Genomic DNA, 70,887 nt, shown 5'->3' with positions numbered 1-70,887 from the left:
AATTCTAATAAACCGTGATGACATAGAAGGATGTAACTGTGGTGATCAAAGACCTCAACATTATGAACATTTAAAACCATATTAATATGCTATTTTAAAAGGTTACTCCAGGAATTTGGTTTGGCACTTTCCTAAAGTTGTGGAATCTAACAAACTTGCATTTGCTGTGATGGTCATTTCATCCACTACCTGGTAAATGCCTAACTACTCTTTAATTGACACACCTTCTAACCTGATGCTTTCTGTTGTATGATCTCAGACATTAGAAAGCTCTCTCCCTTTCAGCAGAGGATATTTTACAACTGTTTTCACAGGATGAGTTGGAGTGATCTCAGTTTTTGTTTGTAAAATAGGTGGAGTCGCCCTTTAACTGCCCCCGTTTTTCTTGAAAGGCTTTTCACAAGACTTTGGAGCCTGGTTGCAGGCTTTGCTCCCATCAAACGACAGTGAGGTCAACTGATGTCGGCTGATATGGCCTGGCTCACAATTGGCTTTCCAGTTCATCCCAAAGGTGTTGTACGGGTTTGAGGTCCGTGCCAGCCAGTCAAGTCCTTTTACACCGAACCCAGAAAACAATTTATTTCGTGGACATTGGGGGACATTTTCATGGTGAAGGTTAAAACAGTGGGCAGTTTGGAAAAATAAAAGTTGTCAGACTCGCTAAGAGGTAGTCTGCAGAAGACAAGGGTTCAAGACGAGGTCACTCAAGAAAAGTTTGGACCAATTTAAAAGTACCTGTGGCCAAATTCCAAAAGCCCTTCAGATTAAACAAACTTCAAAGGGATAATATCTAGACAGGTGGAGTATGTGCCAGGGGGGGAGTTTCAAACAGCTCATCCCAGCTAAATATATGACAACAGTGCTAGACCTATAAGATCGGTTATAGATATATAGGCTTAATCTGGCTTTCATATAGTACCACTAACTATTCCTGTAGGCGGGTAGTGACTCCATGGTGAGCTGATGCTTACATCTCCTTTGGTGACGCATTTTCCGTTTTTTTCCCTTTATAGCATTTAAAGTTTTCTCAGGGTTTAAATGTGACAAACCTCATGATAACTTATCACCAAACTAACTATGAATTAAACGCTTTGATAATAATATATTGTGTTAACAGACAGATATATGTTATCGAGAGTTTAAACCTTGTGTTTTTTTCCCCTCATCTGCACGCATGCTCAGTGTCCCCGTTCAGCTGATTCACATCAGCGGCAGCGTTTGAGGTCCGACAGCACATGGACGCCCAGTGAGAAGAGCGACCACTCCGGCCAAGGGGGTAAGACTGTGTCCGTCACCGGTTGTATGAACTCGGTTCGAGTGAAAAGAGGAAGCTGCAGGTGCTGAGAGAAAAAAAAAAAAAAAAGAGAGAAAGTGAGCCGCTGTGGATGAAATGCGACGGAGATAAGTGTTGGAAGGACGCGCGATGACTCACTGGTGATCAGCGCTGGCGGTTCGTTTCTGTCTGTGCCGAGTTGAAATGACCACCATGCCGTTTGATTCTGTCTGTCGTCAAAGAATGTGATTAAAAAACGACATATGTTGTCTTACAAATAGACTATTGGTAGCCTGTGAAATCCTATACTCAGTGTGGGACAGTGAAGAAACCCTGTTGCATTTTCGGTTTGCTTTTGGTCCCATGTGAAAAAATGAAATGCTGGAATTTGCCTTATTAGAACGCGAATCTACGTTATTTGAACTTTGAACTCACTTTTGAATCAAGGGGATGTTCAGGGCAAACTAGACAGCGCTCTGGTTAAAGAGCCTTCATGGGACTGACACACATCTGTATCACTGTATCAGGATAAGATACGTGCCAAGTTTCATCCTTTTTGTAATAATCAAAAACCTGATTATTTATTTATTATAGCAATTATTTTGGTTATGGACTTTTCTACCTCATTTTCTCGTGAACTTTTACTTTAAATAATAATTACCATAAATAAAACCAAATAAGGTCAATAAATAGGTCAATACTATCAAAATGTTTAAGTGGATGAAGTCTGGCCACATTCATTATTCCTGACATGTTAAATGCTGTTTCTAAAAGCACGAACTGCAAGACGTATGTTAGAGCTAATTCATGACAACTGAAATGAAAGAGTTTGGATATTGTGTTTGAAAAAGCTTTCTTCAACCTAGTGCAATCTCACACAGCTTCTTTTGTTGGCAAACAAAGTATACCATCTCACATGTCTTTACTGGTTCTGTTGATATCCCCACTCGTAAACACGAATCACATGGACTCACAAAAAGCATGTTTAATTGGTCAGCTCGTGCTCTCGGGTTCAAGATTTTGGCCATGGAGGAGGAGGGTAAAAACAAAAACTACCATTACCCGAGCTGGATGTTCTCCTTTGCTGACGACTGATTTGTTTTCAGGGTTATGTTTGAAATTGCAGTCAGGTTAAACTCACTCTACGGTACAGACGGAGATCAGCCATGTGTAGCCGCGAAGAGAAACCGTTTGAAGGCAGAGAATGAAAGAAATCAATCAAACCGCCTCGGGAGAATAACAACAGAGGGACATGTGTGCATATTTGTACGTAAAAGAATAGAGTGTGCACACACTTGCATCCGTGTGACTCATCCGTGGGTGGTAATAGAGCCACCTCACTGCCAGCCGTCAATTGTTCACATGCGGCAACAGTAACTGGGGCGACCTGACGACACAGGCCAAAATTTATAACCAGCGTCTGAAGGGATGGAGGCTTTTATATAGGAAAATCCATATTCAGCAGATACAAATTGTTTTATGTGAGCCTATAGCTGACATCTACACATATCAATCTGTTCAGGTCTCTGAATATATATTTCTTACAGTATGTATCTGTATTTTTCACTGTAGGTGTACAACGTGTGTGAGGTGTGATGGCGCTGTGCTCTGAGGCCTGTGTCTCTGGATCAGGAGGAGAATCCTCCAGCAGTGAGGTGAGCTGACTTTCCCTTGGTGATGATCTAAATGATGATCAACATTCGGCAGGTGTAGCGAGGAGATCTAATATATGCTTTGGTAACACGCTTTATCTGCCATTTCATTTGGTCCCTTTGTGGCTGACGTCCTTCCAGGCGGGTTCTAGCTGTCTTCAGTTTGGGGTTCGTTCCTATCTGCACCACTTCTACGAGGAGTGCTCGTCCTCCATGTGGGAGAGAGACCCGGAGGATCGGGGTTCCGTCCAGAGGCAGACGTCCACCCCGTGGTGGAACTCACCAGTCTGGAAGGTAAAGAGCAACTACACTCTCCAATCTCTTTACAACACCACCATGTAATCTCTGTTCCCGGGTCTTAACCCCCCCTCCCCCCCCATTGTGTCCGTTGGTGTCTATGCGTTTTCAGTGCTCAGCCTCTCCGGCATTTCTCACATTATTCGGGGTTGAAACATAATCAGTGTTTTCCTTAATCAGTCCTACTTTGATATGTCATATAAATAAATATCAGCTACTGATTGAGACAACACAGTTGAGATTCAATCCACCATTGGCATCTGTTACATCCCATGAGAAATCATACATGCACCCAGGAAGTGATGCATGTTAATTATCAGGTTTGTATAAAACGTATAACATCCCTGGAGACCCTCATTTTACACTCAAAGTGAATTCATCCTCTCTAGCTTTAAGCTGTTCACTGATATGGTATAGTCAGTGGGTGAAGTCCCATGAGTGTATTTCTTAATGTTCCCCATTACCCTTACACACGTTTTAAATCAAGCATACTTTTCTTCTTTTCTGTATTGTTGTTAATAATCATCTTTTGGGGCATTCTGCCTGCTCCCTTGTGCTGTAACTATATTGATGTTAATATTGCTGACTGACTGGAACTCAATCCATTAAGAGTCCCTTCTGTGGTAACTGCATCAATCAATTCAATTGATTACATGCTATTTTGAGGCTGATTATAAAAGCCTTTTAGTGCACGTCCCCTTTTCAACAGTACATGATAGAAAACAAGTCATTTTTATTCCTGCCCCCCCCCCAGCTTCACCAGTGGAATCATGTAGTATTGTGCAAACAGTGCACTGTCTCTGTGTGATGAAGTGCAAGCAGTGGTGTGGTGTCATTTGTTAAAGTGAGGGATTCATGAATTTTGATTTTTTTTTGCATCACACAACAAAATGACCTTTCCTAACGAGACGTGAAGAGCACTGAGCAAATAGGGCCAACTATTAAAAAAACAAAACACCAGGGCTCCACATATTTTCTACTTTTGGTTTATTTCTCTGTCTCCCTCTCCCTCCAGGTGTACCTGGCCTTGAGTCTGCTCATCCTGACTGCAGGCATTGCCATCCTGTCAGTTGGTTGCTCCACTCCCCATAGAATTGAGTCGTTTGGAGAGGGGGACCTGTTTTTTGTGGACACCGAGGCCGTCAGCTTCAACAGGGGGCTGCATCACCGCACTGCTGCAGGGATCGGGCTCTCCTGTCTTGGATCGGCCCTGGCGGCGATGGGGGTTGTTGTTTTGATCCTCCCCAGGGCCAATTTGAAAGAGAGGCTTTTCCACAGACCAGGGGAACGGAGAGGAGAGTCTGGGTCAAAATGGTGGGGATTTAGGGATCCCAGGGATGTGGTCACTAAGCCTCCAGGTATAGAAAAGGGTAAGATACCCGTCACTCTGTCGAAAGTGGAAAATGTGCAGTCCACTTCTTAAAGCAGATCCCTGCTGAGCTAGAGGGCGTACAGGCTTTTGTTCTAGTCCTGGGGCCTCATTTGCCTTGTCTTATTATTGGTGTTGAAGGAACCAAGTGTCATTGTAGCATGCAAATTGTTCAAATGGATGTTGTCTTGTGACCTGGATATCACAGTTAGACATAAAAGTCTGGACACCAGGATTTAAAATGGTGAAATCAATTCATTCCCATGGAATTGCCACAATCAGAGGCGGCAAAATTAAAACTAATGTTCCATGTCGAGTTTGCGCAATTACCCAATATTGACCCCTGAGGGAATGGGGAACCAGAGAGTCCAAAATAGAGAAAGTTATCGTAGCTTATTAGCTATCATGCACCATCCACTTTTATTTAACCCTTCTGTTGGAGTATAAACTGCTCCACAAAAGAGGAGTGGTGCAGACAGTTATGAGACGGGAGTCCATGGTAACAATCCGTCTATTGTATAAACTTTGGGAACTTATTGTACCGTTAACTATTAACTGACCATTAGCTAGCTTGTTGGCTTGGAGAGCTTTATTTTCCCTGATCAATGACTTTTTTGTTGGGCAAAATGTTGTATGTGAACAAAATCCCAGGGAGAGCCAACAGAACAGTAGAGAGAAAATAGATCCACCGTGAGTGACTAGCTAGGTCTACTTTCAACACCTGTATGGTTTTAAAAGCACAACTTGATATGAACAGATCTTTTAATAAATCCCAATTAAAATGTATAAATGAGGCCCCAATACTTAGCCAGAGACCTTGTAGCGCTATTTAACACCTTGTATTACAGGACCAGGATATAGTTGTTGACCATAGACTGTTTGTGTGCACTAGTGGTTTGTTTCAATACACTGAGTCGTGTCCACCTCAACACTCAAAGAGAGCAGCATCTCCAATGACTGATGACAGAAAATGATGTTTTTACCTCCCACTTTAGGGTTTGTCAATACAAATTTTAGCAACTGTTTTTTAAAATAATGGTACCTGCAGCTTTCCAAATAGTTAGACAACGTGCTGAAATTGCATGTATCACATAAAGAAACCTCTGTTTCTATTCACATACATGTATATAGCCTACACACAAATTACAGGAGGTTCAGAAAGCTGCTACATGCAAAAGGTGAAGGATGAAAAAAAGATATTATTAACAATTCTGTTTCCACCTTTTCACATAGCTCCACTAATGCTCAACCTGCTATATTCAACATGTGCAGTCACATGCACTTGCAATCACACGCTCACACAACCACCCACACACAAATTCATGCTCCATTGACAATATTGCCTATTTTCTCCCCCACTGTAATCTTGCTCTGTAATTGCCTGCAATGTGTCTCTAGGCAACAGTTGGGCTACAAGTGCTCCATTTTCAACCACGAACTCTTTTCTGATTGGCCAAGCACTTGCCCTCTCTTTATTTTCACACCAATCTGAGTTTTTGTTGACAGGCGTACACAGTGAAGTGGTGAAGCGGTGAGGTCAGAGGAATTAGCACCAGCTGTTTGATGAGTCCAAGTAGCTTGAATAATAGAGAGAACAACTTAGAAAGAAATTCAAAAATAGAATGATCGTGATGTACTGATTGGTTACCTGCACTGATTCCACTGGATTATTATTGATGTTTCATTGTTCTGTTGTGTTATTGGTTTAGATGAAGATAATGGAATAAAATGAGGATCAAGTGTCACGAGTGCAAAACAAATGACCCAAATAAAATTGTGATCTGCATACCTCAATGTATTAGTTTTTGTTAGTGTTTCGTTTTATTTGATAAAAAAGATTTCACCACGACAACAATATAAACCTGTTTGAAACCAACTTCAAGAATTCTACATTTGTTTTACATTTATGCTCAATCGAATGGTTCGTTATATTTCTAGAAGGTACCGTATCTTAACATAACATCTCGTGCACACAGCGACACACTGACATCTATCCCCTTTTACAGCGAAAGCCCCGGCTTACATAGACCACTCCATCAGCAGTCAATCACGTCTGTACCACGACTGCAGGTAAGTCCAATACGGCTCCTGAAACAAGTAAGCGATGAAGTTATTCATTACATCTAACCTTCCAGTGGAAAACGCTTTCGAATAACTTACCATATAAAATACATTTGCAACCATACAAAAAGATCACAACATAAATAACTTCCTTAACGTTATCTACCTCCCCCCCATACTTGGTCTAATAATCTAATTACATCGCCGATGAAGTCATCCAGTGTAATAAATACAGGAAGGGGTTGTGCTCCTCCCCCTTTTGTCTCTAGAACACATGGTGGGTATGGTAAGTACCAAAGAAAGAAAATCATTAAATATTTGAATGCAGAACTAAAACAATCACTAAATGTAACACCTAACTTAACAATACCGGTCCATGCTTTACTTTAATGCTGATGTTAAAGATAAGACAAACCTGGGATGGTACGTATCTTCAGGTGCAGCTACATGAAGCAAGATGGCTGAACAAACAATTAACAAGCATGGTGAAATAAGTAAGAAATATAGCCGTGAAACATCTCACTCACTTTCTCACTATACTGTGACTTGTATGTCATAGTACACTATGACATTTTTGACATACTATACCATGACCTTTTGTGACAAATTATTCTAAGACTTTCTAACGACATATTTTACTTTTTTGAAGCATACTATATTACTATTTTCAGACATCCTAGATTTTTTTTTGCTGAATGTCATAGCATACTTTACTATGACCTTTTTGACATACTTTATCATTACTTTTTTGTCATGCTTTACTATTACACATTGACTTTTTAAACTTTCTATATGATTTTTTTTATTAAATTCTGCGACATGCTATACAATAACTTGTAGTCATGCATTCTGACATGCTATACTATGACTTTTTCTTGACTTTTTTCGGCGTGCAATACTACGACTTTTTTATGACTTATTCGAATGAATTTCACGAAGACTTTTTACGGCTTTTTCAACACCCTATTGTATGACTTGACATACTATGCTATGACTTTTTTTATGACTTATTCCAACATGCTTTAATTATATTTTTTTAGTCACAATATATTTTTCAACATGCTACACTATGACTTTTGCATCACTTATTCGGACAAACCTCATGTGACTTTTTATGACTTTTTCAACATACTTTAATATGACTTTTTTCGAAATGGTAAACTATGCTTTTTTAAATACTTATTCCGACATATATTTGTGTCTTTTTTTCGTCATGCTACACTATGACGTTTTTATTACTTATTCTGACATGCTTTACTAAAGTTTTAGTGAATCTATACTATAACTTTTTTCACGACTTACTTTTGTGACAAGTCCTCAATTCCACTAGCTGTCACTTTGTCCTTTGTCTTGATGTCTCCTCTTTGTCTTGCAGGATCCGGGTAATCGGCCTCACGGGCCAGACCTGGGCCCGGTGTCGTTCCTGATATGAAACCTAACCACCTTCCTACAAAGTCCGTCTCTTCCCTTTCTGGCACGGCTGATGTTTTGTTTTGTTTCAGGCAAAGAATCTATAATCTTCAAACATCCGCATAATGCTCACATAACTGATTTTGGACTTGCACTTTTGTTCTGTTCTTTATTGTTGTTTTGTGAATAAATTTGCTTATTTATGGATTCTCAACTCGTATGATCTCGCATTGTGTTGTGGTTACTACACTAACTCTTTTGTAGTAGACTTACTACAGTATGTCTTTTTTGACTATATTGTGACTTGTTTTCGACATACTATACCAAATCATTTTACAGCTTTTCTTTATATACTATCATATGACTTTTTTCAACATGATATACTATGATTTTATGACTTTCTTAGACATACTATACTATGACTTTTTCAGAGATGCTATACCTTCTTATTTTCACACGGTGACTTTTTTATGACTTTTTTCGACTCACTTTTATCGATATATATCAACTTTTATGGATTTTGCCAACATAATCACTATGAATTATTTTTCAGATCCTAAAATATGACTCTTTTTTTACATACTATGCTATGAATTTCTTTTACGGCTGTGTCTTCAAAATACTATACATTAAATATAATATTTTGACTTTTTATGATTTTATAAACTAAACTATGACATTTGTTTAATGGATTTAAAAAAAACATTATACAAAATAACCTGATCAAGGTCTGTGTCCCGAAACTTCACTACAATAGCTCTGCTACAAGTGAAGAAGACAGTGTGCAGGAGTTTTTTCCCATTCTAAAATACTATGAAAAGACAATACAATTACTTGTTTTCAAATGTTCTGACAGCAGGAATTCTCTGAGAGTGAATCCTGAACACAAATGAACTAGACCAGGTAGCCTCATACAACAACTTGGGGGTGTTGATTATGCTAATCTCATGTAAAGAGATTAGCATTATCTCACATGTGTGCACCTGCTTATAAACAAGGTGGCTTTCATTCAATTGAAACAAGACATAGCTCACAATACACGTAGCTCACAATACATGTGTGCGGTGTGAGCAGACCTCAGGGAGATAACAAAAGGATGAGAAAAAGAGGAAGCACATCTAACAGTTGAAGACCCAGATATTTTTTCATTAAAAACAAACTTGAAAGGAGAATATCAGACTAGTCGAGTGGCCGTGGATGTTGCAGACATGGATCCACTGCATGTGCACTGTTTTCAAGAGTTTTTACCTCTTCTATTAATCAAAAACGATATAATGTAGCTTTCAGTTTACAGCCAGCATGCTCGTGGTAGTGGCTATGTTCGCTGTGCTAAAAGACAGCGCTAAATGTTAACGTCAGCATGCCAACATGCTCACAATGACAACACTATTGTTATCACAATCTATCCAGAAGAGAACAGACCAAACGTTACGGGAATCCGTATAATCGATGGACATTTCACTACAAATGTGAACCTGCTGATGAGAACTAGAGGATTGCCAAAGTCAGTACGGATTCATTGTCTTGATGAATGTCTGTACAAAATCCTGTGATATCAGTAGATATTGACATCATATTAATATATGCTCTTATGTTCAGCACAATCATGAGCTATCCCCATGACAACTGAGCAATTTCATCCGCTGATGAAAATTGAGATGCAAATAAAAGTTCCTGAAAAAAAAATGTTGAACGTGGAGTTTGAGATGTTTGTTCAATCTGCAGTATAACCTTTGTTCTTTCCTCAGTAAAAATAACACAATTTATATTGTATTACCGTGCAAGATGACATTTGTTCTTGGGACATCCTACAAGCCAACAAAATGATCTCAAATCCTGGAACGGTCAAATTGTGTTCTCAAACTTTTTAATTATCAACGTATTCTGCCCTTGTTTTGCTAGCAGCGAATGACGGCTGAGAGCAGCAAAGCTTTACTAAAAGAGTTTGAAAACTGAGTGTTACATGTACAGTACAAAATGTATATTATGCCTGTGAGATCCTGTGTGTGAGGTGTAGCTGTGGGTACGTGCAGGACTGTGTGTGTGTGTGTGTGTGTGTGTGTGTGTGTGTGTGTGTGTTCGTGAGCTGTATTTATGTCTGAATGAGAACATCGTGTTACTTTGGGTAGATGAGTCGCAGCTGTGAGTGTGACTCATCTCATCTCGTCTCCCAAGTTGCACACCAACAGGAGGGACACCTAACGTTCACTAATGGAGACAGCATGTACGTACACACACTAACTCGAGGTCACAACTTGTCCTCAGAATCGTAATTGTTTTGCACCACTTGTAGCTATATGCTGTGTTTACTGGCCCTCCGATGTTCCCTTCTAATATGCAGTATGCTAGTGGACCTGATACATAACAATGGAGGTTCCTGTGACCTTTGACGTACACAATTATTTTGTATTGTAAATTATAATAATTAACTTTAAACATTGATTGTTTAAAGGCCACACTTAAAAAACATGCTAAAAATATATATATTTGTAAGGAATGCAGGATATGTTTGTCTGCATGATACTCGGAGTCTCTTTTTCTTTCTGTCTCTTTCTTTCCGTGGTAAAATCATCAACACATCATGCCTGCATTAGAGCTATCTTCAGTGCCATCTCACAGGGACTATTTTCTGTCGTGTTGTCAACATGCTCCTTGCACACTTTGAGCGCATGTTTGCACGGATGATTTGAGCATGCTGGGTTTATTAGAAACTGTATGTAAGTGCATAATGAGATAGAAAAGTGGAAGCGGTGGCAGCGTTTCCTGTGAAGATGGAGGCTGATACGCTCCACTGACTGCAAAGCTCGGAGTGTGAGTCACACTGTTGTGGGAGAGAAGCGCACAGCCGAGGATTGGGCTGCAGTCTGCTCGGCTGATTGGCAGACCCATCCATCCCAGTGCGTTTGTGTGTGTGTGTTTGTGTGGGTGCTGTATCTCTGTGTGCCTGCGAGTCTGCTGCACTGATATGATACTGTAACATCTCATCTGCTGTGGAATACAGATAGGAAGCTGGAATGTTTCTCAGCCAGTGTGTGAGGTTGGAAACTCTTTGGACAAAAAGCGGTCTGTTGGCAGTCATCTGAAAAAATCTGACCATATTTTTAACACTTTTCTATTTAATAATTATTTGATTAAAAAGCTTGACTGAGATACAAGATCTTCATAAAAGCTGAGGAAAAAAAACAGATCATAAAATGATGCAATATTAAATATAAAAACATAAATAGACATCATGTTAGGAGCTACCAAAGCTTCTGTGTATTTGACTTCAGAATACCCTGATGAAGGTCATGGAGCCACAATGTGTTGCCAACAGATGTTTAAAGAAAACAAAAGCTTAAACACTGTAAATAACAGCTGTGTTGGCTTCATTTGTTGTCTAGCCCAGGAGACGCCTGTTTTAGACCAGTGTCCCAAACTGTTTTTGTTTATTGTTGAAGTTATACGTTAGGGAGGTTTTTTCCATACTCACGACAAGCTGTTTTGCATACATTGATCAATCACAACTCTCCATGCACACGTCTTTACAGACGACTGCAGAAATCACACGTGCAATTGTATTTTGGGAATTCCTTGTTGCCGTACGACACAAATGAAGCGCAAAGTTAACTCAGGCAGATTCTTACAATCAGCAATCACATTCTCACAAGTCAATGAGGTGGTGTTTATCACCTCATGCTACTACTGCTGTTTCTGTTTACGCTGCCTGCTCCTACCTGCTACTCGCTGCTGTTACCCTCTTTGCTATCCCCCCCCCCCCCCATCTCCTCGCCCTCTGCTGGTTTCTTATTACCATACTTACAATGACAACTGATGCCTTGTGCATTTATGTGTCTCTGTTATCTCAGTGATCTGTATCTACTCATGTGTGTAGCTCTTGGGGGATTTCACAGCTTCCTTCAAAATCTTGTGCATTTTCAGGATTCATTTGGGAAACAGCCAAGGACCAACCATCCACGTTTGTAGCACTTTAAAAGGTCTAAAACCCGTTAACATTAAGGGACAAACACAAAAGAATAATGGAATTTCATTGAATTTGATAAATAAAGATTTTTTTAAAAATCTTTGAAAGCCATTTTCAGACAAACGTGACCATTGTGAAGAACATAAGAGCCGGACAGAGAATATGAGTCATTTGTCAGAGAAAAAAATGCCATGAGAGAAGAGAAGCATAGCAGTCTCACCATCACCCTCATTTGTCATTACATGCCTTCAGGCGGAAATTAGCATTTTCGTTTCAAAAAAGCTAAACATGCACATCGCTCCATTACAAGTGAAGCAACAGCAGGCAATCACATTGCCAATGAACTCATCAAAATTCTAGAAATGGTTAGGGTTGACCATGCCGATGTCTCACACATCACGACATGAAGAGAAGTTATTTTCCTCCGCAAGCACAACTCGATCTAAGCATTTGCAAAGGCCGAACGCTTATCAAAGCAGCGCAATATACAGTTCATCACCATGAAATACTCAACTGCAGGCCTGTGTGCAGGAAGCTGGCATAGTGATATGGTGAAAGTCATATCGGTTAGTGAATGTTTATATATCCAGCATCATTTTTACTATGAGTCCTTCCAGTTCTGCACTCGACTACGTTTCAGCACAACATGCACTATTACAGGCCATACCAGTCGTCTCAGTGCATTCAACATGAAGTTCTCTACATCCCACAACCAATCAACCTTTTCTTAGTTGATGTTAGAGGCGCCGAAGAAGAAACAAGATCCTGTGGGCAGACAGCCTGTTTCATCAGCCAAAAGTCTCATTACAGCAGCACATCCTCCCACAGCCAACAGAAAATCTGCTGAGATATTTATATATCTTCCAATCAGACAAAGGTTTATTTACAAATGAAGAGCGAAAGAGTGGAAAATGTCAACTCTAAATTACTTATTAAACCTGTTCATTGAGTAAATTAATATTAAGGCTGATTCTCGTTAGGGAACAAATTTTAACTTAACTTAGAGTAAAGTAATAGTTATCAACCTGCGTTCTGTTACACAGATGCACACAGAGATGTGTTAGGTTAAGACCTCATCGTCATTGTGGTTATTTTTAAGTGAAGTTGGAACATTTGTAAGGCAATTAAGTTAAATTAGATGAAAATGAATAAGACAGTGTTTTATATGTGAAATGTTTCAAATGATCTATTAGATCTTTAGCCATGCTAATGGCATGGCACTAGGGACGGCGTAAAAAAAACAAAATAATAATTTTCCCCGGGCGCCTGTCATTGGCAGCCCACTGCTCCCTATATACAGGGATGGGTCAAATGCAGAGACAAATTTCCCCCTTAAAGGGATCAATATAGATGGATGGATGGAAAAAAACACCCCCGGTGAGTAAAGTAATTTCAAATGTTTAAAATGTTGAAAGAAAATGATAAGTGTTCAGTTTCAGTGATTAATGTTTTTGTGATTATTCACTTGTGTTATTTTTAGATGTTGATGCTTGTTACTGCCTGTCAACAACAAACCTGTGAACAATCTGTGCATAAATGAATGGCTTACATTTGTACCAGGTGTTTATGCACTTTGATTGTACAAGCCATCATACACTCACAATACACAAGACAGTAAGGACAAAGTTAATAAGGGTACTGAAAATTAAAAATTCAAAGATCTCAGATGAAAGCTTGTAATTTACTGCGGTGATATTAATATACCTACTGTGATTGAAGCAACAACTCAGCAGGAAATCACTAGCTGAGTGGAGGGAAGTTGATGGGAGGTACAAAAAAAAGTAAATTAAAACACTTCGTCACAAAATAAGTCCAGGAATACATTAAACATTAGATATTGATGATATATAACAATGTCAGATGATCTGAGGTGGACTTTAATTTCAATTTTAATGACTTAATTTTAATAACTTGCAAAAGTCTTCCCCTTCTTTTTTTTTAACAATCTCCTGTGCTGTGTTGATCTATCTTGGTTAAGTATTTATGAGAGGAAGGTGATAATAAGGTCGCTAAATTCAAGGCTGCAGGATAATAAAGTGATATTGGTTGTTAGTAGCATTTTGGATGATTATTGTGTCTTAAGAAAAATGTGTGGTGTAATAAGAGGAGATCTGCAGTAAATGTCGAGTTCTGTTACTCTAAACCAATTTCCGTCTTTGTATTAATAACATAATCTCAATAAGCAGTATTTGCGCGACACTAATTTTCCGGCTGCGAATGTAAATGTATGTGATATTAAAGTAGGCAGTATGTAAGATTGCTCCACTTAGTGTGACAACAGAAGGCAGCTCTGTCATCCCTGATAAGAATGATGAATGTAAAATAAGTATTTGTGTGTTCATTGGGTACAACAGTTTGACAGTGGTTCTCTCTTTCCTACAGTACATTTAAAGATTATCTCTCTTTTCACAATGTCAATTTAAAGTCAACTGACAGGAGAGCCCAAACACGGCACTCACCTAATCAAAAGTTTGCATTGTGTAAAAGTTATTTTTCCCTCTCCTTTGTCTGAAACCCATCAGGAGATTTGGCACAGTCAAACACCTCTGCATATTTGCAGTCACCATTGGTTTGTTGAGCATTAAAAATGTTAATTGGAATTTTTAAAAAGGAAAGAAAGTATCGCATTACCATCCCACCTCCTCCAGTCACAGGCTGTCAAAATGCAATATTCCAAATTAGATTGTATTTGGATAATCTTTTGAACTGTAATAGGTTTCCAGCCAGCAGGCATATTACTATTGGCACATCATTATTAAACAAAAGTGACACAGAACCATCACTTTGCAGGCGGCGCCAGATAAACGTTCGACACCGTGCAAATAATATTAGTTCTGCTTCCAGAGTCACTGGCTTATCTCTGGGATGCTATATTGGGTTCATATCCCTGTCGGCTGGCGAGGGCCTTCTGACGGAAGTGTCTAAATTTATGAGTAGCCCATATGTGTGAGGTGCATGTATGAATGGGCTGCTGTGTGTGTGTGCGCTATGTAACGTGTGTGTCGCATATTAACGCTTTTATATGTATATGCTGTGTTTGTATGTGTGCATGTGTGTGTGGGGGGGGGGGGGGGGGGGGGGGGGGGAGCGGGTGGATAGATGAGTGTGTGCCTGCCTGTGGGTGTGTGTGCAAAACTGGATGCATTCATATGTAAATAGGCAGTGTATGCACGCCTGTATATGCAGACGCGACCCATATCATGGCATAATGAGATCCGCCACTGTTGGTTACCCTCAGACAGTGGTAATTACGGCTGCAGTGAAAACGACTGATGCTGAAGGCAGGATGGACACTCACACACGAACATATTCAACCACACACAGGCCTCAGTCCCACTGACAGCCTGCTGCAGGCAAAATGACGACCTGTCCATTTTGGCACCGGGATGGGAATAGGATGCCGCTAACTGGATATAATAAATTAGCACTGCATCCGCTTTCTAATCAGCTTTACAAAAACCTTCATACCTGTTATGATATTCAACAGCAGAAAGATACAAGACATTCACAGTTATGTCAAGTGAATAAAAAAAATAAATGATAAAGAACCTTAATATAAGACAGCATGAAGTAAAGCTACCAATAAAAACAAGAAGAGCTTTTCTTTATTCAGCCATATCATTTTACTCACTCATGTTGATACTGCTTCCAGGAATGCCAAATTGAACATCACATCTCCTAACAGCTAGTAAAGCGGTCTATAGGTTGTGTTAAATGGACCAAATTATTTTTATTTTTTCCTCAGATAAAAAGAAAAGCCTGTTTTGTAAAACAATGCGTGATGGTAATATCCCATAAAGACCAAAATCAACAATGAATTGATTCTACCAACAAGAAACCTTATGTATCGTATTTCTCTGTGGCATCGAGATCCAAAAACAACGGGTGATCAACGGCTTACACTAAAATGCCTCTGGACCCAATTGGATAAACCTACAACCAATTAGAGCAATGAAACATGTACTATAGAGCTGAGCGACCAGTGGCCCAGCACGGTCTCATCCCAACTTGTCACATACTGCCGCTTCGTCCGGACTCTTGGTAACACATTTTTAACTTACTGTTTAGCCCAGCGCTTCAAGTCACGCTCCAGTACAGTTGCTGTACGTGGTTAATGTTGTGAATTCAAAAACATTACCGTTGGGTTTAAAATAAGTACATAAACTAAGTAAATTGTAAACAACGTAACATAAGCATGGAAAGCACATCATTTCAACTCAACCCGGACATAAACGCTAAAGGGTGCGTCGCTCTCAGACGCCATGGGGCATGACAAAGCGTCGGGATTTGACACCCTGGGAACGACGGACAGAGCATATTAGAGCGGGACTTGGCACAAAGTGGGTGGTAAAAAACTATTGCCTGTGCCATGGTTAAATGTGATTGAAAGTAAACAGGACAGTAGCGTCTAGATGGGGGGGGGGGGGGGGGGGGGGATTCAATCACACAATACAGCAGTGATCGTTGCAGAAACACCGAAGATCTGCACTCTTCTGGGTGCACCTTTGTAAATGCAGTTTACATTAAAATGAAGATATGCTTGTTTAAAAAATGATCTCGACTGAATGTAAAATGGGATGGATTACACAACTAAAGTCAATTTCATGTTGTTTTTTTAATACTGAAGTGATTGGAAGCCAAAGGCTGCCTTGGAGGTAAACAAATGTTTACTCTAAAATCTCAAACAGCTGAATATGGTTTGAAAAAATAGTCAGCAGTAATGCAAAAGGTTTATGATTTGAAGGAAATGGTTGAAAACATAAAAAAAAGGAACGCTCCTTAAGCAGCACACTCAAAGTGTTTGTATCCAGGCCTGTAGTGTTCCATTCACAGCATTCATCATGTTGTCCTGTAGTTGTCCTTGTCCTGTTTCTCATGTTTGGAAAGACCACGCTGCTCTCTGATGCTGCTGACAGGCTCTTCTACCTGATAGGCTCTACATCCTGTTTGCACACTGACAATCGCATCAGCCCAGTTCTGATTTATTTTCTTGGTACTCGCCTTGAACCACAATTTCGCTCTCTTTACATCTCTCCAATCTCGAAGTACAAGTGTTGCCTCCCAATGGCTAATGGATTGCACGCAGCACAGTGTGTCTTTTAGTGCATGTTTCAATGCCACATATATGCGTCATTCTGGGAAAACAGGATGAATTATACTTATATGACAATATTCTATGGGTTCAACCCATTGACCATCAATATGCAGCACTCAGAGAGCAGGCACTTGTATGTTTCCATTTCCAACAGCTTTTTACTTACGTCTTGGATGTAGAGTGAAAGTGTTTACATCTTCAAACCACTTATAGAACATGTTTTGAACAACGTGAAATCATCGTAGCAAATGTAAATGGCAATGAAAACAACAACCTGAAGTTCTCTGTAGAAAGCAGCCTGTTCCTTTGTCTATGAAATGGTTTTTTTGGTCTCTTGGTGATTCAGAAGAATTTCAACGCCTACATCATTCCGTTTTTGGACAGGCAGTGCACGAAGCCCTCGTGAGGTGAAATAGGAGGGCAGTCTGTGGTGTGATGCCAAAACAACAATACTATAAGAGTGTGAAACCTCCACAGACAGCCCACAGATGTCGTGCCGCTTTTTACACCCAACCAGATCAAAGTGAGTTGAACCAACAGCCAATCACATAAAAGCTGACTATTTTTATTAAATGGAAAGTATATCATTGACAAAAAAAGAGGAGCGTCCTCCTACTTTCTTGAGTGGAGTCAGTAGGCTGCACTTCTACTGGGTGAAAGGCTGAGGCTGAGATATATTTTTGTACATATATTTATGGTCCCCAGAGGATGAATCCTAATGACTTTGGTGATCCCCTGACTTTTGTACCAAAATGGGATTTAAGTTTTCACTTATGAAATGAAATATCTTAACATCCTGCCTACTAGATTGGCACAACATTCTGGACAGACATTCATGTTCCCCCACAGGATGAATTGTAAAAACTTTGCTGATTCTGACGTTACACCCGATGTCGTCCTTTTAATTTGCAACTACATTGGTTTAGTTTGGTGGGATGCGTTTTGTGTCTGTGTTTGATTAGCACGCTCGACTAAGTTAGTGAACATGGCAAACAGCATGTTAGCATTGTTATTGTGAACTTGTTACCATGCTGACGTTAGCATTTAGCTCAAAGCATCGCCTTGTCCATTTGCTGTATTAGTGATAACATCTAAAGGGGAGAACCAAAACACTTTTCAGGAAAACTTCTTTTGAAAAGATAACTTTACAGAAAGAAACTAATTGTTGTTGTGATCAACAACTCACATGTGTGTTCTATCAATACCAGGTGTTATCTTGTACAAATATGGAACAACTTTGGTGTAGTTTGATCTCGAATGGAGAATGCACGTGGTTACTTTGGACCTTGTCTGACAATGTCCTTGCTAATAATAACTTTAAATTTCATCATTGCTGTAGACTAGAGGGACTAAAGTAACACGTTGACTTGCTTCTATACAGAAAAACTCTCACATAGCAAACTTCAGGATGTGTTAAAGCACTCATTTAAATTGAGGGCGGGTGTTTCCTTTAAAATGACAAAAAAAGAATAACGAAAAGAAAGAAAAATCACGATTGTGTTATACTTTGTGACACGTGTTTCTTTCCTGACTGACTTATTTTCTGAACAGCGAAGCAGGCTGTAAACTAGTGCTGCCATAGTAAAAGCTGAATTTCCTCTGTGATAATTAAATGTACTATATTTGTCAGTGCACTCAACGGGCTGATGAGCATGATGATACCACAGCGTGCTGAGTGGCAGGAGACATGTTTGCCAGATGTGTCATCAATCACTCTACCCAAAATACACGTCACACTAGCAGTGAATAGCAAATCCGGTCACAGCTAAATCCCACTGAAATGCAGTTTAATTGAATAGCTAACCAGGAATTAAAAAGGGAAAGTCAAAACTTCAAATGCTGTGTGAATTAAAGGGGAGATAATCCTGATTTAAGAATAACAGTTATTTTTCAAGGTCCCTCCAATCTGTGGTTCGATTCACAACCGTTGTTGTCTGATGTAAGTAATGTTACTCCCATCAGGTGAACTCAAGTATCCATTTATTTGGTACTTTCAGCAAATCATTTGCATTTTAGCAAACTATTTCAACTGTTTCAATCCGTTACTTTTAGTTAACTATTCTCAACTGTTCTATTCTCTTTTTATTCATAAATGTCAAACATTTATCCACTACTTTTAGCTAACTTTAACTATTTACTCTGCTTGCTAACTAGCTGTCATGCACTCATTTATTACCGTATTTTCCGCACTATAAGGCGCACTTAAAAGCCTTTAATTTTCTCAAAAAACGACAGTGCGCCTTGTAATCCGGAGCGCCTTATATATGGATCAATTGGTTAATTGGTTGATCCATACTGGTTGTACACGGCGCTCTGTCAAAATGTTTCAGTACGACTGGTAAACTACAAAGCCGCACCGCGGTAAACACCGGTACTGTGCTTACTCCTAGTCCAACACCACTTGTGTGTATAAAGACCCCAAAATGGCACCTTTGAAGAGACACGCTTACGACGCTATTCTATTCTATGCGCCTTATAATCCGGTGCGCCCTATATATAAAAACAGTTCTAAAATAGGCCATTCATTGAAGGTGCGCCTTATAATCCGGTGCGCTTTATAGTGCGGAAAATACGGTACTTTTTTCAAAGTAACTAAACTACTCCACCATCTTTCCACATACCTCCTGGGGTACAAGTGAGCCTTCGCTTTGGGAATAACTGCAGTAGATCTTTCAGACCACAGGTCACATTTGACTCAAATTTGTTGATGCAGGATAATGTAAAAGTACAGCTTTTCTCAAGTGATTTGAGAAAAGCTGTACTTTTACATTATCCTGCATCAACACTTGATTAAAAACATAACTGCCAGTGTTGTCCTCCACAACCTGGCTCAGAGGAAAGCAAACAGGCCATAATTTCCAGGCAGGCTATCAAGAGGCTCATCCACTTGGCCTGTACAACAAAAACAAATAAGATAACTGTTACATGTCTCTGGATCTTTGTCCCTGCAAAGTACAATAAACGCAATCGATCTCAAGTGGATGTAATGTGATGTTTCGTCAAGTACAGTCACTGGGATTAGATCCAGGTTTGTGTTTACTGCAGGGGGGGGCTTTGCTTGGCCAGGATGACGGCTGGAGATGGATCCCCTAAAACACTGAACAGATTCCAGCCCTGCTATGTGGTGGGCTGCGGGCTGTGGCTGCTGTCTTTTATGACAGATTCCTTTGAGGCAGGAGTATCTGAGGGACTGCAGAGAGGCACTGCTCAATGAGCAATTTATATGTTTTCAACAAAGCTTCTTCTTTAGACCCTGAAGGCAGGTCTTAATTGTTAGACGTGATATCTCCACTCCCCCTCTGCCTCTCCTCTTTCTTTGACTGTTTTCTTCTCCCTCCTCCCACCCACCCTCCCTCCAGCTATTAGGAATTGGATTTGGAGCAGAACGATCCATTTAGTCTCTCTCCTCCATCTCTTTCCCTGCTTCCACACCTCCTCTGTAGGTTTCTCTCATCAAAGCCGAGGCTTAATCTGTCTATTTTTACCTGAAGGAATGAAGGGATGGGATGAGGTAATGCTTTTCCTGTCCATCAGGTGAGCAGTGGTGCATGGGCTCTCTGGTGTGTTTAGTTTAGGGAGCCAGCACCACCATGTGGACTCAGAAGAGATACAAAAAACAATTACGACAGCAACAGCAGGGAGGGACAGTGTGAAGAAATTGACTGGATGATGACCAAAAATGATCAAAGCAAATCACATAAAGAATCTACAGCTGAGTCAGTATAAAAGCTATAAGTAATAGAAGAAATTATAAAATAACTATGAGGGCTTTATGAAATTTGAGAACTGACTTTCATTTAAGTACTGCAAGTCCCTTTGAGGGAGTCCATAAGTCAAACAACGTTGATGTGAATGTGTGAAAGCAGAGCTCCACCTAGTGGATTAAGAGAGTCGGTGACAACACCTTTTTTTCATTTTTTTATTAAAATTAAGGCAAGGAGCTTTGATTTCTGCATTCAAGTCTGTAATTGAGAAATTACACTTTACATGAATATATCAGCCATAAGATAGAAAATGTGTCAGTCCAGAGTAGACCAGCTGAGCTCAATATTTAAACCAGCCTATCAATGCACAGATTCTTTTTTATTTTGGTATATTTGGTAGAGACAGTGCACATTAATAAAACATTCCTGTAAATGTGCCAGAGTTAGCCAAGAGGCTATTCTTCATCTGTAGAAGCAGTATGTGTGATATCCATCCGTCAGAGGGTTAAAGGAAGGAGTTATTGCTCTGAACCATGTGCTTACATTTTTTACTTAGAAAAAACTGTAGCTTTTTAAAAATATTTTCCTTACTCATCATATTACCAAATAAAATAATTTAAAAAAAAACACATAGCTGGAAGATTTGATTCATATTCATATCAAAATATAATAAGACACTTCATGGTCCTTGTCAAATGTCAAACCCCCTTTTTTTTTTTGCAAGGCGCAAAATCTATGGCAGTGACACAGCTGCTTGACGTAAGGAATGACTTCATTGGATTACGTAGCAGATCTTTCTGGTATTTGTTTCATAGTTTGGAGTATCAGTTATCATACAATGGCAGCATGATGTATATCCTGTTCCTTTATTACCTGAAGTTAGGTTTCTATGTTTCTATACAGGACTACACATAGCAGCAGGATAGGGCAGTGTGCTCCTGTCTATTTGCCTGAGATCACCAAACGGGCTAAAAAAAACCATTAACCCAAACCCCACCTTTTATCAACAACTTTTTAAATATCTGTATGTCATACATAAGAAAATACATTTAAAAATAAATAATACATCTGAAGAGGAAAAAAATCTGAAAAAGAAGTGGGGTTTTTTACATCAAAATGGGGATACAACTGCAAAGAAAGGCAAAACAAAAGCTCAGAAAAGAAGTGAGAAACGTGTTTCCATCATCTGTGCAGAACTGATCCATCCTCACTGTTCCTTACAACTTAGTTACTCTGTCAATTCCTTTCTCTACCAGCACTTGAAGGCACAGCGGCGGTAGGGGAAGCTGCAGCATTTGGAGATGCCGTTACATCAAAGAGAGAAGGTCAACGGTTACATCGTAGCCCGTTCTTCAGTCGTCTTTGTTGTGGCCGTTGCAGCTCTTAGGTTGGCCGAAGCAGCGTTTGCGCGGATGGTTTTCAAAATCGAGGTAATCCTGGACGAACAACGGGTGCTGCTCTATAAAATGATGAAGTTCATCTGGAAAAGGCGGCAAAACGTAGAAAATGGTGTTAAATGTTATTACTAATGTCAGTGAATGTCGGGCCTTAACATTATTAAACATGTCTGGTATATTTTTTTATTGGTAGAGAGGGGAGTGGAATAAATCTTTTATGTAAATTTAATGAGCTATGTTTACCATTTTAATATCGATATGTTGTTAAGGGTTAGGGTTAGGGTTAGGGTTAAGCATTAGTGCAATTATGAAGATTCCAGGCCAGCTTTCATTCGTCTGTGTACTGCGTTTTACATTATGTGCAGATGGGTTTTTTCATATAAAAAGAAGAAATAGCTTCATAGTACAAAGAAAGAGCGTACAGAGAAGCGTTGACGGTTTTTAGAAGCAGGTGGTGGATGTAAAGGATTCTGGAAAATCAACAACAGACGGTACTTGTACTCTTCAGTAAAGCCAAGAAGAAATCACACGTGATGGTGACAGCGCAGAGGAAGATGCTGTCAATCATCTCTGCGATGGTCTCATATGTAGAAGGGTATCATAATTCATTCTGTGCTGAGGTTGAATGATAACGCCGAGTCTTACCATATGTGATCTTCGCTGTGTGAAGTCCGTCAAGCGATAAGAAAAGACCTGAAAGTTCCACCTTTTTCACTCCCAACATTATTTCAAAGATGGCGGCGAGGTCCTCTTTTAGGACGTCCCCGTTCTCCTCGTTCTCATACATCTGCACAGCAACATATATACTTAGTGAAATGACTTAAAACCTAGATCAAACCAGATTCAATGGTACGTGTGCTCACCGTAAAGGCCAATTTGAGGGTCTCCATTGACTTCAATGGTCGATGAACGGTAGACAGAGCAATAACATGGTGTCTGACGTCTATCTGTCCATCTCCATGCTGGGAACAAAATAATCTCAGTGAGCAGAACAAGCAAAGGAATAACATGATGACAATTGTTGCAAATTTCTTAAAATCCTGTAAATTCAACTGGACAAAGAACTTTAAAGTAAGCAAAGCTCAAATCACACATATGTAAATGTATTGGCATTCAGCAGACTTCATATTCTCCACAAGAGGGCGCTGATCAGTCATTGACAAACCAGTACAACACATGAAACCTACAGTATGTCACCTATGAGATAGGAAAGTTATAGCAATAGTTTGATCCTTTGAGTGCTGTGAATCAGTGGATCATATAGTCTCAAACCCTGCCCTGTCAAAACAACCACACAAGAGACCTAAAACCGCTCCAGGATGACAATGCAGCAAACTTCTCAGATCTAATTGGGATTTCAAAAAACCTTGAATAACTACCAAACTGTTGTAGGGAGTCATTGATACCATCCGCCCAAATATTTGCACAACTATGAATATCTTTTTACTTCTATATTCCCCTCATATTATAACTATGGCACTAAAAAGATGTTTTTTTTGTGCATGATGTGTTTGGCATCATGCACAAAAGTGACTTTTCTTTTTCTATATTAGATCTGAACTTTGGATTTCTGCAAAGGTACATTTTAGGATCTTTCTCATTAAAGGGTAATTTCAATATTTGTTGGTGTCTAAGTGACCAACAGGGACAAATGGTCCGGGGCTATTGTGCAACATCAATGTAACGTTATACGTTCACCAAAAGTGCTTTTGCCATTGACAGGCCCTGAGATTGTTATTTTAAGTGACAGACAACATTGTGGAAAGGAGAAAATGAAACGTTTTGCTTACCTTTCCCTTCTCAAAGGCAGGGCTTTGTGAAGGGTCAATGTAGGAGCTATAAATACGCGCGTCCATCGAATTCAAAGACCTCTTTCACATCGTCGAAATCATCGAAATATTTAGTCAAGACATTGAGATTCTTTTAGACGCGTTCTGTACTCTTGACGACAATGGCCCTCACGTTTCCACCGTTGTATTCCGGGAACAAGTCACCTCGCAAGATTTCAGAACGAGACTTCTTTCCATAATGTCAAACACTTATACACACAATAATAACACAATAATAACAATCGGAGCCTGTCGGTGGCAAAAACAAGCACTTTTAGTGGACGTAAATGACGGTGCCATATGATTACATTGTAGCCCGTGAGCGGCTACTGGACCAATTATAGAAGTTGTTATTCAGTTAGACACAAAAACAACATGGGGAAATAAGGTCCAGGTTGAAAAATACCAAAGTTACCTTTGAATTTTAAGTTGGTACTGCTAAATTGTATGGCACAGCGAAGTCAGGCCTCTAGCTCCATATAAATGACTTTAAACCCATAAGAATACACGTTGTTTCGTAGCTGATGACTAAACATCAAGTATACCTATTAGTTTGGAACGTCATCTTTAATCTCTACTATTATACTGTTCCATCTCTTTTACCAGTAATCCTATTGTATGTTATTATACGTACTTGACTTGTATTCATTTTTTTATTGTTTTTTTTGTCTGTGTTTACCTGGTCAAAGAGGCTGTGGACTTGTGTGAGTGTGTCTGTAACTGGCAGGTTGAGGAACTGGGAAAAGTCCTCCAAACTCAGCCCGTCTCCCTGCAGCTTCCTGGCTCTTCTGGCCTGCTCCTCCAGCACTTTGTCGTTCCTTCCTGCTCTCAGCCTGCCAGAGACAACACAAAGAAATCACATCGTGCAACAATGTAATAGTCATGCTGTTAACCACATACATGGACAAAATCTGGATATAAAACCTAATTTCAGGGAACTTAATCTTTAGCAGTTTTTAAAAAGACTAATACTATTTTTAAGAATTCGCTACATAACTGTATAAGTCGACTCATCCAAAGTTAGCGTACTTTTTGTGGCTATTTCATTAGACGGAAATGACGTAACTTGAATACAACGTGAATAAAAGAACAGTGAATGTGGCAGAACATCTGTGCTGTAGAACACCAAACATTTCACATGTGTTTTTGAGTATCCAAAGTCTTGGATCACAACCACCTTCCACCCAGTCCGACCAGTCAATCCAGTCTCACCCCAAGCGGCACACCAGCTGGTGGAACTCGAGCAGGCTGCTGCAGTCGTGTATGCGCAGCGGGCCCTGCGATAGGCTAATCTCACGATCATCAAAGGACAGATCGATGAGCGGAACCTCCAGCGCCCTATCAGCACGAAAGGAAAAAGGTTTACGAGGACATTCACACGTGTCTGCGTGTTATGAACACACAAAATCCAGCATTTATGCAATCACACTTACTTGGCCATGAGCTTTCGGACGTTGTTGGCAAACAGAGCAGGGTTCTCCTTCTCCTCGTTTGAAGGAGTGTAAATAGGCAGGTACTAAGGAAAGAGACAATGTCAACTTAATGTCATTGTCCGGTCACAAAACTGTGTTCTGATCCGCTATATAACATAATAAATAAGGAATTACACATATCGCATTCATTACATATTTTAAGCTAATATTTCTCTCAGTTTGTTAAGATTGAAGATACTATATACCACTGACCTCTATCTCCATGGGATTATGAGGTTGGCACAGAGTGAGCCATAGGATCTTGAACCTGGAAGACAGAAGAGTTGGCTTTGTCTCTAGATGACGAGATAGTATCAGGAAGAGGAATATAATATGATGGATGGAGACAAGGCCGGAGATACTGGAGGTTTCCCTGCAGCATCTCACCACGTTCTTTCTTAATGGAAAACAGGTCGCTGGTGTTTTAACAAAATACAGTAGTTAGCTGAGGGCAGTAGAAGCTCTGTGTGTGTGTGTGTGCGTGCGTGCGTGCGTGTGTGTGTGTGTGCGTGTGTGTGTGTGTGTGTTATGGTTAGTGGTTTATGTAAGAGTGAAGGTGTGTGAGACAAAGACAAACACTTACGCTCCGGGACCTTGCCACGTCCATGAAACAGTATCCTGTGGAGAGGAAGGAGAAAGAGGAAATGGCTCAGGACAAACAAACACACACAGGAGGTCAATTTCAAACTATTTCTCAAACTTCCTCGAACTGCTGTTTATTTATCGTTTCTGGCTGAAGACCAACACACTTCATACATAATACTCGTTACTGCTAATTAATCCCTAAATACTGATTTGTACAAGGGCTTTCCTCATACAAACCCTCGTACCATTTTGTCATCTAATCGGTAAATTGAAAATATGAGTTTCCCCACAAAGAAGCGCACAAAAGCACCACTTTAAATCTCGTGTTTACCAGCGATGTCATCATACGTTTTTTTGGAAATAATTCAGCATATATTTGTACCGATAATGTTTTAACATTTTGAGCCAAGATCTCAAATTACACGAACGTTCTAGGAATGTGGAGTTAAAAAGAAGTGAGCATAACTCTTTAATCTCTGCTTAAAGGTAGTGGATTAAGGCTAGATTAGTCGTTATATACATACCTAGGTTAATATACCTGAACTTCCAACCTAAATGTCAGTAACAATCGGTTTTTTGTGCGATTTGTTTTTTTAATGTGGCTGGGTGGATTGGCTGGATTGGTTACAGGTGTTTCCATTTCCAGCTGCAACGTTTCTCCACAGCTTAAATGAAGAGTTGGAAACAGATGGAGTGGAAACACTTCTGGCGGTGCAGAAACACAGTCTTATTCAGGTTTTCTGTGCCTCACTTAACTGCCCTGTACCGTACTGCCACGTTGTCACTGGAGTCAGCACAGTGACTAAACTCGGCACAAAGGGAAACGGTGACAAAAGCTTTAGAGCTAAATGCAAAAAAAGAAGTAAAAAAACAACAACAACTAGGTAATAAGAACTGCATAATTCATGAGAGAGGGAGGAGAGGTGGTGAGAGAGAGACATGACACCTGGGTGTGTGTGAGAGCGAGAGAGAGAGAAAAAGGGGGATGAAATATCATCCTACTAGAACATGAAGTCATTTAACACAAGAGGAGCACATACTAAGGTGAGGGGAGGAAACCATTACATCACAGGCGTGTCAGTATGTGTAGGTCTGTGTTCATGTATGGCTGGAGTCTAAACCCTAAACTGATGTCCAAGGAAACTTTGAAAACAATTCAAGTTTAGAGCGTCTCTCTAGGTGTAGGTACGGAGAAGGATTAAAACAAAGTGTGTTTACCAGTTTGTTTGGGTAGCGCAGCACCATGGGCTGCACTGGGAGTCCTGGTATGAAAGCACCTGAGAAATATACGTAGAGGAGAGAAGACAAAATAATTGAAAAAAGAAAATGTTCAAATCAATAACTACATGCATATATTAGCAAAAAGCTCCGGCCTGGCAGACGAGCTCTCTGTTGAGATTCTATAATGTCCTGCTGACAGACGAGCTGGTAGAAGCTACATACAGTATGTGTGTTACTGGAGGAAGTCCTATATTCAAGCTACAGGGTGAGCTTTGAATACATGATAATGGAAAACAAACGTACTAATGAGAATAAGGCTTCATTGTTTTTTAGCCACTTGGGGGCAGCGCAACAAGCTGTGAAGTTATTAGTACACAACATATTTTTGAAAGTTAATTAAAAAATTAAATTTGAACTTAAGTAAAGTGAATTATAATTTTACTGCAAAATAGATTTAAACACATAGCTTAAATAAGTGTTAATATGTACATAATGAATAGGCCCTCAAGGCAGGGTGAGGCGAGTTAACATTAACAGCAGAGGATCAAAAAGGAACCTACATCATCAAACATGGACGGCTGACAACTTATTCTCACGTGTTGGTTTAGCTGCGAGTATTTAGCTGAGAGTGTGAAAGAGCAAACATAAGAGTGATCACCGTCCTCAGCCTCTGAATAATAATATGACATATGATAGGACAGTAAGGGGACGGACAGGGAGAGGAGGGTGAACATGAAAGTGACGACTCTATGAAAAAGGCCTTTTGAAAACAACAAAGGGACTGGACGTATCTGCAGAGGACGTCATGCACAGGTGGCACCAAGCACATTAAAAACACACAGACACACACGCACACATTGACAATGTTGCTCTGTTGTGCTGGGAGCCAGTGAGGAGACATAACCAGAGGAGACACATCAGAGCTAGACAACCACACAGACACACACACACACACACACACCCAGAGCAGGGCAGAGTGAGACCAACAGGGCTTACTGGGAATGATAAAATGAAAGACTGGAAGAAAGGGGATTAGACAGAGCAGGCAGGGAAGGGAACAACAACTGACAGTAACTCACACGCGGGATGTTAGCAGAAAAACAAGCCCCAAAAATATGGAAACAATCACATAACGAACGTTATGTGTCCTGCTGAGGTGTCCCCAAGCAAGACACTGAACCCAAACCTGCCGGGCCAACATGAAATTAACTTGCTCCGACAGCTACACCTGGAGTTGGCAGCTATGCAGTCAACGGCAGGCACACAGAGTTATACTGAACAAAGGGATTACATCACATCTCCCTGTTAACACCACGGCACACCCTTGGCTGGATATTACCAAGAACCACAATCCAACTTTGTTTTAAGCTGTGGTTTGGACGATTATTGTACCAGCTACTCTGAAGAATACCAACCCTCGTTTTGACTTTGGATCGCTCACAATTGTTATTAAACAGGAATAATTTTAGCCTCTGGACAAAAAAATAAGTCGGTTTCATAACCTAACCGTGCAAGTAGTCAAGTGCCTACTTGTGTGATGTATTACCGATAATTGCCAGAATGAATTCAAGCGTGTAGGAGTTTACCGCAGAACGCTCTGTTCATAAGAACATCCCATCTCTCACGCGATTACAAATAAGTATGGCAGCAAATAAGAGGAATAAGAATTTTAACAGCCACTGAACACTTAATATTGAAATTTAAAACTGAATTCATAGCATTGAATAAATATTTTACTTTGAAAACTAGAAAACAGATCCAGAAATTCAAGTTGAAAAATATCATGGTACATGACATTACATGGTATTTCAATGTAATAAAAGGTCAATATTAAAGTTACTGTTGTTGTGTTAATACATTAACAATAATCACACTGATTCCATCATATCATATCATCTAAACTTGTTCACATCAGCTGATTCACATCAGTCCTAAATCCAGCCTGAAGGTGCAATGCATCGAACAGCTGCACTGGTGTGAAGTGAGGGAGACGCTTCGCTCTGAATACTGCTTTGAAGTGGTTTTAGGAGAAGTGTGCATGAAGTGTGGATTAAGTGTGCAGGTCATTTTACGACACATTTGCCTGCTACCTGCTTTCCTTTAGTCCTTAGAGTCCACGTTGGGTAGCTCTGGCTCAATCATGCTATTTAGTCTAAAGTCTAAAGCTAAATCTACATGAAGTAAACACGTGCATGTTTTCTGCAATGAGATTGTTTTGAAACACACACACGGCTACCTTCCACCTGGTTTCATGACGCAAGAAAAGGGACTGAACTGAACACATACCAGCCTTGAACAAGATGAGCCCTGACCTGTTGGTGCACGTCCCCTCTGGGAATATCATGATCTGGAACAATAAATACACAGTAAGGCTCAAATACACACAAACATCTGGCTCTTACTCTTCATTTGAAATTGCTCTTGATCTGAAGTTCAGATCAGCGTTTCTCTGTGTGTACACATGGATTCATGTGCAGTTTAATGTGCTTTACCTGAGGCCACTCCCCTCCGGACTGGGCTCTCCGCTTGATCTCCTCGACAGTTTTTCTTCTGGAGGCCTGATCCGACCGAAACACAAACACCGGCCTGATGTAGCTGATCAGAGCTGGGAGGACGGTGGTGTAGAAAAAGATCACGAATGAACGCCAGATCAGGAGAGAAACGGTTTAAAGATCAACCCATAGAGATGCATGTTGAGCAGTTGAAGAGAAAGGGAGGTTTTAAGCGCAATTAAGGATTAATGTTTCCAATGAGAATTTGGTTTATAGATATTCAGATGTGAATTGGTTCACACAAAAGTTGATTATCTGGCTTTAAATTATTTTCTTATTACAGTCTGGTAACTTCTACAGAGCGGTTGGCATTAAATGGAGAATATGTTTAATGTCATTGTGGCGCATTAAATGTTTCGGTAAATCGATGGTTCGAAGAGGTGACGGAGAAGTGTATTACTCACTGCCCCAGACGGGAATGCTCCTACTCTCCAGCTTGGTGACTATGGAGCACATGGTCAGGGTGACTGGGATGGCATCAAAGTAGGAGGAGTGTGGTGCCGCGGTGAGGATGGGAACTTCAGACTGCGCCGCCCGTTCACCTTTCACTTTGATCCAATGGAAACCTCCACAAAACCACATGGCCCGCATGATCACACGTAGACACAGGTCAATAAACCTGAGAAAGGACACGCAGGCAGTTGATGCAAAGTGTAAATTCACATTACTGTAATGGAGGTTAACAATTTACGAATTTCAGCAGGAAAACAACGTTTTAGGCTCGTCAGTGCCTAAAGATCAACTTCTGTTTCATATCTCAAAAAGTGTTAATCCAGTTGCTTCAAATATGTTCATACATCTCTTTTGTCCTTTGTTTATTCATTAAATTAAATAAGACATATTGTTTTCAGCAGACACCAATAAACAAGACTGCGCTTATCAAAGGCCTTGTTTGTTTGGATCCGTTTATCTAAATGCTATCTTAATCCCATATGTTTTGGTAGCACTTACACACTTTCCTAAACAGAAATATTCCACACACACACACACACACACACACACGCACGCACACACACACACACACCTCATCCACCACGACTGTGGCTCAATGACGAAATCAGATCGCCCCAGGGAGGCTGCGAAGGCGAAGGGCCACGCCAGCAGCATGAGGAAGGCCACCAGCAGCAGGCGCACTGGAAACACTGTCACTGACATCAGGCCTATCTGAGGAGAGACAGAGAGATACGAGCCGTCACATCGTTATCATTCCACTGCGCTTTTCACAGCATAGTATTCACTGTTCAGCCGTTTGACATTCCTACTGCTTTTCAGCCAACTGTCATTTAACATACTGTACATTCCTGCTCAGCGGACGAATACGCCTACACACATTCCATCTGTGTCTTCAGAAAGCCATGCTCTGATAACACCTTCCTGCCTATGGACCCCTGGAGCTCACAGGCTTATATGTCCAATATCTATATAGCAATACTTCCAGTTCAAGCGACCCCACGGTGGTCCAAGCAGGGGCGGAGGTAAAAACCACGGGTGAGCTCTAGTTGAGAAATATCTCTGTACGACGAAAGTCATTATTCAGTCTCCTCAACAGAAACACTTTCCCAGAAATGTTTAACTCCAGTGCTGAGGTTTCATTGAGAGGTGGCACTGCCTGTAATACTGGGATCAGACTCCGGGTGGAGAGAACAGCAGACACACTCTCCCGGTAACTTCCAGGCAGCCCCGACCGTGTGAATAACTGTTCCAATTTAGTTTGTGTATTTACTTTTAAATGTCGGTTTCATGCCCACCCTTCTTATACGTATGATGCTCTTAATTTGCTGTTTTAAAATGCCACCGGGAAGTTAATTTGGTTCATTTACACTTTTAAATGCATTCAATAAATTGAAATACATTTATATTAAGTACTTTTGCAGCCGTATACTTTAATAGTTGGTGAAATGTAACCGTTTTTTGTAAGGACAATGCATCTCAACAAGCTTATCCTGCAATCAATGCACTATGCAATAAGAAATGAGGGGGTTTTGCTGAGCGTTTGGCATTATCAGAAAGGGTCTTTCGCATTTGCATAACGGCAGTGAGGTTTTACTGTATAAACAGGAAGGAAGGACACAAAGATAAGGCGACTTTGCAAACACTGTGGTCAAGTTGAACCAAAAGTCACGTCCCCAAAATGAAGTTCACCGAAGCCAGAGTGCCAGAGTGGAGATGAGCAGTGTGTGTGTGTGTACATAGTCACAACCTCCAGTGTAAATTCAGACTGTGTGACATTTTCAGCCCTTTCCTCCCCTCTTTGTCCGACTTCTCCTCGATCTCCCGCACCTTCAGCGCGCTCCCTCATTCCCCTCTCATCAACCTCCTGCCCTGCTTTACAGTAGTCACCAATCCCGGAGGACTTCCTCTCCTCGACCATCCATCCATCAATCTTTCACTCTCCATGTCTATTTGCTCAGCTTCACCTTCATTTATCATGCTGCTCCCCCTTCAAATGTTTTCCTCCTACTGGGCTTTCTGTGGCCACTCTGGGGAATCGTATCTACCCCCCCCCCCCCCCCCCCCCTCCTGTCTGTCTTTCCTGGTCTGTATTTCTCTCTCTGGAGGAGGAGCACAGGTGCACACTGCAGGGCTGTATTAATAAATAAACAGTATGGGAGAGATTTATGATGCTCTAACGCCTCTTCTTGCCTTCCCACCCCCATGCCTGACGCACACTCATCATCAGAGCTTAACGAATCCATCTGGGAGGATCTGCTGACATTCTCTCAGGAGGTGGCATGAGAATGAGCTGGGGCGTGGTAGAGGGGAGCAATTGCTAGTGTTTTATGTGAGCACCGGACCCATCCTCCACTAATGATTTGAAATTCGCCATAAAAAAAAAAAAAAAAGCTTCTGCACTGCCGGGCTCCCTTGTAACACACATCCTCACTCTCATAAAAAGGTATCTTCAAAGTCTTATTCTCTGAGTGCAACCATTTGTTACTGCACTCCTTATATTATTAGCCCTCAAAGGCCTCCTTTTATGTGCAAGATTGAACATAACAGTGTGTTAAAATAACCCATTGATGACAGCTCCCTTCAGAGCCACAGAGGAAAATAAACTATTTTTAGAGGCTGAGTGGTACTTTTTATGACAAGTAAACTGATTTCCTATTGCCTACTCCAAATGAATATACATAGTAAATAGAGGCAAATGTCTTTTGACCTGAGGGTAAAGTTCAGTGATTTGTGAGGCCATTCTGTTGGATGTTAAATATTCAGGAGACTCTGGGAAGAAGCGATGGCCCCATTGTCTCCTGATGCACACACACACAAACCCACACCTTCTGTATGTATGTAGGGCAACACTAAAGCTGTCCTGGGCCATTAGAGCATAGAGTCACACAGTTTACATGATCTAAATATTTCTTCAACCTTCGACGGACTCTACCGAACAAACGAATGCACCACCGGCAACAGCCTGCCAATAGAACAACACATTGACTGGCAAGCAGGTTCAAAAACACAAATAATCTCTGAACACCAAAGGCAACGAATAGTACCTCTGTACATTAGAGAGTCAGTGAAATGGAAGAGCGTTAGAGCGTCTTGAGCTTCTGCACTGTGATGTTTTCCCCAGTGGAACTGAATTATTGAGCGGCGTACAGTTACAAGAGGGATTTAAATCAAATCCTTCAGTTCAGTGGCAGATTGATTGATGGACGGATGCCGTGGTATTATTGGTTGGTACTATGTTACGTAAGCACACGTCAATTTTTTTACTACGCAATTTTTTATTATATTTTTTGGCCCATAATGTTAAATTGGTGCACGGTATTACTGGGGATGTGATCGAAAGACATTAATCATTTCATATTGACTTTAAGATACTGAGATAACGAGACTACAACCATGCAAGCGTCTCTGTGAGGCTTTAAAGCACAGCAGTGCTTTGAGCCGATATTCACAACAGCCCTCTAACATGCTCACGATAGTTTAGCACGTATATGGTTTACTATGGCATTTTACCATGCTAACATTTGCTAATTAGCAGTTAACACATGGTTCAACTGAGGTTGATGTTAATGCTGCTAGTTCTGCAGGTATTTGGTCGTAACACACATGGCGCTAGATAAAAAGCCAGGCGATAAAGGTTTTTACAGTTCATCATCTGGGGACCAAGAATCCAATCAATAAACATACAATAAATGTTGAGCTGTTGAAAAACAAAAGTGTCCATCTCATGGTGTCGCCAGAGGGAAAGTCAGGAGATGATCAAAGTCAGTAGATTAGATTGTCTAGGAAACATGAATATCTGTACACAATGTGGTGCTAATCCATCAGGAAGATGTTGAGATATTTCACTGAATAAGTGAGACTTTAAGCTGTTGGAGTTGCTGTGGGAAAACCAAAGTCAGTAGGATTCATCCTCTTGGGAACTAGAATATGTGGAACAAATAAGTGTCAAGATATTTCCTTCTGAACCATGAATGTCAACCTCATGATGGTGCTTGAGTGAAGGTCAGGGGATGAGCGAAGTCGTTAGGGTTCATCCTCTTAGACGTACACTCCCATGAATGTCTGTACACATTTTCATGGCAAAACCATGCAACAGTTGTTGAGATCCAGTATTTAATTCGTGGTGGAGCGAACGACAGACTGACATTGTCAGTGACAGGGCATGATGTCATTTTTCTTTGGGATGAGTACGTATCTAATAAATAAATTATACCGATTCATGTATTGATTCAAATCAACAACTTTGATTATTACCATCTTTGTTTTTCATATTTATCTGCACTGACACTGACTGACATACTTTTCCATTGCCATGATAAATACCACCCAGCTCCCCTGTGCAATGTGGCCCAGCACTCTTGTAAGTGCTCCATACCCTGCAGTGAAGGCTAATTGGCCTTGGTTATTTGTTTTCAACTAGCCACGGGAAGTGTGCTCTGATTCCACTTGGGAGCCAAGGAAGCACTCAACCCACCGTTAGTCATGTTGTTGGTGCACAGATTGTTTTTTCGTTACTCAAAAGGTCACACCCCGCCTTAAATATTTACCTTGAAGGAAATATGTGCTGGTGAAATTACCCAATATCTCTATACTTCACTCTTAGCTGACGCTAAAACAACCAATACAAGCAGAATATGTTTCGATACTGAAATATCTGACATTTATCTCAAATTATTTCCTGAGATTTGAGATGTGCCACAGTCCAGTGTGTGGACATTGCAGCTCTATCGGATGTCACAGGTATATCGTCTGCAAACTGGAGAGTTGGTAGCGATGTCTGTATGATGTTGACTGTTCAACAATGTGTGACTCAGCTGAAAGGAGCGCGGCCATCTGTCCGTCAGAAAAACTTGCTGACCTAGTTAGTCCACAGTGCAGCTGATCATGTTATCATGTTGGAAAAACAAAGTACCAGGGGAGGGAGGATGTGCTTTGTGCATTAAGCAGCACATATTGTCTCAATATGACAGATCCACACACACACACACGTCGTGCTGTTATTTAGACCTAGAGCCTATGGCATCCATGTAGGAAGTACGTTTTTTTTTTTGTCCAGGTCAAGCTTGTGTTTGTTTAAATGGGGACTGCGCGTGCATGCAAACTAATAAGTTCACACGTGTGTGTTAAGTGGAAAAACACACACCTCTCTGCCTCGTTAAAAGCAGGCAGTGGAAGGTGTGAACTAGACACATGGTCCAGCTTACAATCACTGGACTGCTGCCGTCATCTGGCACAGACACGCAACTGTTTACAGTGAAGTGCAAGCTCCAATAGAAAAAAATGACGTGTACTAATAAAGACTTTCTTTCAGCAGGAACAACACTGGGGAAACAGGTACAGCATTCAGCTGGCTGGAGTGAAGTGGTTAGAGGGTCTTCACAAAGCCAAGCTTAAAAGCATAGCTTACTGCGGTGAAAGCATGGAAAACCAAAAAGGCAGGAGGGGTTCAGCACTTTTCTCAGCGGAGCGTGATTGTTGGGAACCGGCGGTGTCCACATAAAGGCAGATTTTCTGAGCCTAGTGCTTTGTGTGTTTTGCTCTGAATGAAAGCAGGCATCCCTGAGCCCTGGAGCTACGGGACAACAGATAAACCTGATGGGTGTGCACTTCCTCCTTTTGTCCGATTGTGTGACTGCAAACAAATAGACTGAAACCCATATTGTTATATATTGATACTTGTTTGCAGTGGAATTTGTTTTAGTGGATTTCTCCCGGAAGAATGACGGCAAAGTGCCATTCGCTAAGCCACGCCCCCAAGCTGCTACTCTGTCAAGCTGTCAGAGTTACCGTGAAGCCCACACTGTCACTAACTGCACTCACTGAATAGATATGATCTAATTTATGGGAAAAAAACTAAACGCCACTTCAGAGAGAAGACAGCATAAGGGTCTACAATATGCGTTATTGATATTTCCAGGATGTGAAACTGATTCAGCAGAGAAAACATGTTAGAAAGTAAAAGATAGAAGCTAAAGCTAAAGACAAGTGTGAAGTGAACAACCACCTCACCTTGAGACAGAAGGCGGTTGAGACAGAAGACAATGAAACAACACTATTACTGTTAAGCCTGTTAGGTCTTTATTCACTGTTCCAATCAACAAAAAGCAAAGGCAGAATACATTCAGTTTACCTTCAGTAGCTAGTGTAGCATAGATGTGCTAACGCTAGTTATTTATGTCTTAATGTTCTTTTACTTAAAATCCATAAGTTTTTACGTAACCTTAATGTTGTAGAAACATATACGTATCTCCTTCCAACCTCTCCGGGTAACGAGCATCGCTATTACATAACTTTTAACCATGACGAGCTCCAGATCCACAAAACCAGCCTGAAAATGAAGAAAATCTGAAACGCTTGTATTAGCGTCTCTGGAGCAGAGCCGTATATTTGTCAGACGCTGGTCGTAGCTGGCCGATGCTACAATTTGATTGGCCGGTTAGCATTTGAGGGCGGGATTTAGTGAAGGATCGACTGAAAATGCCTTCGAATTAATCTCATCTTTATAACAAACCCAAAATGAAAGAAATGATCATTTAGGCTCCATGAAAACTGGATGAAATTACTGATTTAGTTGGACTTCATTAGCAGTCATCCTGTCAGCAGACCTCGCCAATCACCAGGCCTGAGAACCCATTGATCCATTGGTTGATTAATGAGAAGGCCCTCCTCCAGCAGTGAGAATCAATCGATTTCAACGGTTGATTTAGGATGCAGCCACAGCTGTCGATCTGTATCAAAGCAGCAGAGTATCTCATGCAGCATGTAGCACATGCCTCGCTCTAACAAGGTGTGTGCTCTTCTTTAAATGTGCTACCATTGTATTTAAGTATCGGCCTTAGGATGGAGCAACCGTAACAGGACAGATCCTAGCCTTGACTTTAACCTAACCCAAACCATAAGTCACACTTGCTATGCTATCCTGGAAACTGATCCACTCTAATAAGGACTATCAGAGTACACATGACACTCAGCTGTCAGCTTGTGCTAACAGTGTAAACACTGTGTCCCTGGGAGTCAAAAGAAACTGCAAGAAACAGAGAAGTGTCGACTGACAAAAGGTGATGTGAGAGAAAGTAAAGTAAACGTTGACATGCTCGGCATATCAGTACGACAGTTGAACAGTGCAATGAATAAATAAATAAATGGTGCATTTTTTGCTTCCCACTGTTGATAGTGGATACAAATCCAATGCAAATGTGTGATGCAAATTTGGTCAATCAAGAATAAACTGTGGCTTAGCAGATCCATCCAGGAAAATGTGGAGTAGTGGCCGAACCCATATTGACACCACACGTCTCAGATGACACTTATTATGGAGAATATGGAGCAGCATGGCAGTCAGGTAATTGATGACCAGAAAATGATAACTGAGTTAACTACTTGTTTCCTTTTCCATCTTATCTTTGCAGATCCTGCCAACCCTACTGACGGCTAAACAGTTATTAGTTCAAAACTACAAAAGAAAAACTTTTTCCAATAAAGGTTTCTTCTGACAATAATAAATGAAGTGAGTTTAAGATTCATCATGGATTTATGTGGTTGTTTTCAGCATAATATAAGCCTATATTAAGCCTAGAATACTAAGGTTAATCCTAATGAGCATGCATTACTGTGAGCTATCAAATGCTGTGAAATATATGACGTGATTTTTAAGAAGTGCATGCATAAAAGTGTTTTCATTATTATTATTATTGTTTGTTTTCATCCTTTAAGGACCACTTAAATATGGGAATTGCTCACAAATAATACTCACTACTGCCAGGAAAACATTGTGGAACTGCATGTCCCAGATAGTCTGAGTTTGAATAACTTGTTTTTTTGTCAACTCGCCAGCAAAACAGGAAATACTGAAAGTGTCTGAGAGCTTTAACAAGGTGGGAGAAGTTTAGGTGCAAGTTAGTAAATACACTACATGCACAACAAGGCACTTGACAGTCGCATACAATGACTGAAGGATGACATTCTTTTATAAAGTTGAGTTAGATAATAAATGTATCTTTCGTCATCTTAATTGTCTTACCTGTATTGTCTCTGTCAGGGTGAATTTCAGCTCGTGCACGAAGGGGTTTCTGCCCACTCTGGAGGGGCGACTATTTGATGACTTCATTGCTGAAGCCCTGTGACTCACACCTTTCAGAACAAAAAAAGAGTCCAAAATGTGCCGTAACGCTGGTTGAGCTCGTCGTTAAACGCAGTAAGGAGCGCACGCCTTCTTCTGTTTTGAGTCAGCCCTCCTCAGCCCAGAGGAGAGAGACTGGAGATGGAACGGGGAAGAGCAAGCTAGCGAGATTAAACGACGTGACTTCCGGTTGTAAGATTCAAAATAAAGCTCCTGTGGCTGTGGCAGGAAGTAGGACAATGCAGCCTATCTGTAATTTTACAATGAAAACTAAATCTGCTCCGTCGTATTGTTTGCATGTCCAAATAGTTACCACCATGCGCTGGAATTAAAAAGGCAAAAAATTGTTTTTTGAAAATGTGCATGCCAGTTTAAGAGAGTACCTCTCAATTTAACACAGTCTATAATGCTCTAAACTATTGATGAGCATGTTTATAAAATCCAAAATTATCTAATATACATTTAATATACATTAAACGTACAAGTACTCAGTAAGCACCATCGTGTACGAGCTTTTATTTCGTAGGCAATGACCAAATCTGAAAACCTGGTGGCGCGTGAACGCACCCACGCCCAGGCGTCCCTGTCACATAAAGTTCCCTTTTTAAAACAAGAGCCCAATCTTAGACAATCTTACAATAAGATTAAGCATTTTAACTCAATACAAATACAGCTATAAACATGTAAAACGTTCTGCACTGGGTGTGCCACTGTAAACTCAGAACAGGTTACCATTAACATAAAAGCCCTGGAAATGGTGTTATGTTACTTATTATGTGCAGATCTTGTGCAAACTGTGTGAACAAATGGGCTCCACCCTTTAGAACAACATGAACCTTTTGAATAAGGGTGGACATTTGAAATATTTAAGTCACTCAGTGACAAAACACAGACACACAGAAACACACACACTGATAAAAAAGAATATGAGGATAACTCTGACTGTCTGTGGAATGTGTGTTTGAGATGATTCGCCTTCAGTGAGATTCATCATGCATTTGAAGTCGCGTTTCCTTCTGTATTTGATCCGCCCATCAATGTCTTTTATTTTTAGATAACAGCAACTGCATTTAAACAGACTTTGTTGTTTCTCAAAGCTGCCAGATGGCCGACCTTCATCGTACTGTGGTGCTAACTGGTTCATCATCTCTATTGACACACTTCATTAAAGTATTTCACTAGTCCTGCTGCATGCAGGGTAAACTCTCTGGAGCCACACAGGAAGCTTTTGTTTGTCCATGACCATGTGCTTCAGTGAAATGCCACTGATATGTTGGCTCAATTCCATCCTGCGGAGCTATCTGGAAATTGACTATACAAACACTCATCCAGTAACATGAGTTCACGCAAACAGGAGTTTGTTGTTCCTTGCTCGTCCATCAGTAAACATTAACCTGTAGAACAACTAAGCGCTGTCACTCAGTAGCCTCAGTGTTTGTTGCCAAACAACCTTCAACCCAGTTAGTTTTCCATGCCTGCACAGTGTGAATATTACAACCTGTCGATACTGTTGTGTATTTCAGTAATAATACAATGACAGGAAAGGTGGATATAGATATTGGTATAAACAGCTAGTTTCTGACGCAAACTCAAAACTGTGTACGCCATGTCCGACACAAGAATCTCTTTGTGAGTCAATATTGTAAAGACACTCTTACTTACAAAAGGTAACAGTGGTTAGAAAAGGGGAGTCAACGTGATGAAGTGTCTTCCATGGCAGGATGGATCCTGTGTTCATGCAGCAGAGACTTTAGCGCCCTCATGTGGACAGACGACGGAAAGGAATCTTACAGAAAATAGGACGATATCTGTGTGACAAAATGTTTAATCCAAGTTAATTGATTTGTCCCACCCCTCCCCCCAAAATACTCTAGTGATTTTAGATAACCGAGATACCACGATAAGTTTGGAAGCTTAACTTAATTAAACGTATAGATATGTTCAAATTGTGTAGAAGTATGTATGTATGATGGTTTTGAGAATGCAACAAATCAGTTTCTTCACTGTGAGAAATGTTATGTATTTTGGGCTGTTAACGAGGGAAACAGGAGGAGGCGTGAAAAAGCTATGGACATTCTTCAACCAAACACTTTATTTTTAAATCACAGTTCTTTTCAGTTTCCAATACTCAATACTCCTTTGTAATTTCAGCCCTGTCTCTGCTTGTGTCTGGGATTTGTCTTGCAGAACACAAACAAACGGCCCCTCCGTCGGACAATGAAACAGTCTTTGCAGCGCCTCTTCAGGGCAGACTTGGTTTTCATCCCCGCAGAGGGCTGGATGCAGGGAAGATGCTGACACTGTCCCAACAGAGATGGTCCACGCCGAGCAGAGGAGCCAGACAAGGGGGGCTGGATGGAGCCGACTCTGGTTGGTGACAGGAGTAGCGTGCGGGGAGCTGTGGTGAGGGTGCAGAGACATCTGTAGGCGCTCGCTGCTGGGGAGGAGGTCACGTTTAACCTGCTCATCTGGGCCACTTGACGAGTCAGGGCAGCCAGGTGCTTCAAGAGGAGGGATGCCATGGTGCCAAAGGCTGCAGAGGGAGACAAAGAGAGGAAATTCATATGCAAATTATAATTTTGTGATATAGAACTTTTTTGTCTTGGGTTTGATTGTCAGGTTGTGATGCGACTTAATCGTAAAAGTAAACAGTAAATAGAAAAATACAGTTTTTAGCCCCTAAAATATGGAGATGTCCTGCAATTTCTTGTATTTTGTATTCTATTAAACTAAATATATTTGGGTTTCTGACAAAACAATACATTTAAAGACTTCAGCTCAAAGCTCAGCTAGTTCAAATTATTATTTGTGTCTACAGGCATCAAATATATAATTCACCACTGCAGGACAGCGTTAGCTATGCAACATGCCCAAGGAGACGAGCATGTCAGTTGACCTGCTAGCGCCAAAGCTAGACATAAAAAATGGCCCATATATAAGTCTACATATATATACAGAATCAGAGAACACAAACAAACCTTTCAGGAATCCCTAAAAGATTAAAAACAGGGGATACGTCCCTGAATGTTTAGTTTTAATCGCCTCAATGCGACCGTGTTACTGTTCTTGTCTGTTCTTGCTTGTGAGGATAAAACTGCTTCCGGTTTGAGATTATGCTGTATGTTTTTAGTACCCTCAGTAACGCCTGTCAGGAAGTTTTTTTGTCGCACTGGCTTTGGCCAAATATCGCATTCCTCATCCTTAGCAGAGCCAAAATCCAAAGTAGCCGAAGTTTTACATGTTGTATTTTACAACACATACCGAAGAACAATGATTTCACAGGAAAGCTTATCGGAATACGTAGTGCTTTGAACCTGACAGACAAAACCTAGGAAATTCAAAGTCCAATACAAGTGTCCTCTGCAAGGCATCTTGGGAAAAGAGGCTGTTGTAAACATGGCGTCCTCGGTGTGTAGAGTCTTGTCCTTCACTAGAAATGCTAAGGTGCTTGCTTCACCTTTGAGGCTGACCGCCGTACCTGTTTATCGCTACAGCGTAGAAGTATCCAGCACCGGTGAGGCCATCACTCACACCGGCCAGGTGAGCTTAAAAGTCATTCTGTCGTATTGCTGTTAGCGGATGCCCTAACGTTAGCTTAGCCTGGCTTACGTCAATGTAGCTGCTCGGACCATTAACCTTACGTACATTTGGATTTGGGCCTCAAAATGTTAATTTGTAACGTTAACGTTGGCGTTTTCCCTCTCAGGTGTTTGATGAAAGTGATCCTAGGAGAGCCAGATTCGTTGGCAGACAGAAAGAGGTAAGAAGTAACTAACAAACAAGCTCAATAAAGCCCAGACAGCAGCTAATTGAAATGTAAATAGCTTAGTTAATTCTGAGCAAATCTAGGTTTGTTGTTGGAGGTAAAGTTACAAATATGAAACGACACTGCTTATGTGCCTCACTGGTTGGTGTTGTGTGCATCTTAAATATTGTCAATCGTGGACATCTTATTCACAAATCAATTTATGCTCAAACTAGAACGTATTACCACAAATATTCAATGCAAACTAATTCAGAATACATAAAAAAAACCACTTAGCCATCACAATCAAAACATGCAAAACAATTGTGCATACACCACAACACTCTCACTGTGTCTTGTGTGGCCTACCTGATCCCCATATGAAGTTAGTTTTAGTCAGCCGACAATGACAGAAATCACGTTGTTTGTGTCAAGGTGAATAAGAACTTTGCCATCAAATTGGTGGCTGAGGAGCCAGTGACTGAAATTGGGGCCAATGTGGTGTCCTGTGATGGAGGTGGAGGAGCCCTGGGTCACCCCAAAGTCTACATCAACCTGGTAAGAGTCTGCACCTACTAATGTGATGACATACTTTGAGGTGGTCCATTTTGTCCAGCTTTCATCGGTTATTCTGAGTCATGGTGACTATTTGTCATTTGTTTAGCAGCAGCCAATACTTCGGTTAGTCCTGTGAATCACATTCCAGTGTTCATGTGGTTCATGTGTCACATGTTCCTATGATTCACTTGTATTTATTTAATTGGGATACATGAGATCCAGTCATCTGAGTCAGAGGAAACGGGTTAGGGTCAGATTGCAGAGATACAGTCTTACTCTCAGATAGATTAAGGAAACAAGACAATCTATAATATTTTCACATGATATTTTCTGTAGTTTGAGTATCCCTATAATCACCATAACAGCACATTTTGCAAACGTCCTAAATCATAAATACTAACTGTCATTGGTGTCTCTCTTTTTTTCCAGGATAAAGCCACAAAAGTGGGCACATGCGGCTATTGTGGATTACAGTTCAAGCAGAAGCATCATCACTAAACTATTTCCTCTCTCTTTGCTTCTCTGTATAAATTGCCATATTGGTTAATAAATTATATGTTGTCCGTCAGTCTCTCTGAGAGTGCATTCTTCTTAACGAAGCCTGTTGAAGTCACTGTTTCAACACATCTGTGGCTACATAGCACTGTATGTGCACGATGCATCCACAATCAAGAGATTGTCTCAAATGTTTCTCCAGTCCTCATTTCTATGGGACTGGTTGTGCAGTAGTGTAACTGGGACACTGGGTTAGTTGTTCAGTTTGAATTGCTGGATGCAGTTCCCTCTGTGACAGGCAGAGGTCAGCAGTGTCCTGCTGAGGTGTTTGGTCTGGTCCTACAAAAACAGAGACTGTTGTGTAGCGAGACATAAAAGCCAAGTTTACGACATTATCAATTGTCAACCAACCAAAAGGTTGGTAAAAGGTTTGCGTGCAGCACAGCTATATTATCGTTGAACTATAATAAGAGCTGATGAAATTTGCAGCGCACCTTAAAAATCTGCTCCGCTGTTATCTGCATGAGCAGGATTTTTTATTTTCTTTCCTACTTCTTGTAGCGGATACATCTGATTGCATTGCTTTGAACTTGCCTTTATCAATAAGCAGGAAAGACTCATCTCTACTGTTTACTGTAAAGGAGCTCTGAGAGAACCTTAGCATTCCTTGTGCATCGGTCCCACACAATCTGCGATGTAGAGTCTCGCTCTGCCAAGCCTGGAGGACATCAGGAGGGAGCCAGCCTGATAAGACACAGTAGCGCGGAACAATACATGTTTGAAGAAGATCATATATATATTTCATCGGGCTTATTCTCCATAGACCTCTGCATGCCAAATTGGCCCGCGCTTGGCTCAGGCTCCAGACAGCACTAGCCTGTTCTGTCCCCAGTGATGCAGCCAGTGGAACTGCATTTTCCACACCGTAGAGCTCAGGTTGGGAAGAGTAGTCAGGCTGATATAATTGGCCCTGGTGACTCCTGGAAGTGAGGCTTATGCTGTAGTTAACCTCATCTATAGTCAGACCACTTTGGATGATTGAAGGGAGAGAGGTGCATTGTTAAAATGAGGCAGGCGATCCGGGTCAGTGTCAGAGAGCTGACTGGTTGGTCTTGCGGTTGGTAAGTCTGAATGGTTCAGAGGCGGCGGTTGGCGGAGTTGGAGGCATTGCCCGGGGCGAAATCTTCAGATGAAACTGAGCATATGAATTGCGCTGAATTAAACAGCGCTGTGTTTTTGTGCTGGATTTAACCGCACTGTTTAATTATTCACTGCTCTTAAACGCATCAGCCGGCATAATAGAATATTCTTTAACATCAGAAATGTCAAATAACTCCGGATTATGAAGTTGAAATTCTGCCAATTTGCGCACGGACTCATTCATGGGTTCAACCTTAAACTGTCAAATCACCACAGGGGGTTTATGGCTACATCCAGTTATCCACTTTCTTTCAGCATAATATTGGATAATAATTGCAAATACAACTCTTACACATAATGTGACCTGCACTGTTGGGTCAGACCACTCAGACAAAGATAAGCTGAAATAAGAGTGTAATCATATTGAGAATCTCCTCACTGCTGAGCCACAATAGATAATGGAGTTAAATGCCATTGAATTCCTTAACACAGCGCCCCTCCACAACAATCACTCACTCTGCGCAAAACATCCTTCTCGTCTCTGTAATTGCCCTATTAAAATATTTCTCCTTGAAGATGTGTCATAATACAGACCCACAGGCTCATTATGGAGCTCCCTGCAGCCAATTATCTGAACCTCCGTGTCTCAAAGCCACTGCGACCAAAAGGGGCTCATGGGCAGATCTGGGAGCAGCCCGTCCTCCTCAAATCTAAACCGACTGTACAGAAAACTGACCTTTGGTCATTGTCTCGGGGCGACTCCACTCAGCTCCACTTTAGAGTCAGGTGACAGAGCTTCTGACCTTTAGCATGGAAATAATGACTTGTACTTGTGCCAGGGGCTCCGAGGGTTACCGCAGGGAGCGAGACACCTCTGGCGACATGTGACAGATTTTGGAGGAGAGAGTTTGCACTCACCACTTTGATAGCCCCGGGAAACCAAAGTGTGTGTGACAAGACGCAAGAGACTTAGAACTGTGTGTATATGCATGCCACGGTGTGTGTGTGTGTGCGACAGAGGCACAGACAGTGTTGAAAGGAAATAGGTGTCAGACGGTGGGTGCAGAGAGGAGTAATTTGAAGTTGTCAATACTTCCTGTGCAGACATTCCATCTTAGAAGAAGAGGTGAATCAGAAAAAGTCCCACAGAGTATAGAATGAATAGTATGAACAATTAATGGAAGACAAACATTACTTTTCTGAGTGGGGAAAAAAAAGCCTTTTGTCTATCACCCCTGTGTCAATTCTCTCATAAGACGCTGAAGGCCAAATAACTGCCGGTGGTATGAGCCAGACAAGTAAACAGTGGCTCTAACGTCCCCCGACCCGTACAGCAGCATCGAGGCTTAATCACATTATATGGCCCAGGGAGCAGGCCTTCGTGTCAGACTGGCTGTTGAGTGGCTCGCTTGTGTGTCGGGAGCAGACAGACGTGAGGTGAGACGAGTGGAGGGAGGGAGAGGAGACAAGGGAGGGGGGGGGTGGGGGGATGGGAAATGAGATGTGGGGATAGGGAAGGAAACGAGGAAGAAGAGGAGATAGGTGACGGCTGGTGGAGTAAGGGGGGGGGATGTGTGAAAGGGAAACATTTTAATGCCGAAGGAATCCGTCATATTCTTAAGTTTTGACAGTATTTATGCTTCATAATTATACTTTTCAAACATCGTCACAAATTTTAAAGTTCACACCAGCGAGTTAGCGACTGGTGAACACGGAGGAGCATTTAGCAGCTGAAGAGCCGGTGAGTTGCGACCAAAAACAGAACTTAAAGGAGAGTGATTATTCATATTTTATATACTTAAATTTGCCAAGTACCCAAAAAAACGTGGCTCTGTCTCCTGGATGTGTACATAGGAAACTGCTAGTTTATCATATCATAGTATCAAAGTATGTCAGCGTTGTGGTCGCAGCTTGTCTCAGCTGCCTCGGAGGGGCCAGAAATCTGTTCTAGAAGTTTAAAAAGTGAATTGTTAAGCATGCGCAGCTTTAAAATGGAAATATAAACAAACTATTTTAGCTGAAACTGAAACAGAGTGAAGTGCTCACTTGATTACATGAGGAATTCTCTTGAAATAAAGGCCATTATTTTGAAAAAACAAAACGATTTCCAAATAATTCTCAGTCAACACAGAAAACAAAAATGTGGAACTTTTAAAAAAACTTTTTGAATCAAAAGATTTAAGCTCTACAGTAAATTGCAGTATATTCGTGTATGTGCACTTTTGCAGTTTTCCCAATGCTCTGCACCCAAGAGACAAGTCATGTCTCAACCAGCTAGAGGTGAGAACAAGCATAACCTTATGTCTCTTAACCCCACTCAGCACTGGGTCGCCCTCCACCTCTTATCTGACTGCCACTCTACATCCTTCATGACACCACCTCCTCCTCTGAAGTCAAATCTACCTCAAGATTTTCTAAAAAGCAAAAGCAATCGTATAATTTCTAGTACATTAAACTCAGGGGAAAAAATTCTGAGCAAAAACATGGAAAATATATTTGCAGCCGACCACAATGAGATCCTGTCGGACAGCGAGTGGAAGAAAGAAAACTTTACAGGAAAGAGAAGTCAGATGTCATCATTTATCATCCTAAATCTTACTTATTTATGAAGCAGAAACAGAATGAAATTCTCGGTTGAATTCATCCTGAATAATTTAATCTGAAATGGTTAATTCCATACAAAGCCCAGGAAGATCCCTCCTCTGTTCTGATAAATACTTTATCACTTGTTCCTAAATCGAAAACAGGAGGAGAAAGGTGGGGGAAGAAAAAAAAAAAAAAAAAAAACTTCTCACTCTTTCTTGTTTTGCTTTGTTTTAGAACGTGTTGTGTAAAATGTTTTTCAGTGCTCAATTTGTGAACTTTTCTTTAATAATTGAAGTTGATGGAAATCCATTTTTTAAAAAACGTTTAGGCCTCGTGACGCCAGCCTTATTCCTCTGTTTATTACGATGACGTTTCTTATTATTGGTTATATGAAATACTCACCCAAGTGGATAAAGATGTGACACTTACTTAAAATTACTTAAGAGGTTTTATGAAGCATTTTGCGCGTGGTGGATTTTCTTACAGTCCCAGGTTGACAAAGTCAAAAGCCGCCTAATGAAAAGGGACGCATCGCTGATTGCGGCTATATCTGGAGCCGAGGTGGAAGTGGCATCGATTTAACAATTTAACAGCACCCTCCTCTGTGTGTTTCCATTAGTCACGGCTGAATACCACCCACTTCCCCCCTTTCACTCCCTCAAAACACACACACAAGCACACAAACACTCTCACACACACACACACACGCACACATAGACATATCCAACGCTGCGGCGGTATATTCCACTATTCCAGAACAGGATTTTCTAAACTTGATACCACTAGTGGTTCCAACCAAGGGCAAACTCAGAGAACATTGCCATTCTACAGAATACACCTTTTATTTTTGTGACTCAGTGCATGTGCAGGCTATAGTGCAAGTGTACAATATCGTATATATTTTTTTTCATGTGTGAGCCGTACAACCTTGCTGCAGGAACGTGTGTGGTGACACTTGTTTGCTCGAAGACATCGGACCATTGATGGGGCCCAGTTGAGAGAGAGTACGGGCCTGTCAAAATGCCAGAATACGATCACATTGTTAATTGACCGTTCGCAAAACCCCTACCCCGAATGACAATTGTCCAATCATAGCTTAGCAACTGCAACTTGGCACACCAGGTCTGTCAAACTTTGGATTTCTCCACATGTACATTGGGCCTTAGTTTAGATTAAAACAATGTTTGTCTGCTCTAAATTAAGATGCAATCATTAAAATGTCTGGCTTTACTACCTGCAGTAACCGAGCATTACTTCCGAGACCAAGGAGCACATCATTAACTCACGTTAACATCATTATTCATTGAGTTACAGTGTTTCGTTATACGACTAGCACATCCATCCATTTTGGCTAACGTTAGCAACTTTCTAATGGATTTAGAGTTTTCACTCCAGCAACCTCAGCCAATGTTACCTGAGATAACGTTACATTTTTACAGATGCATGTGTTCTACAATGTCTTTTAGCACAATATAGCGTATGCCGCCAACAAGGGCATATTTAAGATACAGTGGGACACATTAGAAAGTCAACCGGAGTCAGATTTCCTAATATAATCACAGGTAACGTTTGGGAGCTTGATAGAGCTAACAAAATCTGCCGCCAACAGTCATTTCAGACGGCAAACTCAATGGTTTTTGGCTAGAATTGTTTTTTGTCTACTGCTGTCTGGAATCTGGGATCCACTGTTTACATTTTATAATTACAAAAACAATTACAAACATTTTTCAGTGCCACTGTTATCAGCGTAAACTGCATACGTGCTGCGCGAGAATGGAGAATGAAAAGCTTGACAGACGTAGTAACAGTAAGGGAGGGGGGGGGGGGGGGGGGTTAGCGCTTAGCGAACAGCCAATCGGTCAACTCACAACAACAAAATATAGACTTTTTGTTTCAAGTCCAGCAGTCTTTTTATATTCCGTTGACGAGGTGTCGGTTGGACTACAAAGATGACGTAGACCTAACAAGTTCAAAGGGCTGTCTGGGTGTTCTGCTGTCTATTACCACATCAGTTAAGCCTTTCCACACCTCAACTGGTTTGAGCTGTTGGAAAGGGGGACCATGGAAAACTCCATCCACCCATTCTCTGAGCGTGGCGACCGGTGACTCCTGTTCCCTGTCTGCCTTGGTCAGCGCCATATTTGATGGATACCCAGGGGAGGGGGACCCCTTCGACGACAGCATGCAGGGAGGGTATTCTGGCTGCAAGCTGCTGTCCAAAGACGCAGCAGTGTGAGCGATGGACCAAATTTTGGGCTTGGTGTCTGTACTTCGCGGGTCTGGATTAGGATAGAAGGCGTTGTTTTGCTGTTTGACCGGTGTGAGTTTGGGGCAGTCCGGAGACAATCTCTCTTTTCCGTGCAGCGGGTCTGGGTTGTGCGTGAGATGCCCATGTGGGAGGGCTGTGTTTGCGTCACTGTCCACAGGTAGAAACCGTTGCTTCGGTTCACAGTCAGAACCGTCTGAATCCAGCAGGTCGAAGTCCTCGAGGTCACTCTGCAGGTCTGCACACTGTTGATCTGCAAGAACGAATCACACAGATAACACCAAGTCTGTGCATGCTAACTAAATTCGGGCAAATCCTGAAACCAGCTCAATGTGCTAAATGATTGAGGCACCGCTTACCGGGAAGGTCTTTGTTGTTTTTAAGGGGCTTCTCAGCTTCGTCACTGTCATCATCACAGCCCCGATCGTCAGAGCTTTTGCAAGCCCGCGGTGACCACGTCACCTTGTTCTCCTTCTTTAGCCTCCTGCGTGCATTAGCAAACCATGTAGACACCTGAGGGAGGGAGGGAATGCAGGTCAGAGGGGAATATCAAATCATACGTATAGGACATTAGTGAAGAGAAGACCGAGAGGGAAAGGGCAAAAGTAAGAGAGAGTGTGAAATAAGTGAAGCAAACACAAAGAAGGACAAATCATTTAACGCTACCAGAAATGGATTGAGGGTAAACAAGAATATTAGGAAACTAAACTCTGGAATGCACTTAAACTCAACATTTTAATAAAAGCTACCTGTGTGAGGGTCATCCTGGTGATGATGGCAAGCATTATCTTCTCTCCTTTTGTGGGGTAGGGGTTCTTCTGGTGTTCCTGCAGCCAAGCCTTCAGGGTGCTGGTGGTCTCTCGGGTGGCATTTTTACGACGTGAAGCGCCGTCAGAGCAGGAATACCTGAGCCAAATGGTGACAATCCAAATCATATTTAGCTATGTCATACCTAAAATAAGTGAATTGCTTTTGCTATCGTGAAAGGCCTCCCTCATTTATGGATAACAACTGACTTTGAATCATATATTAATGATAGCATGAGGGGGACCATACCATGAAGCACAATTACAACCTTGCACTAGTGTAATACTTGCAATGATGCCAAGACATAAAGGAATATGAGGTCACTGCAAACGAGCTTCAGACACTAGAAGTATTTTTCATTATTGAGTCTGCAGTTCTGAGTGAAGATATTACAGTTTTGAATTGACAAAATGTGGTTTAATTTAAGAATAAAAGAACTGGGCCAATATGCGGACTTTGACTTACCCGTATCTGTCATATGGATATTGTCCAAATGTATAGTCATAGGGATAGTAGGCAGGAGTCTGAGAGGTCCCCACAGATGCAGCTCCGTCTTTGTGATCTAGTGGCCCCTGAAAATATGTAATAATAACTGATCAGAATCCATAAAACATTACAAAACGTTTTCACAGCATGGACTCTGATACAAATGATTGATTGACTTCAGCCTGAAATTACCTTTCTTTATTTTGACTTTTTTTCTCCATCACATGTAAGTATAATATTTACAAATCAGTCTAAAAAAATCTGCATTCTTAAACAAACTACAAGGTCACTTTTTCAGCCCTTCTTTCCTCACGTGTCTCCCAAAATTAGAGACGATGAACATCAAGCATTTTTAGATAAAGGCAAAGTGATACTAATAAAGAACTAAGTGCAAAGTGAAACTCACTCTGGGATAGAGAGCGGTGGCGTCGCTGCCGCAGGTGTTGTAGTAACCTTGGCTCTTTGGATAAGTTCCGCTGTAGACTCCAATGCCGGTGGTGGAGGTGAGCTGGTGGCCCGGGGAGCGCAGCACCGGGTGTGACGGAGGCGTCCCCGGCTCCAAACAACCGGCCAGAGAGCTGGAGGTCATCAGAAACTTTGGCAAAAAAATAAATAATTAAGCTAATTTGTCCAATTACATTATCAGTGATAAAGTTATTAAAAGCTATGTCCCTCACACGAAAACCGCTCAAAATGTAACAAGTTATTTAGTTCTTCGAGTTGCGTTTTATGTTGTATGTTTACTGTTTTATTGTAATGTTTTTCCCATAAAAGTAAAAAAGAAGTTGGGTGTTCTGATTCCAGTTATTTCTCGAAAAAAAGTAGAACATGCGCAGAAAACAAATATTGCTGATAAACTGACTTTGTCACATTTTGTGATGGAATCAAGTGCCTTATTTGACAGTGTCGTAGTATATTTTGTTAATAGCAGTAACTGTACCTGCGGTGTGGTGGAGTAGGAGTATCCCAGCTGAGAGTAAGCCATAACTCAAATGAGATCAGAGAGACAAAAAGCAGGACTCGGGGTGACATCCAACAGCATCCGTGCCAAGGGTAGACGTTTTGCCTCTGTTACTAGTTCACAGCTGGTTTTCCATTCAACTTTTCAGGGTTTAAAAATGTGGATATCATCTACCGGGAAGACATTTACGCACCAGTCTCATTTTACGCACCACGACCAAAAGTCTTTAAAAGTGACTTCCTGGCGTCCCTCCCCGCTCCGCCTCATTCACCAAGCTGCTGCTGCAGCTCCTACAGTATCACCGCTATCTTACAATCCAAAGCGAGTGTGTGTTGCGTTTGATCAAACCATGCATCTCCCTGTGATGCGCTCTTTGGTTTTAAGGCGCGTCTCTCTGACGTCACTCAGCCCGGACTCTGCGTGTGTGTGTATGTGTGTGTGTGTGTAGCCCGGTGTTCATATCAAGATGAAGAAACTCACCTAATTAATTCCTTCCCAGGTTTCCTTCAGCTCTTATGCAGGAGAACAGCTTCACGCAAGCGCAAGAGCAACCCCACCAACAATCCCCAGGCGTAATGAGAATGTGATCAATTCTCCTTTCCAAATAAGCACACACACACACACACACACACACACACACACACACACACACACACACACACACACAGTGCTATGGCCAGAGGGGGGATCAGGAACGTGATGCCTTGACACCACATTGACACAAGATGATTGATGACTACAACCTGATATTAGCATAATCGTTTTGCCCTGTAGTTTAGATAAGTTGTCACCACAGAGAAATCTCCCTGTCATCCACATATTCATGAGTGGGGAAATTTCAGGTCTCCTCCAAGCAAATTAATCAAAGAATAAACACTCTCAGCATTCCCTCGAGTAAGCACCTTTACCAACTGAATGGCTTGTCATGTTTTTAATGACAAAGTCTTAAGCCGTCCTAGTGAGGTGGAAACATTTCTCTCATTTCTCCTCAATCCACCTTAAGATCGTTATTCATTTTTTATAGGTAGGGGAGGATGACGAGTATAGGGCAAGTGCAAAAGGGATGAAGGGAAATGTTAGAGGAGTTTGCGGTGTTAAAAATAATTGGATACTTTTGTGCAAAAGGGGCCGACGTGAAGAATGTTAGGGCTTTATTGATAGACAGAGAGGAAAGATCGTAGGGACTGCGTGGAAGTTATTAGAGGGGAGAGGGTCAGAGCAGAGAGAGGCTTTTTTGGTGGCGAGAATGAAGTCTGAGATTTTTGAGAGAGCTTTTATTTGTTTATTTATTTTTTCCCACATTCTTGATACTTTGTTGAGATTTATTGTATTCATCAAATTGTCACATCACAAACATGGCTTTCATAGATTAGTTTGGAAACTTTGCAAGAAACGTCTCCAACACACCGGCCATGCGACTCAAACATCATGCGATTGAACTGACCGACAGTCAGACATCTGATCTCGTACTAAACTGTTTTTCCCAATAACATTGTGACGATAGTTGTAATCGTTGGCTGGATAATGTTCAGAGTGAACATTTCAGCAAAGGACTTTGACACCACGTGTGTGGAGTAACATCCAATCTTCTGTATGTGGCTTGGTGAAGTCAGCTGCGGCAGATTTTGCCTGATGAAGGGTCAGACAGAACAAAAACATCTAAAAAAACAAAACCATTTTTGTAATTTAGACAGTGATGGAGTTTATTTGCAGCATTTGATCCATGAGATGTGTCTCCATTTTAGTTAACGTTAGGTAAAGATTATGGTTTCTGTTAAATGTTAAGTCTCTATAAACTTTTTCTGTATTCCACCAGACGACAATCACATCCTAACCTTGAGGATTTTCCCATGTTTTTGTGTGTAAGCGACAAACATTTTTCTTTTATTGGTGCAGTATTGAGGGAGAATGCTGCAGCCAGCAACTGTAAACGGTCTGTAATTTAACAGCGCGGGACAACTCCTCACCGGTGTGCGGTTGAATGAATACAACCCACAATTGGCTAACCCCCCCCCCCTCTAGACACCAATGGTCTGAAAGATGTCATAAAACACACTCCAAACTCAAAAACAAGCGACGACGTATGCAGGCAATCAGCTCGAAGTTGTCGTATAATACACCTCCTACAATCTTGCAAAGGAAAAAAAATGAAACTCACCAAGCTGTCTGCGTGGGTGGGAATGGAAGAAAACTATTTTATTTCTCTGTCTTTCTATTATGTTGTCAGACACTTGTAACAATCTGAGGCTGTAGGTGGCAAAAAAAAGAACACTTTTAGTGTACGTAAATTGAGAGTGAGGAGTTGTCCCAAGCAAATTTACATTTCAGCTCATTTAGTGGCTGCCGTCTGCAGCGTACCCCCTTAAAACTGGACCAATTTCAAAAATGATGATCCCCATTCGTCACTGAGGCACAATAACACACGGAAACAGGTCCAACTCCAACTGTGAGCGCTGCATCGTCACTACAACAAAGTGAAATAATGCTTTAGTTACTAAAAGTGGATATTTTATTATAGCAACCATGGATGCTTGAAATACAAATGAAATACCTTGTCAGTGAACATTTTACTGATAAGTTGATCTTGTTTGACTTTCATAATGTTAATAGAAGATGGATTCCGGTTGGCATCACGTTTCCTCCTGGTTGGGGACGATCTGGTGCCTTTTCCCGGTTAAATCAGCAGCTCTTTGTTATGTTTTCCATAAATATATTATTTTAAGATCTTTGGGGGGGGGGGGGGGGGGAGTGTATTATGTTTTTTTCTAGGTCAAGGGGAGGTTCCAAAGCAAATGTGGATAATGTTAATGCTTTCTTATGTATGAAAAATGAAATATAAGAATCCTCCCAGCTCCCTACCCTAATCCTGTTTGTACAGTCCCTTTATAGCGGAAAAGTACGGGGAGAGTCAGAATGGGAAATCCATGAGAGGTTATGGGGAGAAAGAAGAAATAAGGACAGCCGGGTAAGAAACTTTCCGTGCGAGAAACCCAACAAGAAGAAATGAATGTGGAAAAGAGGGGAAGCCTAAAAAGGGCAAACTTGGGGAGCAGAAAGAATCGTTAATAGTCAAGGGATCTGAAATGGAGCGAGGGGACGTGGAGGGGTAAAAGGACAAAATATTCCCAGTGCACCCAGAGTAGTGCTGGAACAACAGAGCTGCATCACCAGAAAGCATCGTGGGCGCCACCGGGGAGAAGGCATCTGTGTACCGGCGCTTGATTGACATTCCATTTGTCCCGTGAAAGGTGCTCATATACTGAACACGGACTAACTGTCTCTCCCTCATCTGTGCTCAAAGATTGGAAATGAAGTTATCTCCACACGCTGGCGTTGCACGTCTTCCCACAAAACACATGTCACTCACAGAGAATGGCAATTTGTTTAGCCACTGACTACGAACATGTCGGTGTTTAATCTTGGTTCCATATAGTTCATGGTGAAAATGACTTGTGAGGAGGCCGGGTTTAACTTCCAAGCTTTTGTTACCTTCTTTCTAGGTGCATGCATTGCATTCGGAGGGGCATACATTATCTTATTTCCCTCCATTTGAATATGTAATGCACTACTTATATATTAATATATTGTGTGTTTATAAATTTATGGCATTCCTCCAGTATATATTTCTTAAGGCTCTGCGTTCGTTAGACCGTGATTATATCTTTCTGATCTTGCTCCCCAAACATCAATCATTCATTCAAGATGCTCCTCAAGAAAAGAAGAAAAAAAAGAAAAGAGAAAGGGAACACATTCTTATTCTCTCCTTCCTGCATTAGGCTCTAGCTTTTATGCAGTAGGTGGGGCATGGGGGTTAATGATAGAAGCATGTTAATGTGAGAGGAGGAGGGGGGCTGGGTGCTGCACAAAGTGTTTGGAAGAGGGAGCCAAACAACTCCAATCACAACTTCTTTCAATCACACTGTGCCGCATTTGAATATTTTCTACCTTTAAGTCGGAAATCTATGCAATTTTAATCACTGTTTAACATGTAGATGCTTTTTGAGCCTTCATCTTGGTCTAAGCTATTTCACCTTGAAACATATCTCAGTGGGTAGTGCTGACACATTGAAGTGAGAATGCTTCTAGCAACCGGAGTGAAAACATGACTTTTTGTTTCTTCAGCCTTTTTTTTGGTTGACTCTTAATCAGAGTCGAGAGGAAATGGTTCTATGTGTAGTCGACTGGTTACAGAAAGAAATGAGAGGTTGACATTTGGGGAAAATAAGCTCGGCCACTTTCTGCTTCACTCATATATCTGTTAGCAGCCGGTTAGCTTAGCTTAGCAAACAGACTGGAAACAGGGGGAACAGCTAGCCTATTTGGAGCAGCGGGTAATCAATTGAAACAAACTGTGTATATGTCCTTTTAAATGAGCTGAATTCATTGCATTTGTGTCAGTATTGGGATTTTTTTGGATGTCACTGCCAGTGATGGTATCTGATAGCCATTTTGCCACCAGTTTGCCTGTGATTTTCTCACCAAGTGGGAGATATCAGAATTTCCTTTGGTCGGGAATTTAGGATATCTCCAACTGGGAATAGTCGGAGGCTAATGTAAACACTTTCCCCCACTTGGCTGCTGGTAATTACAGTTTGAATGAAATGACGTGAATGGGGCATTAAGTGCCGAACAATTTCTTGGTTCACAGTGACTTCCTGGAGTCGCCACTGGCTGCCTGGCAACCTCAGAGACACTACTCCTGTTAAACGTTCACAGATCAAACATTTCCCCGTTTCCAGTTTTTGTGCGAAGCTTAGCTCACCAGCTGCTGGCTGACATTAATTGGAGAAACGAAAGTGGAATAAATCTTCTCATCTTACACAGACATGACAACAAGAAAAGATAATAAAGTTATTCAGGTAGTATAGATGTTATGGGATCTACCTTCTGAAACTTTGTTTAAACAGCTGTCTTAAAGCTACTATGAGGAACTTCATTTTGTGTTGATTTTGGCGGTCCCTGTGGACAAAAGTGGTGGTGTTTCAGAACGGCAGACTCCCTCTAGAGATAATCTCTAATTTTCTGCAGCAGGGTCTGACAGTCTACTCTGGTACTCCTGTTACCTCCCTCCCCTCCAGCAGGCCTATAGGGTCTGGGCCTCCAGCATCGTGTTGTTGGTGTTGGCTCCTAGCGGGGACAGGCGGAGCAGCATGGTGGAGCAACGAGGCAAAGCTCTGCTCTGCTACCGGCCACCTACTGGAGCTCCAACTCCCATAAACCCCAAAACAGGTTGAACTTTGTGCGAAGCACTTGGTGAGCGGCACAAAAAGCCGTCGTGGTGCAGCACTAGCCATTTGAAATAATGGGTTTCAGAGAGTGGTGGTGCCGTTGTCGCGTTTTCTGTCTGAAAGGGCCTTCAAGGTGTTCTGAAGTGCAGTGACACAACATGGGGAGAGAAGCAGTTCCCATGCAAGCCTTCCTCAACCATCAGATACATGAACACAGGGGTAACACGAGGTAACTTTTCCACCTTTTTTCAAAAGCCTCTGCTGAGAAAGAGGAGGGATATGCAGAGAGAAAGAAGACGGCAGGCAATAAATGGATCATGAGGAAAGAAAACAGACCTTTTCTTTTCACCACATGACACGGCCGACAGCGGCGGCTGCCTCTTGTTAAGCACAATAGCACCAACTGAGTACAAGTGCAAACCAGGCTCGATCCGATCCACAAACAAGGCTGCCAACACCGAGTGCCTGTCTGACCACCGAGCAGCAGCCATGCTATCTGCTGTGTCCTCTGCTCCTGTCTAATAACAGCCTCATGGAAGATCTGGAGCTGCTGAACTCTGAATGGGATACTATAAATGTCCTGGTCTTCCTCATCAATGATGTAGGATACGGGAACAGAGACAAGCTAACCCTCTTAGCCGCTGTGCAGCGCGTGTGTGCAAGTGTGTGCGTGAAAGAAGTGGACGGAGACAGACAGAGGCAGAGAGGGAGACAGGTTTCGGCTACCGGCAGCTCTTAAGAGTGTGTACAGTTTGTGTTGAGCCCTGGGAGGCCAGCCGTATTCCTCCCTGTTACTTCCACTTCATTACTCCGGGAGCGGACATACATTATTCAGCTCTTCAAGCCTCAGTCCGCAGGGACCGATAGAGCCTTTAACAAACACTTTTAACCTATCTTAACTCTCTCACTGATCTTCTGCCCGTCAACTCATCTCTTTATTTGTCTTTATATTCTCTTGGTCTGCCTTAATTTCTGTTTATTTATATTTTTTCTCTGCTCCTGCAACTCATTGTTTACCTCTTCTTAAAGAATAACAACTGCAAAATCATATTTCTTCTCTTACCCTCAATAACAGGTCACTTGGGGGCAGTGTAAACAAGTTATGAACACAACGTTGACTTATTATCACCTTTAAAGTGATACGGCAAACTTATTTAGCAAACATCCAGCAGTCACAGCACAGCATTGTCATTTATATGTTGTGTTTCATGGCCACATGGCGAATATGAGTCCGATATTTACTCTCTTATTTGGTTTCTACCAACCCGTAAAGGAATTATCTGGCTATTTGGCTTCCAAAGTGTTCCGCTATGTTCACCAGCTAGTCGCTTACTGGTCGCTTACTTAGCTTTTTGGGGCTATGTGAGCCGGGAGAGTGACCCAGAACAGTAAGACCGACAGCTCAACAATGAGATGAAACTCACCCAATAAACTCTGTAAATGATAATTCTCTATAGTTTCATCACTACGAGCGCCCATTTTCACATTGTTTTCACATCGTTATTTGATACATTAACTATTGATTATAGCTTTTATTAGTCCATTAGTCTGTAGTTTATTTTTTTACTTCTTCTCTGACCTCATTATACAGAGCGCCGGAAGGGACGTAAATTGAGGGTTGTAAAAAAATAGATGTACCTTTGCAGATCTGGTAAAAAATGTGCAACCTTTGTGTTATTATTGATATAAAAATCCAATATGTCAACAGATATTAAGGTGGTAATTCATGCCAAACTGGGCTTGCACATTTGAAGAGGAAGACACAATACATAAATTAACCATAAAGAATGGTTAGTATTTCTATTTGGTCTTCAACAAAATAAACTTATTTGGGTTTTAATGAGGGGAACCGATCACAGATAAAGGCTGAATGGGTTTGAGAACTTTAGTTAGTAACTTTAGTAATAATACAAAAATGAACTGGCAATAAATGAAGTAAGTAACATTACATTACAATATAACACTTTATTGTTCTTTGGAGGGAAATTAACATCCCTTGCAGTATATAAAGTAATTGAAAGCATCCCAGCTTTAGCTGCAACATCAGTATGTGTATACAATATTCTAAAATGGATAATTCTGCACAGTGACTAAATGTATGTCAATATCAATACTAGTACTTTTATTTAGGTTAAAATTCTGCATGCTTGACTTTTACTGCAAAAGAGCATTTCTCCCCTGCTGTTTGAAATATGGCGTCAAGATGTTTATGAGGAAATCTCCATTCGGAAAAGTTATGAACTATCAAGGTTTTAAAGTGTTAAGAATGTTTATTTTTTAAAGAGGGTCCATAAAGAACATAACGGTTGAGTCATACTTATATCTTTGTACTTTGAGTTGTGTCTAAAAACACCAAAGATAACCAACAATTGTTTTTATTCCCCAATCAAGGAATTTCAATGAGTAAAAAAATGTAAGTTACAAAGTGAATATTTCTGAAATCCTAGAACACTGTGGACCTTTAATCTCAGATCATCACACCAGTGTCCACTTTAGATTGTTAGATCGGGGAAGACCATGAAAAGTGTTTCACATGACCACCTCAGCGCCACTGCTTAGACCTCAGCTGCCATCCTCTGGTGGTTTAGGGAACTACGTCCTCATTGGTGCTGGTGTTAGCCTGAGGGCGCGGTGGGCTCAACTTGCAGTTGTTATTGACCGGGGTGAAAAGGTCGCCCACAATTTTGTGACCGACCAAAGACGGTACAGCAGGTCTGCTTGTCTTGCACACACACTCTTGAGTGTGGTTGTCATGTTACATCTCTGAGTGGACCTCCCAGGACTTCTGGCCACCAGCAGCGTCCATCCTACCATCCTACCCTAACACCTTTTCTTTCAATGTTTTCTGCTGTGTCAGCATACTTGTCACATTCCTGCAGCATTTGCATCAAGACGGACAACCTAGATTAAATACGTTAATGCTCTTTATAGATGACAAAAGGATTTTCTCCTTGTACCACACAGAAAATGGCATAAAGACAGACTGAAGATCTTCCCTATTGTATCAATCTTCATCCTCCAGTGATCATCTCTCTGTTACGTCGCCAGCAAACGCCGCTGAGTGTTCTGATCTCCTGATTCCACGTCTAGAGATCCCGCGTGCCTCTTACTGTGTGCCGTGACTGATCACATATCATCACACGCTTTATTTCACAAAAGTGTTAATCCACGGCAAACGCTCCAAAACTCAGAGTTGCATGTGATAGCAGTCGACTAAGTGCTTCTCGCTGGAGCGCTGACATTCCCCGGAGAGGAGCGGGGCAATAATTTCCTCAGATTGCCCCTGTGGGAACGAAGCTGCTGGTTTTCTATGTCCACTCCAATCACATCACTAATGGAGAGGCGGGTAAGCATCTGTGACAGTGGGAAACCAGATCTCTGCTCCTCCAGTGTGGGTGTGGGTGTGTCTGTGTGTGTCCCTTGCAGATAAACAGTTGGCACAGGTTTCCCCTTTTCTCTGTGCACATGCATGACCACACGCACACACACACACACACACACACACATCTGAGGGGGGGGGGGGGGCGCAAGCTGGACAGGGTTAATATACTCCATTAAGCTCTATTACCCTAAACGACTTGGGCAGATGAATGAGGACTCACATTACTCTGCAACTGTGTGCGTAGAATGATAGTGTGTGTGTGTGTGTGTGTGTGTGTGTGTGTGTGTGTGCGTGTGTGTGTGTGGGTGTGTGGGTGTGTGCTTGCGACTCATGTGTAATTACACTGTGAAGATATGTGACCCATGAGTCATCTATCATTATCAACAGAGTGAAAGACAGCAGAGGGAGGTTTTTTGCGCTCTGGGTTACTGTACACCGACACAACCTCGTCTTATCTTGTAATACGTATTCATCATTATCTCTCAGTCTGAATTTTTTTTATAAAAATGCAGTACGGTGAGATAATTTATTTCTGTTTTTCATATAAAATCAATTCATTTTTAGAATTTTCTGCAATTATTCAAACAATTATTTCCATGATTTCGTGCAGCATTAAAAAGGAAAAGAATATCACAAGTTGATTTTTATCGGAAACAGGATTCCAATATTTTCCTGCACTGGCTGATTTGTTATTATTTATTTTAACCTTCATTTTACTAACTGGGGTTCCCACAAACCCCAGAGGTATACGTTTTGTCATATCAAAGAGGCCCTTTATTCTAACATTTCAATTTTTCATGACTCTGTCAATCAATTTGCTCTTAATGAATTCATATCATTGTTTTCTGTTTTTGTTTTAATTAATTAATAGTTTTAAATACCAATGTATTGAGCTCCTGGGAGACCCCATTCAAAAGCCTATGCAGGTTTAATAGATAAAATAGAATAGATAGATGAAATGTTGGCCATGGGTTCTAATTTAAAGTGTCACACAGGGTGTGTGTGGGGGGGGACTCTGTCATTGTGAATGAGACAGACACAGATGCAGCAGACGCATGCATTTCCTCATGTGCTCTGTCTATTTTTATTTTACACAATATACAAAACGACTGCAACTTTCCTAAAATAGTAATAATCTGTTAATTTCAAGTAACATTAATTATAGAATTTGTACTGGTTATGATCATTTAAAAATAATTCGAAGAAAAAATAACATTTTGCTATGATGTTTTCTTTCTGTGGTTAGAGTAGTTTATTACATTTCATTCAGTCGATACTCGTTTGTTAAATATGTGAGAGTCTACGGCCATGCAAGGAGCTCAGTGAGGCTGTACGACACGGTGGTGCTTTAATGCATGCTGATGCTGCAGCAGTTATAATGTCCTGCTGTTACTGAGATCTAAAAAAATATTGTCTTGAAGATATGAGGCATCCGATCAGATCAAATGCTTTTATGTGATGTTCTGGAAGGCATGGACAAATGACCTATTTTGTTGCTTAATTCTGAGGACTTGTAGTACAATGACAATGCTAACATGCTGATTCTTAGCAGGTAAAATGTTTACCACGTTCACCACTTTAGTTCCGCGTGCTAGCATGCTAACATTTGCTAATTAGCACTACCATCAATTTCTATATGTAGGTTTTTACCGACAGTGATGTACCAAGGTTTGATCCCGAGAGCGATGCTTGTTTTTTTATTTGTTAAATAAGCAAATAGAAAATAAAAAACACAGTGAATAGAATCATTTGAACCTGTTTCAATACAATACAAATCTATTTATTTCAAGAGCTTCCTGCAGTCAGTCGACCTTTTTCATGATTGTAATGTTGTCTTCTGTCTTTTGTCGACTTTAAACCGGAAATCACTGATATTTTTTGGCCACTTGGGGGCAGCAGAAACAAGTGGAGAACACAACTCTGACTTATTATGACCTTAATAAGTTAATAATATGGTGAACTGGTTCACGTACACCTTATTTACACATCCGGCAGTTACAGCAACATTCTCCACATGCTCCACTGTTCACCAGCTAGTCTCTAACTGTGTCGGCCTGCTGTTTGGTGCGGAGCAGGTAGTGTACCGTGGGGTTTTTAGAGCTTGTTTTTCTGAAAACAGTGCCATGAGAACGGTGGAAGTGAACCAAAACAGTTAAATTGTGGACAGACATCCTAACAATGAGCTGAAACTCTGTTCAGTCGAGGGGAGCTGCAGATTCAAATGATGATTTTCTGTAGGTTCATCACTACGAGCGGGTCGCTGTCACATAGTCACATTGCTTTCACATTGTCATTTGATGATTAGTGAAGAAAATATAGATTATGGCCTCTTTGAAGTTACTGACACATTTTTGAAAGGTCGAAATAATCTCCCTGCACTCGCAGATAATAAAGAAAAAATATCGACAGTGACAGATTTTCTGCAGTCCAAATGTCACAAAGTAGATTTTTTTTGTCACTAAAAAAGTCAAGCTGATGGCTGATTTTCTTCCTCTTGTGTAATCATCGGCTGCATGAACCCTCAAAATGAGCACATTCCACGGAACATTTCCCAGGTATTTTACAAACGGAGGCACAAATTACAGAAAATCGCTGAGAATCACATATGAATTAATTTTGTGCAGCTTCTCCGCCCCGCTCTAACACGCCAGTGTGTCTCAATGGATGCTGAACAAAGACGCAGCGAGTCCTCAGCCCCCTCAGGACTCTGACTAAGCTAAGTTGCTTCGCTATAACAAACCAGTGGATAAACATTGTTTCAAAATGGCTGAAAGGAGCCAGCGATGCGAACAGTCAGACCACGAACCCTCCCTCTGTCCTAATCTGCTTCTTCCCTCAGATTATTGCCATGAATGAGCAGGCAACAAGAGAGAAGACTTATCACTCCCACCCTTTCATAGCATTTGTTGTGTGTATTTTCCCTGTATATTAAATGTGTCTCCTTTAAAAGGCACTGACAATGTTTGCTATTTGTCTGTACGGTACTCGCAGCTGCAACGCGACAATAAACGCAGGCTAAGAAGCAGCACTCGGTAAACTCGGAATTGTGGAGCTTGTTGAATTACTCATGAGTTTTGATACTTTGCTTTTGTGTAAACGCTTAATTCCACTAATCCCTATGGAGAGACAGTGAATGGCGTAAATTCCCTATGATATCTCGTCTAGGCTAAACATTTGCTCACTTACGTATACATTGGGTACAGAAAATTATTCTTTTGACAACATTACAACAGATTTAACCCAGTGCCCCGTTTATCCTGCAATGACATGTATTAGCTGCATTGCGTTGGGAGGTACGTCTCCATTTCAAATTAAAACTCAGCAACTAGCCTGCCCGCACACACACATGGATCAAACGTTCTTTTATTTTGTTGTTGGCAGTTTGCGCATCAGTTCCAGCGGTAGAATATTAATATTGATTGCAGAAAAATGTATTTCCACATTTTAAGTGCAGAGAAGCCATTATAAATTCAAGAAATATTAACTCGCTTGTTCATTATTTCTTTAACTGTGTGTCAGGCCTTTTCTTCCCCGAGCCCCTCGAGGTCAAGCTCTGCAAAGCCTATTTGGCAATCAAACACTGTCCCTCTTTTTCCTCCTTTCTCCACACACACCTCTCTTGCCCTCTTTCTCTTCCCTTGGCCCTTTCTCTCCCTCATCATCCCCCCTTCTCTCTCCTCCCCTGCTCACGTTTCTTTCTGTCCGACTGGCCCTCTCAGCGGGGCTATAGAGCCCTAACTTGTCTACATTTACCCCCTGCGTTGGCTGACCAATGAGGCCGTTGCGCGGCTAGTCCCTCTTTTAGCGCCCCGCCATTCTCCCCGAGTCAGCTCATGCTCTCTGTTTTCCCAACCTCTGACCCCAGGCCATGGCAACAGGGGCAGGAATGTCAGGAGTGATTGGCAGGATAAAGAGCGCAGCCCCTCTCTCCTGCACAAGCGGATTTGAGACACTTTGAGGGGCGAACAATGGCGGATTTGGGCTTGATTGGATCACTGATGAGCTGATGACTGTCAAAAGAGCACGTCGTCTTTACATAAGCCTGATTATCTCTGCATGGCGGAGGAGCGGAGAAGAGTAGGAGGGGTAACCACTGTGGTGGGAGGGAGGGGAGGACTGGCAGGGAGCTCACCCCCATGCAGAGTGCCTCGAAAAGGGGATAGATCTGCACACGAGGGCCAGGCTACGGGGGCCCGGGCCTCTCTCATCCACTGGGGGCCTTTAACAAATCCATTCAGGCGACCGGGGGCCCTCACACATGTGGCCTTAATCACAGGAGGGTGGCTGAGGGTGGGAGTGTGAGGGGGATGACACATGGAGGCAATCATTGTTCAATCCCTCACCATCCCATCAAGACAGACAGAGGAGCGGAGAGAAAAAGAACGAGGGAAGGATACATAGAGAGAGAGCGAGGTGCTGACAGAAAAGAGCAGTGGGACAGGCAAATCAAAGACAAATCCCTTCCATAATCTACCTCTTTAATGGGGATTAGAACTCACCAAAGGGCCTATATCAGAATACCAAAGCGCCAATGAAGACTCTATTCACAGTGAGAGTTTGAGGGGCTGATGGGACTCTGCAAACTCAGAAGTGTCTCGGTGGCTGTTTTCCTCACTCGCAGCTTTTTACAGTGTGTACCAGTTCTATTTTTTGAAAAGTTTTGGGGCAGCTTGGGTGACAAACAACCAACATGAAGCATAAACTTTGAAACTCTGAAGAAGTTTCCGGCGGCACCCGCCAGAAAGCACTAATCATATTTTGGATCTGCTCACTTTTTCCGCTCCTTTCATAACAAAACATGTTTTGGACACGCTGTGTAACTGATTAAACAGCCATTTGATGTCATTTTCAGCCCCATCATGCTAAACTCACTGATATCCAACTTTGAAAGAATAACATATTGTTTGGGTACTTGGAAGAACAGTAGCGTGATCTGGCTGGGATGAAGTGTGGAAAAAGTAAAGTGTGTAAGAGAGAGAGAGCGGCTGATATTCTCCTCAGCGGTGCGGATGGCAGTCTGTCAGAGTTGGCAGAGGAAGTGAAAATGGCCTCAAGTGTCTGGCTTCCCTCCATGCTGTTCTCACATCAATGACAGCTCTCACTGCATCATCTCTCTCCCTCTCTCTCTCTCTCTCATTTGCGCTCTTTAGACTTGAGTTTGCTCTTTCCATCTCTTGTTTTTTTGTACTCTTTCTCCGTCTGTGAAAGGATGGATGGCTGGATGAATTAAGAAAAACAGATTTTTTTGGAGTGTGGAGGAAACACCAAACCAAAGTCAAGACTCTTATTATTTCTCCACACCTCGTACACACGTGTCAGGCGGTTCAGCATTTTATGATATATACGCTTATTTGTTTTCTTGCTGAGAGTTACGTCAGAAGATTGAGTGCAGTAAATATGAAGCTACAGCCAGCAGACTGCTAGCTTTGCTTAACACTGGAGACTGAGAACCGACACATTCTCACTCCCAACTCGTCAAATTGGCTACAGACGCTCGGTCAGTGGCCCTAAACTTTAAACTATGACGCTAGGTAAATCCTCTAGCGGCGGTTTTGGCCGTGGCAGGGACGGCTTTTAGTTTCCAAAGTTATAGTGTCTTTTCAAAATAAACTTGTCTTCAAAGGAAGTTAGATTTAGGCAACAAAGCCACTTGGTCATGTTTAGGAAATGAATGCGTTTGACGTTAACTTGACTGACTATCGACTCGCGTGACTGATGTGACAAAACCTCAAGATTTATTCTTAGTTCTGCACGGGGATGAGAACAGCGGTCTCCTGGATGAGAGTCCTGTGTTTGTGTGACCCACCTGTCCTGTGTGGACTTTCTGGCTCTTTATACTATGTCAGTACTTTGACGCGGTGGGGGGGGGGGGGTTAGTTCAAAGCGCTGTATGTTGGTATCAGACGCCGAGGTGCACTGACCAAGCGTCGCTGTTTGACGAGTTGGGACTGAGACCCGTTTGGGTAAACAGCTAGACTTGTTCTGTCAAAAGTTTTTAAAAAAAACATCCCATTTGCCAGCACTTCTAAAGCTCACTGGTTAACGCTTCATATTCCTTTTGTTTAATCCATGCCAAAACCAAAGTGTAAAAATTAAAGGGAGGTATACCATTTTTTTTAACAATTATTCAACAAATGATGTGGCCAAATGTTGGGCCTATTTGTAGCTGTTTTTTAGGTTTAGGGTTATAAGAAGAGCATTTTTTGTCAAGTGAATTGTTCATACGAGCTTCTAGTTTTTGATACGTGCAACACTGTACTAATGAAGCTGAACTAGATGTACAGTAAAGCATCGAGTGAGAATTGTTGTACGTAGCACTGCGTCTAATTTTGATCATTTGAGTCAAAAAGAAGAGTAGAATTAATCAGCTGTTGCCGTCCCATTAAAAAAAACGTATATCTCCAAAACGTTGATGTTACAGAAGGATCAGTTTTCAGCTTTTTGACAATGCATTTTTCAAATAATCCATTGTGATTTTAAATAATTAAAAACAATTTCACCAAATTTTGAGAAATGTTTTTTTAAGAATTCAGCAACAACATGCAAAATTAGCAACATTATTATGGCGGTGTCGGTGTTTGTCTGCTGATGGGAACTGTATAAAGTACACAATAAATGTCTTAAAATGTTTTACACTAACAACTGTTGGGAGTTTACAAGTTGACATGCAGAAAGCTTTAGTGATCCTCAGCGTGGACACAGACACAGTGACATGTTTTGCTCCACGAAGTAAAATTCTGCTTTACTCTTTCTGAGAGTGAGGTGGCAGCATTGAGTTAATCTGCAGGTCCATGAACCTGCCGGCTGTGATTCTGTCACTGTGTACCGCCTGCTCAAATCACCATTTGACTGTGTACTCTACTGACCGTCTATCTGCCCAAACAAGTCTGCAATATATTTATGTAAATTATAATAAAGTAAGTAACGAAGCGCCGGTTCATTTCACTCGTCAACTTGCTATTCAACACATTGCCATATACTTATTTGTTAGACCTTTACGGACCACGTAACCTTACCCAACCTGACCCAACCTAAATCTAACCGTTTCACTAATCTAATCCAAATACTGAACATCTGCAGCACTTGACTTCTACTAAGAGGCCAAAGCCACTTGACAATAATGGAAGTTGACGATCAGCGTTTGACTTTCAAACTGAAGTGTGAACCTAAAAGCAGTTGCTTCATATGCAACTTTTAAAGATGTCAAGCCTTATCTGCATAGCGAGTTTAAATATGCAATTAAATCTAAAATAGGTGTGTGCACCTGAACCTGAGACGGTCCAGGCCCCCTTGAGAGGCCAGAGGACTCAAATCATGTGACATGCATGACCTGCTGCTAATCCAAGCATGCGTGTGGGACCACAGCTTTGAGAAACACTCACTATTAACAGCCCTGAGACCCCCCACCGTCCTCTCTCTCCCTTTGCCCTGATGTCTTTGGGCCTGTGAACGTCAAGGATGGCTCAGAGTGACACACAAACCCCCCCAACTCCCCTCCCATCAACCTCCCCCTGAGCTGCCGACCCCATACTGGCTGCTGGCCTTTCCTGCCGTCTGATCCATATTTCAGAGGCGGCAGTGGTGGCACTGAGGGGGTATAATCCAACATTAAAGCAAGGAGGTCTGGGCTGAAAGCACAGACGCAGGTTCATAAGGTCCTGGAAATCTTCAATTTCAATTTCCGCAGCGTTTGCAGTGGCTTCCAAGGCGCTGGCATAAGTCTCCGAGTTTTGGCGGGAGTGCAGATTCCAATAAGGGTGAGACTTTTCTTGCTAAAAGGGGCTGACTCTGCACGGTTTAGTTGGCAAGGAGAGTGTGAAACAAGACACGGTGAAGAAGGGGTCAATTAAAAGGTGGGGACACTGTGATCATCAATAAACATGTGGAAATCTATAATATTTGAAATGTGTATTATTGTATATTCATGTAAATTTAGGATTTCCCGTTAAAGTAACACATCCTCTGTGACTTTACACTTAATTTCTTAGAGGAATGAAATTAAAAAGAGAATTTCAATGATGGAATGAATTATAATGTGCACATTAAGACTGATATCTGTCATGTGATATAACATACTATGAATTAACATTTTATAGATCTCGATCAACCTTAAAAGTAAGATAAACATGTAAGAGTAGGGCACTGCTTTTAGGAGGTTTAAGTCACCCGTTGCACTTTTGATTTTCTCGAAATTTTTGACAGAATATGAACAATTTCTAATTAGGGAAGAAAACTCCAATAATAAATGACTATAATGACATTTATTTAGTTCCCAAAAAAATATATTCTTTAAAGACAAATTCATATCCTGTATTTACAATTTTTAAAGGTTTCCATTCACAACAGAAGAGGCGAAGAAGAAACATATAGGACATAAAAGAGAGATACAAGCAAATCTGTGACAAAAACAACCATCTCGTTTGCATGTAGAAGCTAAACGGTAATACTATGACAGGTAGCACTGTCAAAAAAATAGCCTTCATTAAACTGTTCTCCGTTAAATAAAATTATTCCTTTCTCTTTCTCTTTGTCTTCTCATAATGTCATTGTCACAACTCGCTGTGGTGCTGTCCCATGGTGAGGTCTGAGGAGAGGAAAGAGAACAGAAAGAAAACGTAGGTCAGAGGTGAAATAAGTGCAACAGTGGGATGAATTACAAATATTAGGGAAAAATGTGTGTATATATACCCGTATCATAAATACTTCAAATAATACACTACTTTAAATACGATGAGTTCCATATTTTAAATGCTATCTAAAACAATGTTAAACTCTATTTATGCAAATGAAAGAAAACACTAAATTGCTTTGTGTCTTTACACCCTCCACTACCTCCCTGATGTTGCTATCAGCGTTTTCTTTGACATACATTAGCTGCATTCACTGAGGGGGCGTGAATAAATGGCGGCAGATTATTTAAATGACATAGGTGGTGATAATTTAGGGGGGGGGGGGGGGGGGGGCAGGGTATATTACTGCTGCCTGACGAGGCGTTAAAGTGGGGACTCAATCACATGATTTATGTGCTGAGGTCTGCCTTCAGCCCAGTCAGGTGTAACAGTGTTTACCTCTGCTTTAAGGTTCATTTAGCAGAGGACATGTGGAGAGAAATTGAGGTTGATAATGTCGCGATGCCAAATTGATTTCAAATGCACGAGGTTACCTGTCAGTGATCAGCTGGAATGGGGACTTCCGGGAATCAGGCCTGTGGTCGCTCTCCTCGTCTGTAAAACGAAAAACAAGACCAAATAAATAGCAATTTATTAGTGAGAATTATCTTCAAAATTCCCCTTTGTACTGTGATTAATTACACAGGGTTGAACAATCTAATGTTGTCCATACCATCTCTTTTTGGACTGAAGCTTCCCGACGACTCCACATCACTGTCATCCTCCGTCCCCGATGTTCCGGGCCCCGCCGCCGCCGGCCGTGCGTCATGACGCGCAACCGGCACCGCGCCGTGGAGAGGCAGGTGTCCGGCCGGCGCCCCTCCGAGGAGCGACCGCATGTTCAAAAGCGAGTTGGCGTTCAGAAAAGCCGCGTTGGCCCAGTTGTGCAGTTTGCCAATCTGGCATGTGTAAATCCCATGACCCGGGAGTAAGGCCGGGTGGCCGACGGAGGCCAAAGCCGGGTGGTGCGCGTGGGCCGCGGGGGAAGGTCTGTGAGAGCTGTCCGGGGCCGTGGCGGTCTCAGCCAGGGACCAGATTTTGGGTTTGCTCTGCGGTGGTCTCTGGCACTCCTGTCTGCTGGGAGAATGATCCACTGCGAGTTTGACAACAGGCGGTCTGTTGAGAGAAATAGCCGCCTCCACTCCTCGCAGGCCCTCCACAGAAAGCGTCCTGCTACTCTCTGAGCTCTTCGGCTCCGAGGCCTGCTCTCTGTCGGCCAGGCCTGCCTCTCCCTCTCCCTCACTCTCTCCCTCCCCTTCTCCTTCTCCCTCTCCCTTCCCGGAGCCCTGCTCCCTTGCTTGCTGCTCCTCGGGTCTCTCGATATCGACAGTTTCCAAATCGATCTCCTCCTCTTCGTCTTCGTCATCGCTGCCGTTCTTGCCTGGCTCGTCCTCGTTGTCGCTGCTGAAGATGCGGCCGTCCCGGTCCTCGGCGCTGCGGCCCCAGGTCACCTTGTTCTCCTTCTTCAGGCGTCTGCGGGCGTTCGCGAACCACGTCGACACCTGGGAGAAGGAAACGTTTTTTTTATTTCACTTATTATAAAACAGAATAAAATCACGGTTCCTTTGAAAACACGGGGCTGCCGACTAGAAATATGAAATGATTAAATATGTAAAAATCCTCATTATTATTCCTCATAATTATTCGTTATCATTAAAGGAGCTTTGAAATCAGAAATATCTGGAGACTTGTCTCTCTCGGGGAGGAAGTGTGACTTTATTCAAGTGGGCTATCAGTCAGTCACACAGCTGGATTATCATATTAAATAATGTAACAATTAGATTATCTATTGCTCTTACAGGAAGTGATAAGTACTTCACTTTTGAAAAAACAAGCAAATGTGTTATCCTAATCCACAGCTGAAGCACTGCCCACCTGTGTGAGTGTCATCCTAGTAATGATAGCAAGCATGATCTTCTCTCCTTTGGTGGGGTAGGGGTTCTTCTGGTGCTCCTGCAGCCAGGCCTTCAGGGTGCTGGTGGTCTCCCGGGTGGCCGTCTTGGCCCTTGACGGGTCCCCGTACGGGTACTGGCCATATGAGTAGAAGCCTTGAGCGGCGTGGACCGGCAGAGAGGCAGGGTGGGACCCCGGGCTGTCCTTCAGCTCATACT

The 70,887-nt window shown here is 41.6% G+C and overlaps 6 protein-coding genes across 6 annotated transcripts in view; 2 read left to right on the top strand and 4 right to left on the bottom strand.

The window, feature by feature from the left end:
- Window positions 1–2,868: 2,868 nt before the first annotated feature.
- Window positions 2,869–4,680, top strand: nrsn1l (neurensin 1-like). The gene is made up of 3 exons (XM_076112787.1): window positions 2,869–2,928; window positions 3,067–3,219; window positions 4,238–4,680. Exons 1-3 carry the CDS (start codon window positions 2,869–2,871, stop codon window positions 4,643–4,645), a joined length of 621 nt encoding a protein of 206 aa, XP_075968902.1. The 3' UTR covers window positions 4,646–4,680.
- Window positions 4,681–21,032: 16,352 nt separating this feature from the next.
- On the bottom strand, window positions 21,033–38,586 carry lpcat1 (lysophosphatidylcholine acyltransferase 1). The gene is made up of 14 exons (XM_076075356.1): window positions 38,355–38,586; window positions 30,906–31,045; window positions 30,286–30,500; window positions 29,822–29,934; window positions 29,616–29,676; window positions 27,327–27,385; window positions 26,107–26,141; window positions 25,737–25,791; window positions 25,485–25,567; window positions 25,264–25,389; window positions 24,731–24,884; window positions 23,086–23,184; window positions 22,868–23,009; window positions 21,033–22,305 (listed from the first exon to the last, which is right to left on the bottom strand). Exons 1-14 carry the CDS (start codon window positions 38,439–38,441, stop codon window positions 22,178–22,180), a joined length of 1,497 nt encoding a protein of 498 aa, XP_075931471.1. The 5' UTR covers window positions 38,442–38,586; the 3' UTR covers window positions 21,033–22,177.
- Window positions 38,587–40,600: 2,014 nt separating this feature from the next.
- mrpl36 (mitochondrial ribosomal protein L36) lies at window positions 40,601–40,975 on the bottom strand. The gene has a single exon (XM_076112707.1). It carries the CDS (start codon window positions 40,973–40,975, stop codon window positions 40,601–40,603), a length of 375 nt encoding a protein of 124 aa, XP_075968822.1.
- Window positions 40,976–41,811: 836 nt separating this feature from the next.
- ndufs6 (NADH:ubiquinone oxidoreductase subunit S6) lies at window positions 41,812–43,324 on the top strand. Its single transcript, XM_076075309.1, has 4 exons — window positions 41,812–41,993; window positions 42,160–42,213; window positions 42,634–42,756; window positions 43,186–43,324. Exons 1-4 carry the CDS (start codon window positions 41,850–41,852, stop codon window positions 43,252–43,254), a joined length of 390 nt encoding a protein of 129 aa, XP_075931424.1. The 5' UTR covers window positions 41,812–41,849; the 3' UTR covers window positions 43,255–43,324.
- A 5,594-nt stretch (window positions 43,325–48,918) lies between these two features.
- irx4b (iroquois homeobox 4b) lies at window positions 48,919–51,521 on the bottom strand. Its single transcript, XM_076112706.1, has 6 exons — window positions 51,477–51,521; window positions 50,943–51,131; window positions 50,516–50,622; window positions 49,993–50,149; window positions 49,603–49,756; window positions 48,919–49,496 (listed from the first exon to the last, which is right to left on the bottom strand). Exons 1-6 carry the CDS (start codon window positions 51,519–51,521, stop codon window positions 48,919–48,921), a joined length of 1,230 nt encoding a protein of 409 aa, XP_075968821.1.
- A 17,121-nt stretch (window positions 51,522–68,642) lies between these two features.
- The window catches only part of irx1b (iroquois homeobox 1b), a 3,594-nt gene continuing 1,349 nt past the window's right edge, over window positions 68,643–70,887 (bottom strand). Inside the window, exons 2-5 of the mRNA XM_076075331.1 lie at window positions 70,652–70,887; window positions 69,450–70,278; window positions 69,271–69,331; window positions 68,643–68,691 (exon numbers count right to left, since the gene is read on the bottom strand). The exon at window positions 70,652–70,887 is cut by the window's right edge and continues 7 nt beyond it. Of these exons, the coding sequence (XP_075931446.1) occupies window positions 68,643–68,691; window positions 69,271–69,331; window positions 69,450–70,278; window positions 70,652–70,887 (1,175 nt within the window). The remainder of the gene's footprint in view (window positions 68,692–69,270; window positions 69,332–69,449; window positions 70,279–70,651) is intronic.

The sequence above is a fragment of the Anarhichas minor genome, unplaced genomic scaffold (genome assembly GCF_050575085.1).
Source record: "Anarhichas minor isolate MPS153535 unplaced genomic scaffold, ASM5057508v1 ptg000051l, whole genome shotgun sequence".
Classification (NCBI taxonomy): domain Eukaryota; kingdom Metazoa; phylum Chordata; class Actinopteri; order Perciformes; family Anarhichadidae; genus Anarhichas; species Anarhichas minor.
This window is presented reverse-complemented; position numbering and strand designations above follow the sequence as displayed.

What these genes read in the sequence shown, in the direction of transcription:
- irx4b (XM_076112706.1), bottom strand. Translation starts at nt 51,521, where the DNA reads ATGGCTTACTCTCAGCTGGGATACTCCTACTCCACCACACCGCAG. An exon ending in CCACCGCTCTCTATCCCAGA is followed by an intron (nt 50,623 to 50,942) that starts GTGAGTTTCACT and finishes ACATATTTTCAG; the next exon opens with GGGCCACTAGATCACAAAGA. An exon ending in CCAGGATGACCCTCACACAG is followed by an intron (nt 49,757 to 49,992) that starts GTAGCTTTTATT and finishes TCCCTCCCTCAG; the next exon opens with GTGTCTACATGGTTTGCTAA.
- lpcat1 (XM_076075356.1), bottom strand. Translation starts at nt 38,441, where the DNA reads ATGAAGTCATCAAATAGTCGCCCCTCCAGAGTGGGCAGAAACCCCTTC. An exon ending in CAGCTGGTGTGCCGCTTGGG is followed by an intron (nt 24,885 to 25,263) that starts GTGAGACTGGAT and finishes TGTCTCTGGCAG; the next exon opens with GCTGAGAGCAGGAAGGAACG. An exon ending in CACAGCGAAGATCACATATG is followed by an intron (nt 22,306 to 22,867) that starts GTAAGACTCGGC and finishes CGCCTTTTCCAG; the next exon opens with ATGAACTTCATCATTTTATA.
- ndufs6 (XM_076075309.1), top strand. Translation starts at nt 41,850, where the DNA reads ATGGCGTCCTCGGTGTGTAGAGTCTTGTCCTTCACTAGAAATGCTAAG. An exon ending in TCGTTGGCAGACAGAAAGAG is followed by an intron (nt 42,214 to 42,633) that starts GTAAGAAGTAAC and finishes GTTTGTGTCAAG; the next exon opens with GTGAATAAGAACTTTGCCAT. An exon ending in CCAAAGTCTACATCAACCTG is followed by an intron (nt 42,757 to 43,185) that starts GTAAGAGTCTGC and finishes CTTTTTTTCCAG; the next exon opens with GATAAAGCCACAAAAGTGGG.
- nrsn1l (XM_076112787.1), top strand. Translation starts at nt 2,869, where the DNA reads ATGGCGCTGTGCTCTGAGGCCTGTGTCTCTGGATCAGGAGGAGAATCC. An exon ending in GAGAATCCTCCAGCAGTGAG is followed by an intron (nt 2,929 to 3,066) that starts GTGAGCTGACTT and finishes ACGTCCTTCCAG; the next exon opens with GCGGGTTCTAGCTGTCTTCA. An exon ending in GGAACTCACCAGTCTGGAAG is followed by an intron (nt 3,220 to 4,237) that starts GTAAAGAGCAAC and finishes CTCTCCCTCCAG; the next exon opens with GTGTACCTGGCCTTGAGTCT.
- mrpl36 (XM_076112707.1), bottom strand. Translation starts at nt 40,975, where the DNA reads ATGGCATCCCTCCTCTTGAAGCACCTGGCTGCCCTGACTCGTCAAGTG.